Source organism: Anopheles ziemanni, chromosome 3, assembly GCF_943734765.1.
Source record: "Anopheles ziemanni chromosome 3, idAnoZiCoDA_A2_x.2, whole genome shotgun sequence".
In the NCBI taxonomy this organism is placed as follows: Eukaryota; Metazoa; Arthropoda; class Insecta; order Diptera; family Culicidae; genus Anopheles; species Anopheles ziemanni.
Genome location: NC_080706.1, coordinates 68,775,554 through 68,842,100, shown reverse-complemented (window position 1 = coordinate 68,842,100; position 66,547 = coordinate 68,775,554). Strand labels below are relative to the sequence as shown.

At 43.4% G+C, this 66,547-nt stretch overlaps 3 protein-coding genes across 3 annotated transcripts; 1 reads left to right on the top strand and 2 right to left on the bottom strand.

Annotated features, from left to right (window-relative positions):
• Window positions 1-7,007: 7,007 nt before the first annotated feature.
• LOC131289032 (EH domain-binding protein 1) lies at window positions 7,008-16,794 on the bottom strand. Its single transcript, XM_058318228.1, has 11 exons — window positions 15,336-16,794; window positions 11,657-13,093; window positions 11,369-11,571; window positions 9,740-10,398; window positions 9,291-9,389; window positions 8,672-9,073; window positions 8,271-8,394; window positions 8,083-8,179; window positions 7,813-8,001; window positions 7,657-7,742; window positions 7,008-7,340 (listed from the first exon to the last, which is right to left on the bottom strand). The coding sequence occupies exons 1-10, from the start codon at window positions 15,437-15,439 to the stop codon at window positions 7,661-7,663; spliced, it is 3,396 nt and encodes a 1,131-aa protein (XP_058174211.1). The 5' UTR covers window positions 15,440-16,794; the 3' UTR covers window positions 7,008-7,340; window positions 7,657-7,660.
• Window positions 16,795-17,231: 437 nt separating this feature from the next.
• On the top strand, window positions 17,232-22,695 carry LOC131285699 (integral membrane protein GPR180-like). Its single transcript, XM_058314555.1, has 6 exons — window positions 17,232-18,243; window positions 18,348-18,774; window positions 18,845-18,988; window positions 19,054-19,309; window positions 19,384-19,488; window positions 21,283-22,695. The coding sequence occupies exons 1-6, from the start codon at window positions 17,717-17,719 to the stop codon at window positions 21,549-21,551; spliced, it is 1,728 nt and encodes a 575-aa protein (XP_058170538.1). The 5' UTR covers window positions 17,232-17,716; the 3' UTR covers window positions 21,552-22,695.
• A 5,343-nt stretch (window positions 22,696-28,038) lies between these two features.
• LOC131285357 (hemicentin-2-like) lies at window positions 28,039-39,068 on the bottom strand. The gene is made up of 10 exons (XM_058314211.1): window positions 39,032-39,068; window positions 36,565-36,801; window positions 32,527-32,725; window positions 32,290-32,428; window positions 31,525-31,690; window positions 31,145-31,213; window positions 30,235-30,482; window positions 29,975-30,136; window positions 28,477-28,544; window positions 28,039-28,285 (listed from the first exon to the last, which is right to left on the bottom strand). The coding sequence occupies exons 1-10, from the start codon at window positions 39,066-39,068 to the stop codon at window positions 28,039-28,041; spliced, it is 1,572 nt and encodes a 523-aa protein (XP_058170194.1).
• Between the last annotated feature and the right edge of the window lie 27,479 nt (window positions 39,069-66,547).

Here is a 66,547-nt window from a genome sequence, read left to right as displayed (position 1 = left end):
ATAAAAAGAAATGTCCCCCATTTTCCCTTCCGAACACAAGGATCAAAAAACCCAACAAATAGACTGTGAAGCGTCTCGGGAAAGTCGCGCCATCCGGCAGTCTTACCGGTTCGGTCGAGCACGCACGTGCCTTCGTGTGCCAAGAAGTACGGAGTTTAACTTGCCCATCGCTAGGCGCCAGGATTCGTGAGTCAAGTGCCTGTGTCTGTGTGTGGCTTGGCATTAGAGGGCAATAAATTGTAATTGTCTTCATTTCCCCCTGCGGCACGCATTCATCGCAAGGATACCTTGGGCGGGAGGATCGCTATCTCTTTCTCTGTCCGGGTCGTGGCGCGGGAAGTCCTTGGCAAATGCCCGTACCCCCTTGAGCCGGGGCCGGACGCGCACCGGAACGGGAAGCAATAAAAGCCTTAACACTTGCGACTCTGTCGACGGGTTGGGATTGTTTTATCTCCATTGCACTAACGGGGTTCTTTTGCCTTTGGAAAATGCGCCCTTTTTGTCATGGGTCGAGGTGGATAATGTGGTTCGTTTCCCCTTTTTTTTCTTTCCCTGCATGCCCCAACAGTGACGAGTTCGACGAGGACGAGCAGCTCAAGTGTTCGAAATGCTGCTGCGCCTGTTGCGCACCCTGCTGGACACGGACCTGCCTGCCGTTTAGGCGATGCTTCCGGAGCTGCAGCGGGTGCTGCGGTGGACGACGGGGCCGACTCGGCAAGCGTAAGGCCGACGGTGAGCTGGCCAAGGAGCCGGCAGCATCGAAGGCGACGCGCCCGGAGGAACAGAGCGGCAACGGCAGCTGCTGGTCGCGGTTGCTGGGCTGCTGTCGGAGGTGTCGCAACTCGAAGACCTCGCCCGAGACGGCCCTCGTGCCGAAGCAGGGGGCGACGGGTGGTACGCCGGAGGAGTCGACGAAGAAGTCCTGCTGGCAGTCGCTGAACTGCTGCGCCAGCTGTCGGCGGAACAAATCGAGGGAATTAGTGGTAAGTATGTTGTGACGCTGGAAAGTTCATTTGCGTAAAAAGTAAACCATGTGTTTCGTATCAACTCAATTACATCCTGTGGCTTGAACTTTTTTTTTAATTTTTAGTATAAATCACATTAACAAATGTTTTATTTTCCTATTTTTAACACTTTGAAAAACTGTTTTTTATACATATTTTTAAGATTTTTTTTTTAATGTGTTGATAATGTGTTGATAATTTTCAAATGATGTGTTGATAATTTTCAAATCAACGGTTTTCGAAAACAAAGCAAAGACTAAGCATCCCAAAGGATTGATTCGTAGATTATTACAACTTTAATGTTCTATTTGTTATTTATTTTTGCCTTTACAACATTTTTGAACTTATTCCAATTGAATTTCAAAAATGATAGCAGTCAACGTGTTAGTAAACGCGATAACTTTATGTTAAAAACAATGTCTTTGTGAAGATTAACAATTGTGTACATAATTGTTGTGATTTTATAATTAATTGGATAGACAAATACAGGTTAAATACTTCTTGTTTTGTATGTTTTGTTTTATTTTATCCAAACAGATTGACATTACAAATACTCTTGTTTGATTATAGTATAACTTTTCCTCATGGTTTTGATAGAAAAGATTTTGTTATATTAAAGCGATATTAAGTTGTACTAACAGTAAACCTTGTTTTTACGAACAAATTATTGATTCGTTTGCTTCGTTCTATTTGTTTCTCGCCCCAACCTCGTAAAAACCAGCCCCGATCGTCGATCGACAGCGATCCACCGGCCGAAGATCAGTCCCGATGCCGATCGTGCTGGAGTAAGCTGCTGTGCTGCTGCCGCCCAAAGCCCGTTCCGCCCGGCAAGACCAACATCAAGCGCACCAGGATGGTGGAGAAGGAACCGGTCGAGATGGAGACGATCAAGTGTTGCTTTTGCTTCAAGCGCCAGCGGCCGAAGGTGAAGGCGAAACCGAAGAAAAAGGTGCCGGTACGATCGAGGTAAGGGGGTTTTTGGGAAAATTACGATAAGCAAACATTTCTGAAACTCTCTTTCTCTCTCTATCACAGCTTCAACTGCTTCAGCTGCTGCATGATGTGCTGCCGGAAAAAGGGCGATAATCAGAGCCGGAGGACGAGCAATCTGAGCAAGAAGCAAAGTATCGCCCCAACGATTCCACCGGAGGTAAGCAAGCTGCTCAGCAAGGGATCAAAGGTCTCGCAACTGATTTCTTATCGTCCGGGTTTGTTTACTTCGTGCCGTTTAAGGATTTGCGGCCGAAAATCGATATGTCGCTGGTCGAGCACTCCTCTTTGATGCGTGGTGCCATTCCGGTGTTGCCGCTGTGTTTGGCCTACTTCTGCTTGGTACGTATTCCGAATTGAGAGGGTTTGATGATAAATTTCTGCAATATGGAATCAAAATTATTTGCGTGGAGTGATTGTGAATTTTTCTACTTGCTTTCGTTCACTTCTTCTGACTTTCTTAATGAATTTACCTTGCGATTTCACGATCATACCAGCTCCTCAATGTGCTCCTGCCCGGCACCGGGACGGTCCTGTCCGGTGGGCTGTGTTTGTGCATCGGCAAGCCTCGTTTTTCCCAGCACGACTCGATCAAAGGTCGCATAGGATCGTTTATTATCAACTGCATCGTGGGCGTCTCGCAGTGCTTCACGATCATCTTCTGTGTCGTCGGCTGGGGTTGGGCGATTTGGTGGGGGACGATCATGTTGCGGTTGGCAAGTAAGCATAATACCACGTACACACAGAGAATGCCATTGCTTTAGCAATACAAACAATTGTTTTTATTTTCCACTCATCAGAACAACACCAGAAGATCCTGGAAATGGAAGCTAATCAGGACGATGGGGAAGATCAGACCACACTCTCTCAGCGGACCGGTGCTTCCAACCCGCCCGTGGCATTGGTTTCCAAAACGCACCGGGACGTGGAAACGGGACGATAAGTCAACTCAACTCTAATTGTGGTTCTCCTCTTCGTGATATCCGTGCTTCGAGGGAAGATTGAATCGAAGGACCTTCTAAGGATCGGGTTTCGTGTTCGACAGACTCGTGTTTGGAACACAAGTCGAAGATGGCCGCTGGCTGAATACTGCCCTACTTTTGTACATTAGATCCACTAGCAAGCGGAAGCAAAGAATTCCCGGGGGGCGGACGAACGCTGTAAAAAGAACGTTTAAGTGGGTAGTAAAAGTGAAGTGTAAAAAGAAAAGAAAAACCAAACCAAATCTAAGTAAATACCAAAACAAAATCACCTCCACCTCTATTGCTCGTTTCTCTGTTTGGTGCGTTAATTGGGAAGAATAAAGTAAAGTCTTTTAACTTTTACACAAAACATCCAAACGATCGATTTATCTCATGTTAAACCGTGAATGTTCTTTCCTTCACAAAGATGCAACAGTTCTTTTTCAGTAGTTCAATTTCACATTCCGCAAACGTCGGCCATTTCGATTTTATTATTGTTATACACTCCACAAGCAACGGATTTAGTTCGCCACAGTGTTGTTTCCCTCGTAACTCCGCCTCTGTTGGGTAGGAAACCTACTTACATAGCACAAGTACGTACGCAATGTTATGGATGTATACAGCTTACGAGAGAAAAATATATATTTATGATTTTTTTTTCTTTACTATATAAGTATATACTCAGTTTAGAAGTATTCAATGGTTGTATATATATGGTATATAAATACAGCTCTGTGATGGTAATTTTTCTCATTTCTGTATCAATTCTATTCGGCCACCATCGGCTATCGGCTATAGGACGTTCCCTTTACCGTTTTCGCTAAAGAGTTTTTGCGTGAAAAATATCGCCATCTGACGTGCCGGTGATAAGCATTTCAATAACCTCACCATCGCCATCTTCGATCGTTACAGTCGTCGACTAAGAAGATAGAAACGGTTTACCGGGGGGTTTTGCTGGTGCGCTAATATTCAATACTACGTCAAAATACATCTTAGCATGCTCCGCAGTGTCATGTAGCAATAGGTGTCGTCGCCCTCTCTTTGTGTCCTCTTTCCATTTCCATTTCCTTCATTCATTATCCCCTGTGTAGTCTTAGTGCAGCGTTTTTATTTTCATTTCATTTTTAACCCGAATTGTTTATCGTTTAAAAAAATCTTTTTTTATCATATAAGTAGTACATTCGTTTACTTTCCTAAATAATCTGTTGTTTTTCCTTTTGTTCATCTACACCCAACACGCTTGCCCAACTTAGGCGATTTGATAGTTGTTGCCAGCTCAGTGTGGTTAATGTTTTATTCGAATTTCAATCAATTTTACTATGTGCACATTTATATTCTCTCCGGATTTTCTCACCGTTTAATACGCGCATGAAGGCTAAAGTTTGACTTTTCTACCTTCACTTTTTTTTAACGTTTGGGGATCTGTTGATAGTGTGTCTATGTACGTGGCTTGTTTGCCACTAATAATTTTAACGAGTTTTATCTCCGAATGCGTGTTTGCAATGGGGCATGGTATTGCGATAAGCATACGTATGTCAGCAATAAGTTAATTTACGTGATCCTTTGCGATTCGTTATTTAAATACATAAGCTAGATGATGAGAACGCGAAGGGGCAAACTTTTTGCAATGGTAGATGAATGAATGTTTCATACTAGAATTTAATTGTTTGAGTTTCAATCATTGCGATTTATATTTAGTTTTCAATACCGGTTTGATAAGTGAAGATAAATTACCTTTTTTTCTCAACAGTTTATATTTTTGTGTCGTAGTTTATTGGACTATCTAGTCACTGGGTTTACCGTCGCGCTACTGAGTCATAAGATGGATACATGTTTACGTCCTTCCAGGTGATATAACTCACTTAGAACGCGTGCGCGTAGCAAATTGCGTGCTTGTAGGATCGATCCTACAATTTAGCTCACTGATCACTTTGCCTTTCAAACGATCGCAGCGTTCGCTCGTGAAAGCAACAGAAGCAGCAGTCAGTCATCTTCGTGCCAGCCGAAGCAAATTCATGTTTTGGGAAATATATAGTGGGGGAGGGGAATATGAAAATCTCATACGAATTGAGCTGTGTGGGTGAAAACTAAACGAGCTGATTCTCATCGCTGCATTTCTTTGGCTCTCTAAGTTATACCTTCTTCAAAGCTCAAATTTTTCCTCATCGACGTTGTTTTTCATTCGTGTTGGATTAGCGTCTTGTAGTTCTTTTCACCACAATTCTCGTTTCCACAAAGTTTTATGCGTCGCAGAAAATCGAAATGTGACAATTTTTAATATTAAAACTTTTATTCGTCAAGCAACTTCAACGCGTACGATCTGAAAACCCCTAACTTTCAGTTGTCAAACTTGACTTGTTTCATTGGTAAGATGAAATTTAACTGTTTTGCTCTTTCAAGTACGTCTAAACCAACATATTCTAACCTTAGCCATACACCGCATCCTAGGCGGAAATCGATTTTCCCAAGGGCTACCCAACACCGAGTCGCGAAGTGACGCGCAGATAGGATCGAATTTGATAAACTAAAAGAAAATTCTTCTTCACCGCTACAACCATCCGTTTCAAACAACCTAGACATTACACTTGCCCAATCCCAGCCCGATGAGTATCCCCGGAAAGCTGTGGGAAAAACCCGTACCCTGGGCGGGTCCATTTCCGTTGTGACTAGAATATCTTCCGCGTGTATAATGTTATTATTGGGGCATAAAGCAATCCTCTCACCGAAGGGTACTCGAAGGTAGCAGTTTACTAGCGGTAGTAAAAGAAGTAAACTTGTTCTCTGTCGAGATAAGTAGATGGGTTTAAAGAAGCATGAATAGATAGTGCTGATTATTATCAAAAAGCAAAAGCCTACACATTATTTCTCGTACTCTTTTGCGCAAGTTTACAAAATACGACAAAACATTGTTTGATAGCATTGCGAGTTTATATCCCCTGTGCGCTATGGTACATTAACACAATGAGGAAGAACTGAAAGCGTCACCTATACGAAATTAATAGTAGGATATTTTGCTGAATGAGTTCCATTTTTCGACACATTTCGAATCGCGAGTTATCGAAAGTGATTCACCGCAGCAAAAGGCGTCCATTTCGGGGCGAATCTTTGTTGGCAGCTTCAACAACAAGCTCCAGCTTATTTTTGTCTCTACATTATCACTACGTATATCTACTATCTGTTAGAATAAGATTTTAGGAGTATAAATAAGAATTCTTATAAAATCCTCACTCGGTTGCCTCGCTCTAATATCACTTCGAATGGTTGTTGGTTGTTTTTACTCAGCTCAGGCATCATCATTTTGTTATTTCTTACTTTTTGTTTACTACGCAAGCACTTATTTCATCTCCTTCCATCACGGTCCTTTTCTCTGACTATTTATCTTTTTTTTTCTCTCTTCAATCTGATGCCTTTCTATCCACTTTCACTGTTTCTAACGATCAACGAGAAATGAAAGTGAAGTTTATAAAAATAAACCTAATGCAATTGGGTTCGTTTTAAAAGAAATGTACATGCTATGGATTGATGATGTAAAAGGACGATAAGTTAAAAGCATTTACGAAAGGTTCCCTATGGTAATAAATAGGTGTTCCGGGCTAAGCGGGCGTGTTTCATACCGATACCGTTTTATACACGATCGTCCATTCGAGAGACCAGTTAGGAATCTTAGAAAATCTTATTGCAGAAGTTACGTTTAGGGTGTTTTTTAGGGCAATAAAGAACCACGTGACGTTTGCTAAATAGTCAAACCACCAACAACCGTTTGCGACACAAACGAATCGCTTACACAATCAATATAATGAATTCAACCATCCATGAATCAGCCTCCATTCGTCGAGTTTTGTATCATCCTGCCGTGGATTCCCTTCCAAGTTCTCTTGGGATATACTCTAGCTAATTCTCTGGTGTTCGCCTCTATTGCATTATAAGCATCAGCGCTACTTGTAACCTGAAGGTCGCTGGTCAGGCCGATCAGCTTGGTGAATACACAACACAACAGTCTATGCTTCCTTTCCAGGAAGAGCGGTACACTCAACTATTAAACCCACACACACACACACACACACCAATACACAACACGCTACGCACACGTAGTCTGCGGACGGAATTGATCACGAAAAAACGGAATTCAAAACCTAGAACGGAAATGGCTCTGGTGCAGCGCAGGCGTGTGTCGTCGTGGCGAATAAACGATGATGATTGTACTTGTACGAGTTGCTGGTTGTTCACAAGGGTATCCTGGAGGGGATGGATTCGTTTCCTTCCGTGACGTGAAATATGTTTAACGACTTTGCGAGTCAAGTATGTGCTTCTACGTTCGCTCATAGCGCTTCGATTGAGAGAATGTGCTCCGGTCGTTTCCTGGGTGGAACGTTATTGAGGCAATCTAAAATTGTAACAGAAGCGGGTTGATAAGTATTTCGAATAGAAAAGAAATTAATATAAAAGTTGCTTTAAACATCACCAATATTTCCACCACGCGTGGCGTACAAAATGAAAATGATATTCAATTGAATGTAATTGTTTTGAACTTGACATGGAAAATTGCCAGATCAAACACAAGAATAGTTAATTAAAGATAGTTACTGCACTAAAAAATCTTATTTGCTTCCTTGAATTCCTCTTAATTCTTTGTTATCGAACATATGTCTTCATTTGATAAAAATTGGCGATATCTAGAGCAGCATTAACATAATAACTACCTCTCTACTGAATGACACATTTTTCATCCTTCTGATTAATGTCCACGGTTTCCAGCTTTCGCTCGATCTCATCGTCATCTTCAATACTGCAAAGTTAAAAATGTAGAAAAGAAAATTAAATTCCAATCTCTGTAATCTTGCGGACTAAAAACTTACGCCTGTTCTTGGCTGTGCAGATTCTGTACAAGCTCGTTCCGCTTGTCCACGATCGCCACCAGTTCCGCCAGCAGCAAAGCTTCCTTCTCACGCTGCTCCTCGGTTTTCTGCCAGTCCTCGACGGAGAGGGCAGCCCGCAGCTCCATGTTTAACATTTCATACTTTTTCTCAAGATCGTTCTCTTGTTCACTAGAGAAGGAGGAACATAGTAGGATATTCAATCATTATGGTTATTTCCGAAATACGAAATAAAACTAAAATTACACTCACAGTAGATTAAGCTGCATTTGTCGTCGTAACAGTGCATTTTTCTTGTTAACTAAGGTAAACCATTGGGACATTAGTTGATCTTCCGTTTCGGAAACGTCTGTTGACGAAAAACAAAATAAAAAGGTACGATTGGGTTAAAGAAACCATGGATTGGAATGGTATTTAAAGGCTGTAAAGTGCAATCTTACTCGTCATTGTTCCACCCATCACAGCGCGAAGCTTCTTTTCCAGCGCGTTGGCCTTTAGATCGATCGCCTCCTGCTCACGTTCCAATTTGTTAAGCTCACTTTGAATGTAATTTACACGTTCAACCTGGAATAGAAGAGGGAAAAGTTTTAATTTGGTAACTTGTTTAGTGCTTTCCATATACATTTACTCCCTAGTCTTTGACAGATTGTGCTACAATCAAATGTAGCAACTAATTATCAGCCTTTATCATAAAATCTGTTTCAATTCAAGTTCTCCGCAAAATAGAAAATGCTTAATCGGCAAGTAGTCCTATGATCATAGTAGCCCACACAAAAAACTTCACTCGTTTGCATTAAAACTGCGCAATTCAAATCGTTCAAACCTCACGCAAAATACCTACCTGGCCACCGTCGTCGTCACTCTTTGGTCCGATAAACTCGATTAACTTGCTCGGCGATGGTGTGCCACGCTTCAGTAGATGGTGGCTGTTACTATTTGCATCGTCCGTGTGCTTCCCGGTCCCCCCGGTACCAACACCGAGTTGCTGCAACGACGGCGAAGACAGATCCTTCCGATGGTGAGAGGGATGCATACCACCGCCGATAGGAAAGATAAACTCCGACCCATTGTTGATGGGCGAGATGGCACGATCTGGCGATAGCGGTGGTCCTCCTGTTCCGGCGCGTCCCCCGGACGGGAACAGTTTCGTCGGCGACGAGGGTGAATCGAGCCCGGAAAGTTTCAACTTTGCGCCGGCAATCAGCTTTCTCGCTTCCTCACGCAATCGTGCCTGTCGTTCGGCCTTTGGTTACGCAGAGGTTGGCAGAGGTGAAAAACGGTTACGAAAGTGGTTGAACAAAAAACAAAACCATTTCAGTTAGCAAGTTCAATAGCAAACTTAACAAAACAAATTATTTTAAAAAAAACTAAATTAAGTAAAAAAGGACTAAGAGCTGAAGAAAGAATAAAACAAACACCAAAGACTTGAAGAATAAACAAATAAAATGTAAAACACTTACTGCATCCTTGTCCCCTTTGCTATCTACGTGCGACGATCTAAGCCGTTCTATCATGAGCCTTGCCCGTACACTCATTTCTTTGTGCCGTAAAATCAATTTCTAAAATCAAAAATGAAAGCCAAAAGAAAAAAACAAAACCAAAATACAAACCGGCAAAGAAAAGAAGGTATACATATATACATAATCAAAATGTTCAGCGTCCATCGGAGCAATCCGTGAGTGTGTTGTTGGGTTTGAGGCATAGAGAAAATTATTAAAACAAAAATGTACACACTACAAAGGAAATGAAATTGAACTCATTCAACGTACGAAACTACAATCGTAATATAAAGTGCATCAACAAACTCCATGCCAACAAACGTTTGAAAAGGGAAGCAAAGGAACTCTCGCCTTAAGCTTGTCGATTTGAACGCGCACACACTCACACGGAACCGGACAATATTACTTACGTTCGCTTTGCTCGTATCAAGCGGATTGAATGGAAGCGTCTGAATCTCTTCATCATCGCCACCATCGCCACTGTACGAGGGATCGTTCGTTTCGCTCCGGTTTCGAGCATCCGTAGACCCAGTTCCGTTATCCTCCTCTTCGCAGGCATTGTTCACGTTGCCTCCATTGTGGTATCCCTCGATGGCACTGTCCACCGTAGTTGGCACATTTCCATTCTCTGCCGTTCCATCACCGTCATTGCCACTGCCATTCCTTGCCGAGTTATTATTAACACTGTTATGGTTACCACTTATACCATTGGATATTCTACCACCACCGTCACTACTATTGCTGTTATCACTGAGTCCGGTTGATGCTTTGTTGTCGGTGTTGCCAAAGTCCGCTGGGGACCCGGCGGTGTTACCGGCGATATGACCGGGACCGAGAGGACCGTCCAGCAGATTGAAGGGAAAGTTCGGAAGCTTATCTTTGGTAGGGGACAGCACGCGACCCAACAGGTGCTTGGAGTTAGCAAGCAGGGCCGCTTTGGTGTCCAGCTTCGGCCCTAACGGATCATCGTTGTTCGGCGTAATGATGTCGGATAAATTGAGCAGGTTTTTGCACAGTTTGTCCGATTTGTAGTTACCGATCACATAACTCGAGTCGTCCGTTGTTTCGCCTGTAAACGGGGGTAAACATTAGTTATGGTAATGGACATGTTACACACTTTTAATTAAAACAATGAATATCAAACTAAAAACATCATCATTTTTCAATATCACTTTTGTCAACTGAAAGCAATCAACAGCATTTAGCGAAGTGTTAGTATAATTTTGTAAAATCAAAAACACCAGGAAATTATTTTTAAAATCCTGTTTTAATTTACTATGGGTAAAGAAAAAGGTCGGCTTTTATCAAATATCAAAGGTTAGGGTAACGAAAAAGAAAAAAATAAACAAAATAGGATAAAAACGCTCAAATACAAAAAAAAACGTTGTTTTTGAAACTAAACCATTCCACTTCAAACCCAGCGTCCCATCACATTATCGGGCCAAAGACGAAACGTAACACAAAAAAAAGTCGTATAAAATTGATTTTCACTCCAAATGTAATACCAGTCACTATCTTGAACAACTCTATTTTTGTTTTGTCGTGGCAAAAATTGCCTAAATTTGGCAATGTGATGTGTAAAGTGATAATCAACGTTTTACATTGGCTATTGAGGGATTTGCATAAGATTCACTCTGAATCACTAACGCCTAATAAACAAACGCACCGCAGAAGGCGACGATCACACAAGAAAAGCGATTGCAGCGGTTAATGATTAGTTTGCCATGAGATTTTTGTACTTTTGTATGGGCTTGGGTGTTGTTTAAGTCATTAAAAAAGAACTCTTCTAGAATCGCTTGCCTAACCACTCGTCAAACTCATTCCATTACCTCCTCGGCCAGCGCTCGGTGGCGAGTGGTAGGAGCAAACGGCCTGTTCCGCCACAAGGCAGCACGCCCGACACACGATACCACCATCTGATCCGAACGGTTAAAGAAGAAAACATTTGACAAAAATACGACGCAACGACGCAACGACGCTCCCTCCCTCTCGCGGGGTGTCCTTCCCCTCATTTCGACAGCTTTGATTCGTATACGTACCGATCGATTGGACCTCCAACTGATGACCGGTGAAGTGTGCTCGCAGCTGATAAAGGTATGTCATTACGGCCAGCTTGTCCGGTACGGCAAGAAGATTCATATCCCGTGGCTCAATAACACGCGGGATGCCGAGCTTTTCCGCGGCATCGAACGCTGTTCGACAGTTTTCGATCACGTTCCCGGGGGACAGTTTGCTCATGTCACTGAGAGGGGTTAAAAAGATGAAATAACAATTGTATTATGATAATATTGGATTAGAAACTTTACGCTTCTTTACGGATTACTTACATAAGATTAGGATAAAAATGATGTATAACAGCACAGAACGCCATCCCGTTCCGCCAGCTGGTGGTCAAGTTCGTCACCTTGACGCCGTTGTAGTTTCGTGTCACCTCCTTGCACCACTCGAGCAGATCCTGCCCGGGTGTACTATCCTTAAGAGTGCCGATGGGTCTCGTAATCGGTTGTAGCGTAGCCTTCGTGGTGGATTTCGGTACGTCCACCGTGTCCGGTTGTCTTGCGGGTGCGTCCACCGCCACCGATGGTACAGTGGGTTTTTCCGGCGTGTCTACCTTCGGTTGTTCACCGTGTTTCTGATCGTGATCATAACTCTTGACCAGGTTCAGCGGTTTCAGGTCAGATCGACTACTGTTGAATGCTTGTTTACTACTGTCCGGGGTTATGATCGGCGGGATTTTTTGGGGTTCCGGTGTGACTTCGGTGTGCTTTTTCTCCTCGACGACCGGTGGTGGCTGTGGTTCCGGTGTCGGCATCCGGTCCGGTGGTACCGATATGATCGGTGTTGAACGCCCGGATGCGTCGTCATTAAAATCACCATTCTCCTCTTCGTCCGCGATTGCCCCGAGAGCGTCCAGTTGCTTGTCCAGCGGGTCGTCTTCCTCTTCTCCGTGACCCTCGAGCGACCGCACCGTGACCGGTATACCACTACCACCACCGTCCATCTGACTAGCGTGTGCAATCTCCTGATTCTCCTGCTGTTGTGATGCTTCCTTGGCGTTGTTTTCGTTTTCATCTAGCTCTTTCCTTTCGTAGCCCTGATCGTGCAGCATGTCTAGGAACATCTCGCGCGACCCTCCGACGATCGGCGTTTGGTCGTCTGAAAGCAACGACGGTACGCCACTCATCGGCGTCAGCAGCTCCGAACTGTTCAGACTCGTCGTCAGCTGCTCGAGCTGGTTCGTCAGGTCGGACATGTTCTCGGTGAAGTCGATCGAATTTTCCAGATCGGGAATGTCTTCCAGGTCGTCGAGGGGCGCAATATCGGACACGTTGTTCACCGACATCAGCGAGATAATGCTTTGCATGTCCTCATCCGTCGCTTTGCCCTCCCGCAAGAACACGCAGCTGAGCGTGAGTTCGAGGTTCGCCGCAAGGATTTTCTTCGAAACTGGCCGCAACCGAAGGGTAAACGTTTGCTGCGTCGACTCGATACTGGCGTACTTGCGCATGTTGATCGTGGCGGAAGCGAGTGCCCGCTTCTTTCCCATCTGCGATACGTCCTCGAGCACGAACGTCCAGTCCTTGTCCTCCAGCTCGTGCGTCCGGATGTCCTTGAACAGTGTTACCGCGATCGTGTGGTTGTCGGGCATTGGCCACGACATGGTACTGCTCAGCGGGTTGATAAGGTCCGGTTGCCACTCGAGGGCACTCGAGAGGACGCGACGAGACCGACGCGTCCAAACGACGTGCAGTTTGTGCGGGCGCCTACAAAGCAGAAGGAGGGTGAAAAAAACAACAACCGTGGCCCAATTAATTAAAAGTAATGAAATCAATTCGCGAAAGCAATTTATTTATTGGAACGCGTGCCACAGTCGGGCCTCTCTCGTGCATTCGTATTTTCCAAGCGGCAGCAGAGGATGCGAACCATTCGTCAACGGAACGACCGGAACGTCGATGGGACTTAATTGATTTGTTTTCTGCGTCCAGAGGTTTGCGCAATGTGCGAAATTGGCATCCGACAAATTGTTTGTTTTGCTTGCATGTGAAAATGACAAACAGATCTAAAAGTAGTTGAATATGTTTTTGTGTAAAATCACTAAGTAAAATAAAAAAAATTTAAAAAAACATTTTACCAAGAATTTTACAAAATTAATCAACTTTGCAAAAACCATGAGCCACTACATAAAATCTCGTATAAGTTATCAATTCAAATAAGTGGACAATGAATCATTCAGTCAGTCAAATATAAGAAACATGCATCCGGCTGCAGCCGCAGCCATGTCTCGATCATCTTAAATTTATCGATGGTTCGGTTACCAAAAACAAAATCGAATGCAGGTCGTCCAGAGCTATTAATAACCAGGGGCTGATGCATGCTGGAGACCATAGCGAAGATGGGGATAAAATGGAGTAAATGGGGAGAAACAATCTGCCTCATCTCAAAACAAATCATAGTCGGCGTGTTCTTAATCAATGTTAAAATGTTTTTTTTTTCTCGTTTTTCATACTTTTAACGGGTTTGACTGAACTGACTGAAATTCAATACATTTGATTGTGCTTTTATGCAATACATTGTAGGCTTCAGGGTGTTATCCATAATGCTTTAAAAAGTTATTCAACAGCTTTATATCCCGCAATGGGTAAAACAAAAAAGGCTTTTAGCTTTTATCCCTCTCTTTACAAGCGTTTCTGACGTTTTCTTCCAATTTCACGCTAAGAAATTACTGCTGCAACAATTTCGTTCCACTGACCATACGAACAGCGAATGCTGGTGATAATGAATTAACCACAAGTGCATGCCGATCACTACAAGATGGTCGACCCCGCCACCGATATACTCGGAGTGTGTGTATGAGTATTCTGGGCCATGAGGGTCGGACGAAGAAGCCCCTTGAGGAGATTTCGTGCAGCTACCCACCATGTTACGTCCGGCAAAGAGCTGGACACAGAGCTCACAAGCGTAAAGCTATTTGTATCATCATTTTCCTTGGCAGATGAACAAATTCCAACGATGCACCATAGTTGGGCGGGGGTTTCGTACATTAAACTTCCCGCTCTTTTGATAAGAAACGACGAATAGGAAAAAAGTGGAGTAGCGTAACTCGGTGCATTTTTTATTCACAGATCGTTGGCGAACGGCATAAAATTCCGCTATGGTTGGATTGAAATCTTTTCGACCGTCTTCGGAATGGTGAGAGAAGATTTGGTTCGGCAACAACAACATCCTGCCCTCACTCTCCCACCCGCTGAAGGTCAATTGATAGAGGTATGCGTTTCCGATGCATATGCGCATTTCAAAAAGATCATGTTTGGCAAAATTTTTGAAGACGTTGCGTGCCTCGCGTACCACATGTTTTGTCGGCACGGATTTCCACAGATGTGAATAAATTGACCATCAGGTTAACCATCAGGTTAACCTGGCGATAGATTATGGAGCCGTTAAAATTCAACAACTAATCGCAAGGAAGGAATAAAAATTCGAAGAAAAGGCAATTCGTATCACATTCCATGAATAAAAAAAAATCTGAGAGACCACCCCACGCGGACAGTATGACGGCAGCCCCGGGATCGATTCGAGTAAAAAAAAAATGTAACACGCTATCTAACATCGAGCGTAAAGACCCAAAAGACGGTAGAAGTGGGTGAGGGAGATGCGGAAGCGGTTTCTCAAGCAAAAGATAAACAAAACAAGCCGCGACTGCATCGAGATGTGGGCGATGACGCGATGGCACGTTGACGATAGTTCCCTTGTTGATGTGTGTGTATTACGGATGATGATTTCCGAATACGATTACGTAGTCGTCTTCTTCGTAGTTCAAGGAGGTTACAGTACCTTCGAAGTAAATCGAGATACAGATCTACAGCTTTGCCCCGTGATCTCACCGGTAGATCTTTGGGTAGCTTATTGTCCGATTGGGAAAACGATCACATCATTTCCGTAGAAAGAGGATGATGATTGAGAAAGGAGCCAGCTAAAAAGGAAAGAAATGCATTAAAGGGAACCTACCATCTCGCAGTTGTCTCCAGGAACAGCTCATGGTAGGACACGGTGAAGGAAAACTTGGCCGCACGCTTGTTAACGCGCTGCAACCGCTTCCAAACGCTTCCCATTTTGTTCGCTCGAGAACAACGAAGATGTTGCCTGCTCGGATGTTGTTATTCTTGAAGGTTTTTCGTTTTCGGCTCGCCTCTTCTCGGTGTGCCCTTTCCGGTCTTCGATTTGTTTTTATTCTGCTGTTCGCTTGGATAAATGAAAAGGCAGGGTGCCTTAGGAGTGTCCCTTTCCGTTCATTCTCAGCAAAAGTTTTCCGTGCGGTGCTTTTGTCCCGGATCACATTACACACCCGGCGGGCAACTGTTGAGCGAAGCCCATCACCAGCTAAACATTCTGTTTAGCGACAAACAATCGTCTCAAATCTTCCGCCGTTAGCTCATTAGCGGTAGCGCTCGCGATCTCACTGATTATGTTTCATACTTGCTTGCTTTTCTTTATTTCCAAACAACACTACCGTTGCACTTTTATCACGTTGTGCCACTTTGGGAATGTTCACTGCCACAATTGCCTTGCGCGCACACGGATCGATCTAGTGACCTCGTGCACTTAATCGTCAGCGCAACTGTTCCGAACTGCACCAGCTACTTTCGTCGGTGTTGATTTTCCTACTCTTGTATTTGCATAAACAACGATCGAACGAAGAAAAAGTGCACTGCTGACGCTTGGGAATACCAACAGGAATTCCGATTATTGCGTTGTTTTCGCTTTGCTTACTACTAGTCTGGGTCGCTGGTAGTTTGCCCGCTTGGACCTTGGCCTGGTCGTTTCGCCGATTTCTCGTTTGCTTCCTTTGACGTAGCTCCGATGATCGGCGACAATGGTTCACGTCACAAGGTTGTTTTTACTATCCTCCCCGAGCAGGACGAACAGTAGCTGTAGCCGCTTGTTTTTGTTTGTTTTTTTTTCTGACTTTTTCCTCCACCAAACCTGCACCAATGTTCCAAAGCAAGTCTAGGCCAATCCTGGGACGGGGGTTTGGGTTGGTCGCGTCTGATTCATGCTCTGATGCTCGTTGGTTCTACCACCCGACGGTGTACCAGCACTTCTTTTTTACATTTTTTTCGCAAACACATTTCATACAACCCGTTCACAGCAGACGGACGCTCCTACCTGCCGTACCGTTACTACCCTTTTGCCCATGGCCGATCCAAGGTTTCGGTTTCATCATTTTTTTCCACTTCGACAGTATTCCTGCAGCAGAGATTCCTGCTAGTACATTCGATGGTTGTTGGGTGGTGCTACCGAGGATAAACAACAGAGCAGCAGCACACCCGCACCCAGTATCACACTCGCATATTATGAACGCCACTGTTTAGAGAGCCTTCCGCAGTACAGCGAATGTAATAAATTCGATGGCTCGCGAAAAGAAAATCCGTTCGACTAGCACGGTCTTACAACACACTCTTTTTGCACAACTTTACCATAATAACTGTTTGACAGATTGGTTTCACGGAGCGAGTGATGGAATGAGCCTGAAGCGGACGGGAGGGAGGAAGCGAAATGGCAATAGTTGGTTGTCAGTTGGATTGTCAAACAGGTTCGCGGGTCTATCACGATCGAATTTTGTTCCGATTACGATGGAAAACAGTAAAAAAACTGAGAGTGGAATTGAAACTAGTACCTTTAACGATTCATATACACAATTTATTAAAAACACTGTACTAGACATCTCAACATTTTGCAATGGGCAACTAAACATCGATGACCCCTTGGCTAGTGGTACCCAAAGATGCTTCCATCCCATCGGCTAGCTCGGCGCGGCAACAAAACGTCAAAATAACATTCCATCTCCGTCAACAAAGTTTTGCTGGAACATAGCTGCGTGAAAAACGCACAGAGTGGAGGGCTTTTAAAGATTAATGTTGCCTTTCCGTAAGTGGTCATCTCGTGTGGACCGTGGGCATTGAGTGCTTTGTTTAAACAATGTCGTGTTATCTTGTGTAGACAAACACGGCGCGATAAGATTCTTCACTTGCTACTCTGTGATTCTGCCGATCCCACTTCTCATGTTGCTCGGCGTCGAAAATGAAATTGCCCAGTTGGATACTGCAATGGCCATCGATAGTGCAAAATAATAGCAGTGCAAATGTGCTGGAAGCCAATCAGCCGTGAGACCATACCGACTCCGAACGGGTGTACGGTAAAGTGAAAGTGAAATTGGATCGCCCCGGGGCAGAAAGTGGTGTGCGTCCAAGCGTCGTTACCGCCGACGTTTTCGTCGGGGTACTGTGGTGTTCCGCTGATTGCAGTTGCAAAATCAAAGCAACACAGAAATCACTAGACGTGGCTAGTCGTTGCTACTGGGCGGCAGGTGCTATTTGCGCATCGTCAGCATGTTGCCCAACACCCGATCCCGAGTCGGCACCGTGGTCAGTTCTTGGCTGGTGCTGTGGTGTGCATGTTTTTCCGGTGGCTTCGAGCGGTCGGTCGAAGCAGCCCACCTTACGGGCACGTTCGAGGTAGACGAGTTCTTTCGGTTTTTGCAAAAGTTTGGCTTCCAAAAGACGGAAAAGCACTCCCAAAAGGATACAGAATGGGACACGTTTGGATACATCTACGGGAATATTACCGCGCAGGTGAATTTCACCGCCCCGGTCACGCTGGCGGTGCTGGATAAGCGTAGTTTTCTGGAGTACTACGCAAACCGCAACGATTACGATCGAGATTCGGCCTGCCAGCGGATGTTCGACAAGCTGGACAAGATCGTGTACAGTCGGGCGTGCAATCCGCACGCGGAAGCTGACTACCTGAGGCGTATACCGTGCGAGAAGGGAAAATTGTGCCCTGATGAGGACACCCGAGAAAATGTCGTTCCGGGTAGTCAGTTTACGTTCGTCATTAGTGATCCTAATGTGCCAAGGTACGGAACGTCCTTCAAATTGTCGGCCGATATCTTTCACCTACTTAGCTAATTGTCCCACTGTTCTCATGCGAGATTTCTTTCCGATTACTTATCGCCCACAGGTTCTGGTACGTGTCAATGGTGGCCTGTTATCAGAATGTAACCACCTGCCAGTGGCACTACTACGACTATCGCAAGTACCACACCGAACCGCCGAAGATAGAGTTCGATATTACGCTGGTGAATGGAAACCCCAACAGGCAGACGCTTTCCTTCTTCAATCCGCTCCTGTTTCACTTTTCCTTCGATCGACAAAACACGCTGGAAATGTATCTGATCTTCTTCGTCGTGTACCTACTAATGGTTCCCCTGCAGATCTACGCCGTACGGATGCAGAAACACCCCGTCACGCGGCTCTTTACCGTCAGCCTGGTGCTGGAATTTGTGAGCGTGTGTCTCTTACTGACGCATACCATCCGGTACGCCGTGAACGGCGTCGGTAACGAGAAACTGGCCGTTATGGGGGATATATTTGATATTTTTAGCAGAGTGAGTTACGACGTTATCATTCGCCATCATTACAACAACTGACTGTTCTCTTTTTGATTTTATTTTGCAGACCTCATTCATGCTAATATTGCTACTCCTGGCTAAGGGGTGGGCTGTGACTCGGTTACAAATCAGCGTCAGCAGTTGGATCTTGCTGATGGTCATCTGGATACCGTACTGTGCCATACACGTGCTACTTTACATATGGAACAGGGTAAAGCAAAATGCATCCGGTTGGTAGTAGTGCCTTAAATAACTCTTCTCCCATTCTTCCACCAGACGGAAGTTGATATTATTTCCGATATTGACGAGTACCAAACGTGGCCCGGATGGTTGGTGCTAGCCTGCCGAACCACGATGATGCTGTGGTTTCTCTGGGAACTGCGTACGACCATGAAGTACGAGCACTCATCGCAGAAGCTGGACTTTCTGCTCCATTTCGGCGCCTCGAGCCTGGTGTGGTTCATCTACCTACCGATCGTGGCCATCATCGCTGTGAATGTTAGTCCGCTGTGGCGGTATAAGCTTTTACTAGGTACGATGCAGCTATTCGGATGAAGAATTCTTGTAGCAAAACGGGTAATTTATTAATAACAAATGTTATTTTAGGTATAACGAATTCCGCTGACTGCTTGGCGTACTGTGTGATGATGGGCTTACTGTGGCCTAACCGTGCAGGGCAATATTTGCTGTTGACGGGATCAAACTTTGGTGGTAAGTCGATCATTTTTAGTTGTTTTATTTGATATAATTTAGTGAAGATAGTGTTATATAGTAGAGTTGTGTAAATCTGTATGAATCTCTGCTGTTTGAGGGAATCATGAATCATTCGTCGAGAGATTCATGAACCCCAAACACATACCAAGTGATGAAAAATGAGCAGCCAAAATGGGGAGAAGAACCCACCTTTGTTTTTTTTGGTCCACGCTAATGAAAGAATTGTGAAGATTTGTGACAGATACATGAAAGATTCATGAAGATTCATTAAGGAAGATTCATTAACCAGTCGAGCTGAGACAAGTTGATACTCCCAGGCATAGATTTTCTTTTCAACCAATAGACATGAGCAAGGTTAGGCAGATATGTTTTGACCTGACCAAAACGGCAGGAATAGGGAATGTAAATGCAAAAACTTTGCAGGATTGCCTTCATGTAGCAGGGGAGACGCTCCTGGATTTGATTAACCAATCGATGGAGAGGGGTGTTTTTTCGGAGACATGGAAGGAGTCATTGGTTGTACCTATTTCAAAGCTGACTGGAGCTACCAAAGCGGAAGAGTTCCGCATCAACATGCTTCACACTGTCGAGAAGGTCCTGGAGGTTGTTATCGAAGACCAATTGGTACAATACCTGGACCAGACTGGACTGCTGGCCCGGGAGCAGTCGGGATATCGGGAAGGACATTCCTGTGAAACTGCACTGAACCTGGTGCTTGCGAAGTGGAAGGGGTTGATGGACAGTGGACAGCCGGTGCTTACAGTTTTCTTGGATCTAAAGCGGGCATTTGAAACAATATCGAGACCCTTGTTGATCACAACACTTAAACGATTCGGTATTGAGGGAAGGAAACTCAGTTGATTCAGCGATTATCTGACAGGTAGAGGACAATTTTCAAAAAATCTGTTTCAGATCCCATTGAAAACACCCTTGGGGTGCCACAAGGAAGTGTTCTTGGACCAATTTTGTTTATCATGTGCATAAATGACATAAGCAGGTCTTACGTTCCTGCGAGATAAATCTTTTTGCTGATGACACAGTAATATTTATATCGTGAAAGGACGTGAAACAGGTAGAGTCCCTTTTAAATACAGACTTGGTGGCTCTGGATGGCTGGTTGAAATACAAGAAACTCGCATTAAACATTAGTAAAACACACTAGATGGTGTGACAATTGACCGAGTCTCTCATGTGAAATATTTGGGAGTCATTCTTGACGGCGGACTTACATTCAGTGCACAATTTGATGGGGTCATCGCTAACGTGGCAAAGAAGTGTAGTGTGATAAGTAGACTGGGGAACAACCTAAATTTTTTTGGGAAAGTTCACATCTACAAAGCAATTATCTCACCACATTTTGATTTTTGTCCATCAATATTGTTCCTCGGCAATCGGACACAGCTCAAAAGGTTGCAAAAAGTGTAATGAGGTTAGTGTTGTGTTGTAGTCCGTACACGCCGTCTACTGTTATGCTGGATGTCCTTCAATGGATATAGGTAGAGCAGCGGATAGTATATCAGACTATGATACTAATATTCAAACTCCTGAGGGGCTTGTTACCGGGGTAGAAAGAGTAGTTAGGGGTGCTGACGTTCACCGGTACAACACTCGTAGGACTCATGACAAATTTATTTTCGATTAGGTATTTTTTCAATATTTTGCATATGACTTCTTTTTAAACCCATAAATAAGTAGTTCTATAATTATCCAAAGAAATTCCTCTCCGTCATTCTTATCACTCGGTCATACTATTGCTCCTGGTATTTGATCGTAACCCGATACTTCCGATAGGTATGGATGAGCTGGATGAGTTCAATGAGGCACCGCACATAGTGCATCGGGACTCCGACACGCTCCACAGTAGCAACGGAGATCTGGCGGTGGACGACTATCTGGACAATGATGACGATGAGATAGAAACGCTCGTGCTCAGTACTGACGATCTGCTGCATGCGGGCAACTCGCTGCCCATTTCGGGTGGCGGTAGCAAACCCCTCACGTTGCACAACGGAAGTGCAATGAACGGTGGCCTCGGTAAAAGTGGTAGATCCTTCGACTAGATTACTTCGACTAGGCGCAAAGGGCATGCTTTCTCTCAGGTTCGATCGGATCCGAAAGGGGCAGAACTAAACCGTGTCATTAAGAACCCCAACAAACACACACGCATCGTAGTGTAAACGACGAATCTTTAGAACGAATTTAATTCATCCAATGCCAACCGGTGTTGGGAGTAGGGGGGTTTGTCACCGCGTATCGATCGTAAGGAACTTTTTGAAACAATTTTTGAGGAAAAGATAACCTAACCAACAGAGGAAGAAACATTCAAGCCGTTAAAAAAACTCGGCATGAAATAGATATAAAAATATCTGGTCACTAATTAATAACGACCGAATTAGTAGGAAACAACGTCGTGTATTCCAGCACACCAGTGTGAACCACTAAAGCCACTCGCTCAACGCTACGTTCGCGTTTGAGAAACTCTTCCATTTGCTTGAACAAATTATGAATATAACGAACTATTTCTTATGCGTCAACCCGACGGATGGTGCACGGATAGTTTTAACGCATGGGCTCAGCGAGACATAAGAGAGCCCTTATCGTAAAACAAATATGCAACAATAGCAGTAAATTGTAGAGAAATTTGATCGGATGAAACGTTTGATTTTGTAGAAACGCCGATTGGAAGGATAGAGGGAAATGAATGAAGTGAAAAACAAAACAAGTATTGTGTGATATGGAATTCATAGCAATTATGCAAACCGAATGAGATATAAACTATTAACTACTTTTACTAGCGCATTAAGCATAGTCACTATTTTACCCGTACACTATTTTAAATTTGTCTCCGGGTCTGATACTGATAGGATACGAACAGCTGTGTGGTGTTTATTTTAAGTATTGCGTGTAGTATTCTCTCGATCGCTGTGGTAAACGTATTGATATTTCCAGGAGCGTTACATTTTGAATGTCCCTTTTCTTCATACATACTTACTTACGCGACGTCCATTTTCCACATTTTATTTCTGTGTTCAAGCAAGCATACTTTCGGCTTCAAATTCATTAGCCCCCAGCGATGGGTTTTACTCGTTAGCGTAACATGATATCAATTCGCTAGCCCACCGTCCTTGAAAGTCAATACTGTCAATACTTACCCACGAATTATGCGTGGTACATACGATAAATACTAATAAAACTTTAAACTATCCTCGCTTTAAATATTGTTTGTGTGATCTTTAAACCTACGTCAGTTTGGAAAGCATGAGTGTGCTTGAAATCTCTGAATAATTTCCAATAAAGTGAATCTTTTTCTTTGCTGACAGTATTCTGCAGTGTCTGTAAGAGGTACGAAACCGAAAAGAACCAAACATTAGCGAAACACACTAGCTTAAATTAAATTGTGCAAAGCGATTGAAATGAAAAAAAAAAACATGTTTAGCGCAGCGAGGACAGAGTTAAAAACAGATGGCCGTTTTAATGAAAAAAAAAGTTCATTCATCAACCTGCTACCTAGTTGGGGAAATAGATACAACAATATTTTTAGCTAAGCAAAACCTCACCAAACGGTCAGTACCGATCGTGTAGAACGAGTCACAAACATAAATTCAAACACATTAAAAAGGGAAGACACAATTTAAACAAAGCCTACAACTTAAAGTACCTTTTTTTAACCATACACACATAGCTTTGCTGAGATGTTTTCAAAAAGCCGATGGCTACGAAGTACTAAATACTAGTAAATGCAGCACGTCGACAACGTGCACTAGAATCTGCAAAACTGCTTAGTGCGCAGCATTAGAAACAGAGCATTGAATAGTCTTACGCACTCATCAACCAATGAACATTTGCTTATAATGCTCAAAATTGTTGCAAACATTGATATACAATTCTAACTTCATAAAGCAAGCGATAGGAACGAAAACAAGTAGTGAAACTCGGCGTCACCGATCGATCGGTTGACGAATAGCGCGGTGATCGGCGGTAGAAAACAGAGAGCCCCAAAGAAAAACAACACCTCTAATCGATAAAGACAAAACTCTGACGCTAATCAAACGCTGTGTGAATGTTGTTTCCCGTGCGACGTATGTTAACGTTCGAAATGGGAAAGTCCAGTCAACGATCAATTATGACAGTTTTAATCCAACGAGTCCCCAAACTTTCTTGCGTACACAAACACGAACAACTATTCAGTGCAAGCGTTTGGTCAGATGGCTCCAACCCGGCACGACGGTGCGTAGCTGAGAGAGTTGTGATAGAATAATAAGAATATTTTTCTATTTTTAAAACAAAACTGATGCAAATGTCGGCAGCAAGAGAATCTGATCGGATTGGAACCCAAAATACTTACTGCTATCCGGAGAACGTATGAAGGAACGTTCCACAAAACGTATCCGATTGTTCTGTGAGGCGTAACGGCAGAAAGCAAACAAACTTTACTTGTACAAATACTAAAGATAGTTGTTGGGAGATAAGAACATTAAATTCAAATTCATAAACAAAGGCATTTGGGTCACTCTTTTTGTATGTTACATCCGATATAAATGTATTTTCGCTGTTTTTCGTAGCTTTTGTTTTGTGCTTATGCTTATGTTATATGTTAGAAATAAACCTAGTTACATTATGGTAGCCATATAATTCTATAACAAATGCCTAAATACAGAAGTTTCGCTTTCCTGCGTCCAGCAAGATGCTCAATCGATGCACCATGATTAAGGGTGTGTGTTATTTGCACTTTTTAACGCTATAAACCGTGTTTCAAGCGTATACTTTTGAAGCAAACCTTAAAATACGTAGTGATTTCTTTAGTTTCATATTTCGCAATGTTGCCTGTAACGATCGTTGGATCAATCCCCTATCGCTTCTTTTACTTTCACCTTCATGCAGCAGTCCTTGCAAGTCGTCATCGGGACTTTCGTTGTAGGAAAGCGGACTTCTCGACGGTGCCTGTTGGCCTGCCAGTATTCTCTCAATTGCGACACTTTGGTGTTGTAGACGACTAAGAGCAGCCACTCGATTCATGTTGATCAGTTTATGATGTCGGTTGAAAATCACTTTAAATGGATACCTCTTGAAGTTTTATCTTGCCGCAAAGTGTGGCAGAAATAATGTATACGATGGGTTCCCACTAGAGGCGGATGGTGGAATGATGACCACTGCACAGTTGACCCAAGTTTTTATACAGGAGGTGCGGAAACAAATCTCTACTCGACGGTTTCTGTGAGAAGTGTCATAGCCGAAGCAAAATTTTGCGTGTAGGTAGATGAAGTAGTGTACCTTCAAGCGAAGAATGCTGCGGGAAAAACCTTTTAGAAATACAGGTATTCGACACCGCAAATCGGTTTGACCGTGATATGTTAGTTTTTGTGTTCTGTGATTATTTAGACGGGTCATTTTCTTACCTGTAAAAGTAATCCTTGGTGGGTTTTTACTGGCATGGCGTGAGATCTCACGAGAAATTGGTCTTTGGAAGAACTTAGTGTTTTAAGGGTTGTTGGGATATTCCATGGGTTTTCCTTTGCTGCTTTCAATTTTTATCGTTAGATCTGATTTCCAAAACATTGTTTCAATAATGATTACTATTCATAGTACCACCATGTTTCGGAAAGGATTGATCAATACCTAAAGCGCATTAGTTTTGTTGATGATGATCTGAAACATATCTTTTATTTTTCACCTTACTTCACCTCTTTGTTCTACGGTCCGACGGATATTTCACGATCGTCTCTAACGGTACGTGACTGATCCAATCATTTCCACCCTTCTTTTTTCCACCTTTAGCGATCGACATCGCTTTGCTAATTTCAAAATTTTTAACCTTTCCTAGTCGATCCATATGCGCGTTCAATAAGTTGTTCCTGTGGCGGAGTTAGTGGTTGTATTAAGATTAATATAATTTTTTCCAAAATCGCTTCCTCATCCGCTTTCATATCTAATGTTCCTTCTCTCACAATGGATACTATATTGGTTTGCTTTTGGATCTGCAAAGACGATGTAAAATGACCGATTTCTAATATGTTCTTACGCCACGTTTCGTTTCATTTATTGCGGTGATGGAATTGGATAACAATAAAAAGTGACAAACTTGGTTGCACCGGAACGTAACGCTACCTTTCTTAGCACAATTTGGTTCTATTTGGAATTCAAAGGATTTTCCCAGGTGTACGGTGTGAGTGTGGGTACTTTTTTCCATTAAGGCGATTTGCGCTACATGTATTGTTAAATATTTATGTTGCTTTTAACTATGGCATTCGGTACTGCTAGCTTCGTTCGTCAATTATTCTTCTCCTATAAGTGCTTCTGTTCGTACTAGTAATGGTTGTTTTAATTAAGTCCTGTTCTATAGCTTCTCTTCTCCTCAACGAGCGTGCTTGTGAAAATGTTGATTTCTTAATCCGTCGGTTTAAATTTCTTTCCATTTACCTTGGAATAAAGCTAGCTTGTAGTTTGACAAATAATTTATTAACGAAACGGAAATCAACCGAAGGTAACCCGAGCCGCCGTAATGGATAAACTTCTTGTTATAATGGCATTTTTTCTGTATCCTGTCTGCTGCTCGAAGTCAAGGTATGTTTTATCTCTCTACTTTTTCCCCTTTTTACGATCAATGGCTGATGTGGTTTGAATTTAATATTTCTATTTCATTTGATTTGCATCGAAGCGGGGTAAGAATTGGTTGTAGATGAATATGGGTCGGGATTTGCTTATGAACTTCTGTAACATGTGTTTCTTTAACCTTCTCGTTTGGGTTGTTTTCTCTGCTGTTTTAAATTGTATTGATTTAGCTTAGACGTTTACCATTGGCTATATGTTTTCCAGTTTTCCTTCCTACTTTCGCCCGATGTCAAACGAAGAGTTTCTTTTACGTTATTCTTCTCTATGATACAGTTGCTCCCTCCGTACGCTTCGCTTATCTATTTAGTTTATCTCGCCTCCTCTTTACCTTCAAAAATACTATACGATAGCTTAAAGCACTACGTTAAAGGTTAACTAAGTTTAACTTAAGTGTTTAGCGTCTGATGAAAAAGAAATCGTGCGGAATCGAAATGAAACGGGGAAATGTTGAGGGGGTCAAAGGGGAAAGCCTTCTATACTTGTACCATCTGGATGGTGATTGCAAGAAAAAGGAACTGAAAAGTATGAGCTATGGAAAATCAACGAAAAACATAATTAAAACGCCCTTACATACAGTTAAAATATCGACTAAAGACACTGGGAAGGAAGGGGTGATAACGTGTTCGATAGCCTAGCTTAACATGGATGGAAACGTAGTGTGTGTGACCTATAAACATAAGATATCTTTTGAAAGGAGGATGTTTGGAGTGAAATATCTGTCTTCCAAATTTCAATAGTATTTTAGGCGAGAGAAACGTGACTGTAGTAGGATCCAGATTAAATTATCCTTTTTAAATGTTATCAGAAGGGGTTTTTTATTCTCTACCTGTTGTTTTTAAACGATTTTGTTGGAATTTAGTCGTCCAATTATTAACGCAGCTGCCGTCGACTTTCAATATAAACTTTCATTCTGAACGTTATCGTTGCTGTGCCACGTAGGAAAATATTTTAAAAGGCAATTTTTGGTACTTTATATATTTTTTCTAGGACATTCGGATTCGTTGTTCTCTTGTGTCCATATCAAAAGCTGCATATTTTCGCGTGCATTTCAAATGGAAGGAAAGGCATTCAAAGGATTTGTTAAGTTTTCTCTTTTTAGTTTATCGTACGTTCCTACTAGGACGACTTGCATGAAACAGAGTGTGAACTGCCAAACAATCCTTGTAGAGTTGGCAACTGCACCGTAGCAAACTTTTACACTAGTTTCCTTCTAGGAGCCAACCTTGCACAATCGAAGGACGTATGGTCAACAGGTGAAACAATAAGAAGGAAAAATGATTCGGACAGAACGGAAAAAACAACATACGAATGTAACAATCAGGTTAACATACACGGAAAAATACACTTTCTAGACTGATGTGAAGATTCTTCTTTTGGTAGAATTGTTTACTTCCTCTTTGCACGTTTTCATCTCTTTGCCTAACAAATACACCTAATTTCCTCGCCTACATATCCATATACTCTCCTCTCTTTCTTCCCATCATCTTCTTAATCCAGGTGGTGGCTTTTTTACAAAACGATCCAAGATTTATTTCTTCCCTTTGGAGAAGCGAATGTGTTCGTTTAATGCCACTCGCATTCGTTTCCCTTGGTTCCCTCCAAGTTTGGTGATTTACAGACGGTTCAAGACCACAAAATCACATGCCCGTTGACGCATTACGGTATCTGCTAACTGATCCTGGATGTTTTTTTGGGTTGGGACTCATCCCTGCCGGATGATTAGTCCTTCGCGCTAGCGTCAACGATTTGTTCCGTCCGTCGCAACCCCACAGGCATGGAGTTAGTACAATGTTTTTGGCTGGATAATAAATACACTAGCAAATCCTAACTGCAGCAGAGGATTCGTGTGTGTGTGTGTGTGTTGCTAGGATGTGTGTTGCGTTTACCGGTGCCGGCGGGCATCCGCGTGCACGTTGCGGTTGCTGTGTGCAACCACCTTTAGTACGCCATCGATTGTGCGCAGAAGGGCAGCAGAAGCAGCGCCAGCAGAACGGCAGGCACGACCGGAAGCGTCCGATGGCTGGCGCCCGTTCCGCCACCGATGGACGCCACCTGAATGTTGTCCATCGCGTTCGGGATCTGGAACTGGTGCGGGGTGTTCTCGGCGGCCGACCAGCCCTCGGTGTTGCGTGCCCGCGCCGTCACGAACCACGTGCCCTCCGGGAGTCGGATCGATTTGCGTACCCTGCGCAAACAGGAAGGCAGGAAAGACGAACCGGAAACGGTGGGAAATCGGTTAAAAGGTATGCCAAAGTGCAACATGCGGAAATGGGTAGGCTAGGGCTGTTGAAAGCTTTTCCAAAAAGGACTTAATGCTCGTTATCAATGGATGGAAGAAGAACGCTTTACGAAGGACAAGAAGAGGGTTTTACTTACATCCAGGTATTTCCATCTTGGTTCTGGTCGTAGCTGGTAATTTCCGCATCCACTACCACATAGTTGCCCTGCGGGAAGAGTGAGGGAGACAGGGGAAATAAAGGCATAGGTCAAATGGTTGGCACGTCTGTCAAAATTAATTCCCATACGTTAACGGATTTCGATGGTAGAAAGGGGAAAGGGTTGTTGCTAAAAGGTGAAGGTATTACGGGGAATGCCGGGGAACCGGGTTTTATCTGTACGCTGGGGAATTTTCCAACTGTCCCTCCGTTAGATGGTAACCGCCGCTCAGGTAGAACGTTAGTGCAGTCCTTTTATTATTGTTTAAAATTAGTAAAAACAATGGGTTTATCGGCAACCTTTTGGAAATTTACTGATACTTTAGCCTTGAAAGAGGATAAAGCATCGATTCGAAGTATCTGTTATAGAATTGTGGTTTATGTATCTTTCAGCAATATGTGAGAGCGTATTTTTTTCCTTCCTTCGGGTAATCAGCGTTCCATGAAAAATCAACAACTCATGAATCACACAATTTTCAAAAAACTCATTGATCCGGAAACCTTCACCTACAATTCATAAATCATCGAAGATTAATGAATCTTCAACGAAACCCGATATGCCAGCGGTGCATGAGTTCTCCAAAATCTGAGCAGATTTAAGCACTGCTTATTTTGCAATTTGAGAGTTGTCGGATTTCTTAGCCCACACAAAGCATGTAGAGAATCCGTTCAATGATATTGGAGTAATTTTCACATTTTTTGAACATCATGTCCGTAAAGCTTCCTAAGAATCGATCGATATACCTCAGATATTGCCCTTGATATTTGGTGCCGTTTTCTTTAAGTATCATCCCTTATCGGATATCATGTTATATCAAGTACCGACTGTTGGTATCGTTTGTCGAAGCGACATTATCTTTCCTCCCTTGCTTTAGACAATACCTTACGGCAGCACGCCGGAAAAAACAACTTTAAAGGCATTACACCATAGGCCGTACTCGACTTGGGCCTGTTGAGCGTTAGGCGGAATAATGGAGTACCACGATGGTACATCTGTGCGTCATAATCGTACCATTTTGGAGGGCCATGGAGAGCTTCCCCAAGAGGAGGATTCTCATGATAGAAATGGAGGATAATGGGAAGGCATAACGGCTGGAAAGGTGATTCTTATCTTGCCGCTGTAGAATGATCTTTGTTTTGGAGTAATGGCCAGGCGGTTACAAACCCATTTAGGTTTGTTTCCTGATGTGATTTCAGCTTCTATCAGGAAGTTCAACAGTATACTCAATACCTTGAGTATCAATGTAAATTTGTTGCTCTTTAGAACTTTGTTTTGTTGATTTGCACCTTTTTTCGACAAACTTTTGTTTTTGAATTCCTTCAGAAGGTGTTTTCAAACCGATTACCAAAGTCTCTAGTTCCTTGGGTTGAGATTGTTGCTACCAAAAACCTTATCCGCAAACGTTTGGAATACTATTTGTTGGTGATTTGTAGCTTACCGTTTCTGCCTTGTAAAACAACTGCACTTCGGCAATCGGTTGCTTGCTGTGAATCTTCCACCACGTGTGCAGCAGCCCATCGGAGAAGTTGGAATGCATCAGATGGGCGCCACTGGGTTGAAGTCCCACGAACGTCTTCGAGGATGCGTCGCCCAGTTCATTCTTATGAACAAATAAATAAAATAAAATAACGCCAACATGTACCAATGGTTAGAGAACCATTCTCCCAACTGCACCTCTCTCGGCTGTTGGCTACTTACATCGATCCTGCAGTAGTACGCCACCAGATCCTTCTGTTGGATGTTCTTGATCAGCAGTCGCGTGCGATCGTGATGGTTGTGATGATCGTTCGTGATGGTCGTCTGGCTGGACGGTTGAATCACGCCATCATTCTTAAGCCACTGGATCTTGGTCGGGCTCGGGTAGCTGTCGTATAGGCACACCAGCTCCACGTTCTCTCCGATGGCGGTGTTGACGTAGCCAGAGTGCTTGTGAATGTTGGGTTTTCCTGTAAAATTGGGTGCGATAGACTGGATGAGTACTTGTACATCAGCATCCCACGCAGCGAGCAAGTAAGTGAAAACTGGTTGGTTGGATGCAAAACGGATTAAAAGTAAGTTGTTATCCGGGGTTGCATTTAAAATGGGTCGGGTTCGTTTACGCATCAACTTCTAGTTGGTGGTGAACTGTAGCGAGCTAGATACGATGGATGTTTGGGGTGGTTTCAGCAAGCAGGACATTAGACTGGAAGGAGAACTTGTAAGTGCCGTTGGGAAACTGGTAGCTTTTTAAAAGGATTAACCGCAGCTATTATCTACTTCATAGCTACTTTACTTGTTTATGTGATACACTTTATACTTTTTTTCTGATAAGTAAGAACCCAATCTTAAATATTTGTTCTAGTCAACAAAACTTTTTAACAGTCAAATAATTGACTATATCCAACTAAGTCTATTTCAAAAATCAATGTTCAAAGAAATAGACAACAAAAACAAATTTATATTTTAGTAGTCTATTAAGCAAAGTACTTTCATCTATTTGCCTAGTGCTCTCGAGAGCGTGCTATCAACTTTTCAGTGCTAGGTGGTGCGTGTCACTACTGATGGTGCAGTTAATGAAAGTCCAGGCAGGTACAACGCGTTACTACTCTAATGATGTACTAATGATGACCTTTCTCCGGCGGCGTGGTGGTTACGTTGAACGACTCGTTCTCGTCGTCGTACAGCTCCTCGGAGCCATCTGTTGCGGTGCAAGCGATAGGTTAGCGGCCACGCGTGGGGGATGTTCCCATCGTAACGTTAGCGGTGGAGCGTTTGTGAGATGTGAGGTGTGAGTCATAGGATGAAATGTACACGTTAAAAATAAAGTGATCCATCATGAGCGATAAAACCTCGGCAGAGAAAGAGTCAGCAGCCGTATGAAACTTTGATAAAAAGTGGGGAAACTCCAGTAGGGAATTCTCGTACAAAGAAAGTTCTCACGCAGTTCAATCCATCGTACGTGGATGTTTCGAATGTTTAGTCCTTACAATCAAACACGGGTTTATTTACCTTTCACAATAACGGCGACAGTTCGGCTAACAGGTTCTCCAATGCCGTTCTGCGCCAGACACTCGTAGTCGCCGGCGTGCTTTGCTTTCACCGTATGAATGTCAATGAACTCATTGCGCAGGACGATACCAATTTGCTGGCTGTACTCCTTATCAAGATGGCGGCCCTGTGGAGAAGAAGGAACATATTTATTTGTTTGCTTAATCTCATAGGCCTGTGAATATTTCTTTTCAGAACATTCCACCTTCTTAAGTCCATTCCTATTCTTTTTTTTTTCTAGTAAAAAACATTTGAATAATTTTTCTTACTCCTTTTTTGCATACTTGTTTTATAAATGGCAATGGGTTGAAATATACATATATTTTCTCGCATTCTTTATTCTTAGCTAAACCTTTGCATTCCTGATTTCGAATTGTCAGATCGGTTTTTGGAATCATTGTTCATTAGTATTTGAGCATGATTTGCAATATTCCCACAATAGATTATAATGCAATGATAATAATTCATTGGGTATCATGCATAATATATTCCTTGTTTATGTTATTTTGTTTGAGACTTCATAAAGTTCATAAGATATGGTATAGGAAACATGTGTCAACTTGTTCTACCATAAATTGCTGTTAACTTATGAGCTGATGGTGTAACTTATGAGTTGATTTAATTGAATTTGTTCTGTGTACCTGACGTGCCATTTCTTGTCTTTTTAAATTTTCAATTTGCCATTTGATTCACTAAGTTCTTAAATGGTTTTGTGTAAGAACTTACCTTGTAGTACCAGGTAATCTGAGAGGTTGGATGACCCTTGGCAGAGCACAACAGGATAAACCTCTTCTGGTTCGCCTCCACTTCCACCGTCTCGTTAAGGATTCGGTTACCGTGCATTAGGTGGACATCTCGTGGAGGACTGAAAAATAAACCGAGATAGAAGGGAACGCGAAGATAGAGCAAACCAAAGTGTACCACTGGTTTGATTGATTGATTGATTGTCCGAGTGATACTTACGTTTTCACCTGCAGTTCAATTTTGACCGTCACATTATTCGGTAGCAGCTGGCAGGAGTAGACGCCCTCGTCCGATACCTGCACGTTTTCGATCTGTAGCGAAAAATCTTCGTTCCTCTTGATCCGCGGGTCGGTGGACAGTTTGTTTTGGGCCTGGTAGATGACCTGTTTCTTGAAGTACCACAGGATGATGTTGGTTGCTGTGGAAACACGAAGCGAAATCGGCGTTTGGATTAATGGAAAAGTAGATCCATACTCTTTTAGGCTTAAAAATGTTTGTGTTTAGCTAGTGAACCTAAACAGGTCAATGACTAGTTGACTTAAAACATCCTAGTTTCTGTCTTCAGTGAAGCAAACAAGTGTCGTCAATAACTTGTTCAAAGGGATAACATTCTTAGGGTGCCGTTACACATTTTTTAAATAAAAAAAATACTTCCATCAAGCCAGACTACCTAAAGTTACCGTGCCCTTGCATTCCTTAAGATTTCTCACCGTCCGTTGCTAGCATTCCTTGGCGCGTTGGTTGGTTCTGTACCGCCGCACCGTAGAGAAGTTCAGAGAAGTATAAACGAATGACCTCATCGGCATGGCACGGACTGGGAAACGGTTGGCACTAATGCATTGCGCCTTCGTTTCGTATGAAGGAACTAAATAAAATGCACCTGCACATGCAAATGCAATGGATTCAGCGGGTGGAAAAAATAGCTCCACCTGCAACGGACCCCTCCCTGTCGCAGTTTCTGTTTCTTACCCTGTTACCCTGTCGCTGTTTCTGTCTTTTTTACCCGTCGGTTTTCATGGCACCTTATCGATCGCTGTGCTAATGAATTGAGCAATGTAACGGCTAAAGTTTCAGTGCTCTACACGAATTCAGTGCTCCAACGTTTGAGCCGGTTTGAGGAGAATTTATCGCAGCCCAGGATTCAGTGGAGCAATTGAATTATTTATCCTTCAGCGAGCACCTTGAGGCAAGATGTGAAGGAGGTACGTTCCTTTTGCTCTCCCAGGTGACTGGGTCCTTGTTTAAACCGTGACTGCGGCATGTCAAATCGGCGACTTGCTTGACGCAAGTGCAGCTTAGAAACTCCCCAGTTGGGAGTTCACCACCGTCGCTGTTGGAAGCGGAAGCGTAAATGGTAACCGCTTTTCAGTGATCGCGAACCAATGATATGCGGGGCGAGGGAGAGTCTTTAACGGAGCCCGGCGTGATAAAGCTTTAAATCTGTGATGGCAAGCTCGATCGGCGGTAAAACTGTATGGCAGATAAGGATAATACGTTCTGTGGCTCGGTGAGTGGAACTTGAGAACAAAAATTACCATATTTACGCGAGCTACAACGAGGTCAGCCTTGAATTGTAATGAATTATTTTATCATACCGTTCACATAAACTTTACTTAAGTACGATTGAATAAAGCTGTCTCATGGTGGCAGCAAGTTCACTTCACAACCGTTCAGGTTTGTAAAGCAATCTACATCTTATATCATTAATCCTATTCTATTCTTTTTTAGTGCAAACTCGTTAGAACTATTTTATAGCAATTCTTAATACACACTTTAAAGTCATTTGATGTAAAAATAATCTAAAAATTTTATGAAGTCGTATTGAAACACTTTTTTTAAACTTAAATTTATCAAAAATAAAACGAAAGATTGATGGTTATATTCGTTAACAAAAACGTAAAAAGTATCTTTTCAGACCTGTGTTTCGTCGGTGTTCCGCTTTAATGCGAAAACATTGGCACTTGTTTTCATGCAACATTCCAGATGGTTCGCAATATTCCGTTGGCACATGCAGAAAAACACAATTCCATCAACCACAAATTTGATTGATGGGCTTAATATTAGCATAACGTTGTTTTGCTTGCGGTAGGTCAGTGCAATCATTGTGTTTGTTTGCCCTACGTTGCAATCCTTCCTCGCTTTGCGGTGTTATCTTTTGCTGGTGGGAAAGAAAAGCTTCGAAACCCAGGCTTCACCTAAGACTGTGAAGCTCCCGGTCCCTTTTGGGATTCCGTTTTCTAGCTTGGTATGGGTTCGCCCTTTTTCCCAAGCAAGTCCGTTCCTGGACGGCTTCATTAAACCATCAATCAATCAATCGCAAATCCAATCGAATGGTCCGGCAAAGCCCGGATGGGAACAGCAACAAAGTCCTTCTGGTCCGTGGGCTTCCGAAGAATGGAGCGGGTTGTTTGTTTTATTGCAGTCCGTTGAGATGAAATATGTTTCCCTTCTAATGTTTCGCATTGAGGAGGTGGATTCTAGTGGAAATGGAAGAACCATCAGTGTGGCTCGATCTAAACAAAGAAAGCGAAGTGCCACACTCTCGAAGGCTTTCTTTCGCAAGCTGTAGCTGTCCGATTGCACTCCGACTCGCAAACCATTTCCATATGCATGGCAGTGGATTGGAAAGCTTCCCGTACGGATTGCGGCGGACATCGATGAGCAATCCTGCACCCGATGACTCGTGCTCCTTTTTGTCGGCACGCCGGTCACGTCTCGGTGACGGCATCGTCCAGCCGGTCGGGTGACAAACCGTGACCAAACCCGGGTGCAACTGAACCGAGTGCGATGAGCGGGTGGAGGCAATGGGGCATTGTAAGCACATCCGAGCGATGGCGTAAAATGTCGTGGATCACAAATGCCATTTCCCGAAGGAGATTCCCCGTTTCGGGGGTGACTGATGGTTTGTGTAAGCTGTCTGCGAAGTGATTGCTTGTGAATAAGTGAAATTCTACCGTAACCAACACGTAGCACGGCGACATTGTGGAGTGATGAGGAATTACTGGAGAAAGATAGAAGAGCGCTATTTCTGCAGATTTTTCCAAGAGAAATTACGTGCTTCTTGGTGACACGACCAATTCATGTAAATTGATTCGTTTTCACTTTAAGATAGTTTTACTAAGAAATTCTAACCATATTATCTACGCTTGTTGACATCGAAGAACAACGGTTTTCTAGTTTTTTGTTTCAATTGTGCTACCTTTTAAATTTACAAAATGACCGGAGCATTTTATAATTACGTATGATAATTATTTATTTCTTTAACTACTTTATTTTTAATTGAATTTAAAGCATTCAGGGACATTATAATACTTTTAAGGTTACTCCAAAGCAACATTTATATACTGTGGTAAATTTTTTGCTAAATCGATTATTCAAATATGCATTATGTTGGAGTAAGATATTCTTTTTCTACTTGCAAAATATTAACACTAGAACTATCGGACCAGTCATTTTGACTGGTCAGGTACTTTTTCAATCACATTTATTTCTTAAGGCTGAACAATTCTACCAAATGTTAATGCATAACTTTCACACATCCAATTGAATGTTAATTTTTGTGTATTCAAAAATAAAATTTTCTTTTTAATATTGAAAATAATTCGCGTTAAAGGTTCAAGCGTATAAACCGCGGTAGTTCTAGTGTTAAGAAATATGCAATAACGTTTGGTAATAGTTCGTCATCATATGAAATTCAATTTTTGTTGTATTTTTTTTTTTTTTTTTTATGTGGCACGACATCCCCTAATGGGACAAGGCCTCTCTCCGAAGAGAGTTTGTGTGACCGAAAGACGGTATATTATAGATCGGTGGTCAGCCGTTCGTAATACCGGAGGGTGCCAGACTCGAGATTCGATCCCACACCTGTGGTGTGGTGTTTCCTCGCGCTACTGCTGCGCCATGGGCACCCCCATGTCATTTTTGTTGTATATGTTTTTAAATAACACCTCGTTTGTGTTGGTATTCTACATATAGAACCCACTATGAATTAGATTTTATCACTATACTAATGTAACATATTGGTATCCATTCCCATTTTAAATGTTTTTTTCGTAAACACATATGTTGTATTATAGTAATTTTTAAACCTATCTACTTGTACAATGATTAAAATAATCTCAATTTCATAATGATTTAAATTTTCTTAGCATTTAGGAGGTTGTGCTTCCAGTACAAACTTAAATTTGCAATAATTCGGTAAATTTGTTGTCCTAACTTCAATTTAATTTTGGGTTTCAAAGTAAAACTGTCACTTACGCTGCGGATTGGAGACGTCGCACTTCAGTGTCACCGTCTCGCCGGGATCGACCTGCTCGATGTAGTCCTTGGTGAGCAGGTTCGTTGCCGAATTGTCGCTAACCACCGGCCGCTCCTGCGACGGTGGATCCTCCTCGTCCTCATATTCGTCGTACTCGACTGGCGAATCTTCGGGCGCTGTTCCTTCCTGTTTCGCGCGCTGTTCCTTCGAAACGCTTATGCTCGACTGTGGAAGAGCTGTGAAGTAGACGAAAACGGAAGAAGATGCTGGATTAATTTATCGTAGCTTTGGTGCAACTGTTTGTTTGCTATAACACTGCAATCGCTGAAAGGTGACCTCGTTGTGCCAAAGTAACTGATGTGACCGGAAGTGTCTTTGGACGCACGCAACGCTGCCCGGGGGTTAATTTCGTCGGAATGCTAGCAACGCGATAAAGTGTTAACAGCGCATTATTCCTACGTTTATCTCTCGACTGGGCCCTTCGCCTCGTCTTTACCGAAGCGGGAGGGATGACGCATCGGACCCTACTAAACCTCGGCCGTCGTTTCGGGATACATTTTAGGTACAATGTTTTCTCCTGCACGCTCGCAACCCAGCAATGGAGTTCGCCCCATACTTTAACCTTCGGGTCGCTGTTTTCGGCCGTACTCAATGGCGCTGGTGGCAGTAATAAAACCATTTATTACTCGTACACACCGCACGGGCGAGGGCCGAGGATCGAGTAGGATGGTGGAGTGGAAGGAAGACAAAAAAAATGGGAGTCATCATCGGGCGTGCCATCAAAGTGCCATAATTGTGGAACGATGGAAATACAATTGAGTGTTATTAGTTTTTATTGCATTCCGTTCTGTTGTTCGACCGCGACTGATTATGCGTGAGTTGCGTTAAAGGTTTGGAGATTTGTAATTCTGTCGGTTGTGGAGTTGTAGCAGCTTTGCAGCTAGAATGTTGTAGGTTAGTTTGTTTGCCATGGTATCGTTGCGCCGTGACCAACCGCGTTAATTAACTTCCATCGTCGGTTCGACAGAGGGAGTACTTTGTCTGTTTCTAATCAGCATTCTAATGGGGAATGCATACTGAGAACTAACACCTCGTAAAAGGGGTTTTACTTAAGAAAAATATATTATTACCAGCGTAAATTGATTTGAAAATACCGAACTGTGTTATTTTGAAATATGTACAAACACCTGTTTAAGGAATGTATTGACATCATCTCTTCAGTATGAAGTATAGTTATCTTTTTTGCAAATTGTAGATGATTTATAATAATAAATTAAAATTTCATTTTACATTTAAGTTTGCCTTTACTATACTGTCTTTACTAAATATTTTGTTAGAAGTTTTCATTTATTTTATTTTTTACTAAGACAAGCGTCTGTGCCTTATTACAGGATACTGTTTTTGTTCGTATTAGAACTTATTTTCTTATGTTAAATAACATATTTCAATAAAATAGCAATGCTACATTGCAAAAAAAGCTACATATCTTTCCTTACATCAACTAGACTAATCCAAAAAAGCAGTAATTTTTAACAGTCAAGTCAAAATTTAGCAAATCGTTTGTGTAATAAACTAATTGTTTTTTTCCTTCAAAGTTTTAAATACATCCTTTCGTTATCAATTAGGAAGAAAATTATTTCCATTAAATATTAAATGTTAAATTACATATTTCAATAAAATAGTTATGCTACATTGCCAAAAAAAGCTACATATCTTTCCTTACATCAATTAGACTAATCCAAAAGAGTAGTAATTTTTAACAGTCAAGTCAAAATTTAAGAAATTTTGCACAAAAAGTCAAAATTTAGCAAAACACACGTATGTGTAATAAAATAATTGTGTGTAATAAAATAGCATCCTTTCGTTATCAATTTGGAAGATAATTACTTTCAACACTTGCTTGTGTGGAATTTCTTGCAAAAATCAAACGCAAAAAGAATGGACAGAAAAACATGCCATTTATGAAAGTGGTTAGATAATGCGTGCGATCGTTGGATAATTTTTTCTCCGATGCATTTCCATTATTTTTCCTGATGCTCAATGGAACGACTAACAGGGTGTTGTTATAAACGACTGAATTCACGCATCTCGTTGCAACACTTGCTGATGGTTGCTCGTTACGGTTCCGGCTTTCCGGCTAGACGCGAATGAATCGGATTGAATTCATTCATGGAACGGATGGTATGAAAATAGTTGCGCCGGGGGGAAAAAAATGGTACACCGAAGGGAATGTCATTTTCATACATGAGCGGAACGAAACGCATCTTGTTCACTTGCTCATGTTTAGGCCGTTAAAACAAACCTGAATAGCATAACATTCCTATCTGCTCGTCAACGGTCGCAGCGACATTCCTTGTGTTAATGTGTCCCGGGTGTTTGAGATGTTGACTACAGATTGCCATCGATGAAGAGTTGAGCACTTAATCACGTTCCTTTTTCGTCTCTAACGGACCGCGGGCCACCTACCCTCTCGGCGCGTCATTAGGAATCGGTTGATTAACATAGTCTTAACCGGTGTCTGGTTGGTGTGTTCGCCTGCGATGGATCAACACTTGGCGCTTAATCGTGCATGAATGTGCAAGATCTCGCCTCTACCCCATCCATGTTGTCGCCCGGGCCCCAATTGTTGTTCCCCTTTTGTGAGATGTACAATCGTTTAATGCGTTTTCTTCCACTTTCAGCGAAAGCAAGCCCGATTTGAATGTACTCTAACTGTACAGCAGTGTCTCGATCTAAGGCAAACGCTTCCGAAAGGGCTTAACCTGTTTGCCCGCTTGTTGTTCAAGTCTTTTGTCGTGCCTTTATGCAACACACCCGGCAACATAACGGGGGACGTGCCCGAATACTTGCAGACCCCACCGCGCCGAGCAGAAAACGAAAGTGACAAAAGTGGCACGAAAATGTCGTAAAACAACATCCTCCGGTCGTACCCCGGCAGCTAAACATCATTTGTCGTATGCCCAAAATTGATCGAAATGTAGACGGAAAAGAAATCCCTACCAACATCATTGAATTGTCCACCGCCCGAATGGGACTCCAATTAGGAAAGTTGGCCGTATGCTGAACAAACGAATTGTTGAACTCGAGCGTCATCATCGTTTTGGGCATGACAACCGAGCGCCAGCTATTCCTATCATCCGCTGTTACACAGTGAGGGCCCGGAGGATTTTTAGGCCAAAGGTTCCATTTTTGGAGAACCGCTTTTAAAACGTTACGGATTACCTTTTCTCCATTTTGTTTTTTTTTTGTTGCGGAATTATTTCGCAAAACGAAATTAAAGCATGATCCTTCTGTTGATCTAAATTTATAATGCTCCCTTGTTTCCTTTTCTGTTCGAAATAGTCTCTGATTGCATAATTTGATTTTGCTAGACAATGATTTAAAAGGAATAAATTCGAATGGAGAGATGATGTAATACGCCAGATTAAAGTTTCTTAAATACGAATGTGCAACATTTGAAAAGTCATTTTACGATTTTTATATGTCTAGTAAAAATAAAGTAATCAATTCGATATAAATATAAGAATAAAACAGTATCGATTACAAGAAATCTTATTCGTTGCAAATAAGCTCTAATTCTTTTGTCATTAAGTACTAGGTTAGTACTAGTTCTTCGTTGTATTAAAACAGTATATAACCAAATTTCGATAGCATGTTTGCGACCCAATTCCTATCGGAAGTATGAGTCATTGAGACGCCTTGATTTTGCATCATTTTTATTGCTGTTCATGCCAGAAAAAGACTATTGGTATCCCTTTTGGAAAAAACAACACGTACATTCCTCAATGTTCCAATTGTGGCACCAGGCTCGAAAGGGATTTGGTGAACGATTGGAAATACATCGAATGCATCATCGCACTAGCCGTTTGTCCAGGCCGGTCACGTACTGTAATTGTTATTAACACCATCGCAAATATGGTTCGCCGAGGCAAAAGGAAGAAGGCACAAGCTGGCACGGCAGAGCCATAGGAAGAAAGTGTGCTACCAATTAAAATCATGTACTAGCGCTTGTAATGTGCTCCCCCCGTGGTAAACGCCATGTGGCGGCCGACAACTGTGACGATGACGAATCGTAGCTATTTCGATCGTAACGAGATCCGGAACTGCCCCGTAGTTGGTGATAGGGCAAAGGGGGTCTCGTTTGTGCGTCGTCAAAAATCTGCCGTTAGTCCCAAAAATCGAAAAGACAAACGGGATTCGACGCACATGGGGGTAACATAACAATGGTGGAAACTTGGCAGGAAAAAGCAAACGAAGGGGAGGGAGGTCCAGTAAAGGGTGGCACGGAAACTGCCGGAAAGTTGAAGGAAGAGTTCGAAAAGCGGGATGTGCTCAACAACCGGCCCTTGACGCCATTATGCGTAAAGTTTTTCGGTGTTTGACAAATATGAGCAAATTTATCATCCCGATTTCGATTCCGTTCGCGCGCACGCTTTTCCTTCTTTCCCACTTCCCGCCGAACGTTGGTGGTTGCTGCTGAGGGGGAGAAAAACAATGGGTATCAAAGGGCCCATTACTCGAACCCTTGCTTCATGCCAGGATGTTTTCCACCAGCAGAGTTTCCTTGGTAATATTTACCGGATCGAAGCTCGATGATAAGACAACTTTTAGATTCTCCGCACAGTGGTTATGAAAGTGGATTTGCTAGCTTTGTTCAAGTGGATTTACAATAGGAAGTAGAAGTTTATGATAATTTCAAGAAGAAACCCAAAAAATCATGAAAATAACTTTGCAGTTACCTGTTTTTTTTTTTAAGTTTAATGAAATTTGTTTTAAAATAAAGTGCTTTTGAAATAAAATTCGGAACAGAAAACATGAAATAAAGTTCCTCATATTAAGGATTATAGGTTCAGCGATAAAGGTGTATACAACTTCTAAAAAAAAGGTTTCTTATGTAGAAAGCATCATATTAGATATGAGTGTTATGAAGGTTACTTTTACCGTGTTTCAAAAAAATCATAAAAATATATCAAATTTTTATTGAAACTTCGGAAAAGTACGTTGATAAATCTAGTACTGTTTAAAAATGCTTTTACACAAAAAGATTGAAAAAAAACAAAAAGAGTTAAACGCAATTCTAATTTCCTTCATCGCATTGTCCATTGTGTTTAAAACCCCTATTGCGATGACTAATCCCAGAAGGATTTGGTTCACAACTCTGCACAATCCCGGAACGGCCAGTTGCCGCCAGTGTCAGGATGAGGCGATGTCCGAACTTGCGTCATGTACCGGCGGTCGTGCGTCGTTGCGCCGGAGGCAAAGTGAAATGAGCCACAAAAACTACACCAGGATGTGTTCGTCCTTGTACGACACAGAAGACCGTCTCCGTCGTCGGCGAGCAGGCGTCCTCCTGGCGGGACTTGCTCCTTGTTCCCTTTTTTTACTCCATTGAACTTGTACCTTTCTTCCCCGGGTTGGGTGGAGAAACCATGGACTTTTGTTTTACCTTCGATGGAAGTCTCCATGTTTCCCTTAAATTGTGATTTTTTAGCCCAAACTAGGTCAGTGCCTGTTCGACAACCTTAAAGCAGTTCGCAATAGAAAAGAAACCAGCCGTTCGGCAAGCAGCAAAGCAGCAGCACTTGACCTTTCGGTCCGAAGACGCCTTCGCGACCAAAATAACGAGCAATGAATGATGACAGCGCGTTTGTTTTCGCTTCCCGAACGAAATGTCAACGCTGGAGGTCCCGGCTAGCAAACGGTGCACTTTAAGAGCTGATGCACCAACGAGGCCGACGTGATGCTTCCGATGGCTTCCTTGGGTGCCGTTAGGTTGAGCCGCCGGTAGTCGAGCGAGCGGAAAACCCGGTCGACCTGTTTATGCAGCGACGGGTTTTATGGCGAAGAATAATGGCAATGAAAAAATAATCACACCCGGAACGTGTTCTTCTTCATGCCGCCATTTAAGTGTTTTCATTCGGAAACTGTGTCGACCACCGAAGTGGCCACCACCATGAAGAATGAAGATAATAATTAAAGAATTTTTTTTAAAAGGATACTCTCACTCTAACTTATTAAATGTTGGTTAAACGACAAAAAATTATGAAAAATGTTTTTGGTCTTAAAGACGAAGAAAAGGCAAACGCTGCGCCTCACAAATTCTGTCACACACTGTACGTTCCCAAGCGATTCATCATGATGCCACTGTTTATGCCACGAATGCAAATTTGTTAACTACGTTAAACAACAACGTCTTCACTCACTTTTGCTTCTCTTGTTTTTACTTTTGCTGCTCCCTTTACATATCTCTTTCCCTCTTTCAGCTGTTATTAATTTCCATTTCAATTGCAAACCACGAGCCCTCGCGAAATGCACTTTTTATTATGCACATCGTTTCGATGCGCTACGGTTGTGGTACTTGTGTTAGTCACTGCCCATCGCTGGCCTTCGCGTTACTGTCGTCGATCAATGAATGATATGTTCGGGCACCGCGCGAACCAGTTGGCAGTGGATGTTTTGCTTGCCAAGGACCGCTGCCCGCCTCTTCCCGCTTCGACCGCTGCGTCGAAACCGTCGGCTTCCGTGATCGGACTCAAAGATTGCATTTATTTCATCATCATCAGCATCATCTCCGTGCTTATTTTCCCGTCCGATCGCCAACGGGCGCTGACATTACCGGCTCACCGCTCCTGTGGCTTTTTCTCTGCCCGATCGACGTGTCCATGAAAAAAGGGGTAAATTATTGCGATCGTTGAGGAAAACGAAGGAAAGGGAATGGTTGGAAATTCACTGATGTGTGCGTGTTTACCATTTTCACACGAAATCGCTTCTGCTGATCGTAGGGAGGTACTTCCTGCCCTTAAGCAACGCTTAAAAGAGCATAATTTAAAGCTTAACAAATAAATAAATAATATTGAAGACGTGGGAGGGCTTTCAGTTTGTTTAAATCCTTCTTGAAATGAAGAACTTTTTGAAACGTTTCCTCATCGTATCGTAATGATCTTCAAATAGATATATCAATAACGTTCATTGGTGATACCTTGCTCTTCATTCGATTCATTTAACTGATTCTTTCAATTTACTGATCCAATTTTTATCTGTTTCATTTCTTGTTGTTCTATGACGATCAATTTTGGGCTTTCGAACTCGGACATGTTACATAGTCTGATCGATTCAATACACATATCATTCAAGATATCTTGAGAAACTTTAATGTTATTTTACGAAAAAGCCTACAGAAAAAAATCGTTTTCATTCAAATACAACAAATCCATCTCTGGATAAAATGTTCTCTGACAAATTACTTTGTTTTTCTCCGTCATTCCTAAATACTTTGAAAACATTTTGGTCTTGTGTCGTTCTTGTGTGACATTCCATTTCTCGTACGCAGTCATTTCGGTCGTTGCCCCATTTCGGGGCGATGGTTTGGACCGCTTAGCATTGTTCTACATTTCAAATCCCACCCTCATCCATTCCAAAAAAAAACAACCAAATTTGGTTGTTAAATTGTAACCAAAGTGTAAACAAACACTGTTTCTCCCCCAATTCGGCGTTCAAATGCGGTCCAGAGTGCTGTCGTAAATCATTGGCCCCGAATTGGGGGTTTTGCTGGAATTTATTATGCATGGAGATCGTTTTAAGTGAAGGGTTCCTCAAAACATTATGTGCTCATTATTCGAAATCTTGCGCCGTCTTGAACTTTCGGAACGACGTAGTTCATTTGGCTAATGGCGTACGGTTTGTAACATGGTTGAGCCAAGTTATTCACAAACTAAGCAAATCTCCCGCCGCCAAGGCTCACGAGCTGATTGTTTCCCTCGATCCTGGATGATTGCAAATTAATTAGCACCGGTAGCGTTCTGAACCGCTCGAACTGTGCATTGTGCCGTCGAGTTCAATTTTGCCCATGTCAATTTAATTCGCAGAGGAATTGGTTCGTTTGGCAGAATGGGTTTGTCAAGGCGCTCGCTCGAAGCGACTCGCCCGAAGCACCGCACGAACAACGGGATCGTGTCCGTATCGATTCCATAAATTCCATCAGCATTTACGGTACCGTTCCCTTGCCCTGCCAATCGTTTTGCCCACTTTCCACGGCCAATCGAACGAACAAAATCGCGTCTGTCAACGGCTTGCCGGCGCTGCCTTGCCGTCCGAGTTTGCTAACGGCTCTTTTCCTGCGCCACGAGGATAATGAATTATTAATCGGAATCCCGCACGGTAACTCTCGGAGCACGCGTCTCGAGCGACATGCCAGTCTTATGCGTCCTGATTCCGGGGGAACTGGCGCTAGAGCAACTGTCAGATTTTGCCTTGTAAAACTAGTTGCGTTCCGTTGTAACCATGCATGACGCACGGTGGGCACAATGATGGATCAATTTCTATTTTCTTGGGATTCTTGTGCTAGTTTTTGTGAATTAGTCGAAGAATGGAGATTTTCCGTAATTAAAAAGTGGTTTACTAAAGGTAGTGTTTCTTCTTCGATCTTTTTTACAGTTCCAACTACATGTTTCCCCTCACAGTTCAAAAATACCTTTAGAAAACGACAAAAGTTTAGCTCAAACCCACAATAATTATCCTAGTTGGTTATAAAACAAAACTTCCAAAGGAAGAAGGACCGTGAAGTCTATAGGTTCGACTTTTATCTACAAAACATTAAATATTCATTCGCCATTAACTACTAGTACTACTACTGAAAGTAGTGAACAATATTTTTTTATTTTTAAATGACTAATTACATTGAAGAATTTAATTTTCTTCTATGTGAAAAAGTGTTTCTTTTATTATTATTTTTTAAAATGATGGTTGTAACATTTTTCTAAATATTGCGTTGGATGTGTTTGTTCTTTGAAGGATACCAGTTGACATTGAAGGAGTCGATCTTATCTATAATTTTATCGCAATGCCATTCCTTTGCTATACATTTATTGTAAAAATAATCAAAGTTGTAAAATTTGGAAATATTTCTATGTCTTAGAATAGAAAATGAGGTTGTTTTTAATTGTTCACAACTATAGTTCCCTTCCAACACGTTTATTTCATTGAAAAGAAGAAAAAGAAGAGATAAATTGCCGTTAACCCTTTACTGATATATCTATCCCTGGTTGGGCATAAATCTTTTCCAAATATCGCCATAAGGAACCCCATAGTTTTAGACCCAATTTATCTAACTCGCTACTTCGACATTATGATCCTAGCGCTAGTGGAGCAGATAAACGGCCCTCCGGTAGGAAAGTAACGAATGTCATTCCGAAACAATAGAAGCTCTCCGCTCTTCCCCCCTCGGCAAGCCCCGAGGGAACAATGTCCAGCAGCCATCAAGGAGAACCGAGATCGCGCTCCTATGGTTTCCGATGGATCGAGCGGATCGAAAAGGGGGAGGTTCGTTCGAAATTAGGTTAGGATTGTGCGCGTCGTGAATTGTTCCCCATTGACATGCCAGCATCAGTCAGACCGAGCTCGGCACGTCTTTACTCACCAGGCACACACTTGTTTGCGCGTCACGAACCACGATCTTGCTGATTCGACTCGCCAGAGAAAGGGTCTCCTTTCATTCATGGTCGCCATCTGCTGGCCTTCGTTACGCCGCCGCCTGGAAGGGCCGGAAAATGGGCCTTTGTCCCGGGGTGTACAGGCCAACAGTTCGCGCACGTACACGCGCCGTAACGGGGCAAACCGGGTAAGGCGCGAGTGAGTGTTCTGGACCTGGACTGATGACATCATGCGCCCGGGTAACGTCCCTACACCGGCCGCCATTTCTCGGACGTCGCGCGAATCGACGAACAACAACATAATCGCTTTATGACAGCGCAGGCAGCGGCGGGTGTTGTACATTTGGCGTACTTTTTGCGCTCAGCTAACCGTGAACAGCCGCAACCCCAGGCCGGGAGCTGGCCGCCTGCTCGCCTGGCCCACATTTTCACGGATCGCTGCCACCGTCAGCAAACAGCGCCCGGGCGAACGATCGGGACGCGCGGGTCTAGGGGGATTACGGGTAGCATATTTTCACGTTCGCGCCATCGATATGCTGAGGAACGTGGCCGTTTCTAGTGGAGTATCGATCGATGCTGGCGATTAGGCGAGGATTATGGTGCTGCTGTTGCGCTATAGCACTCGATGCCTTGGTTGTTGCTCAGTTGGCAACCGTCGGGTTTGGGAGATGATCGCGTCATGATTTCAGCTTTCATTAAGCGGCTTATTTGAAATTGATTTCCAATTGCTTGATCGCCTTTCCAATTTGATTAACAATATAGTTGTTGCTAAAAGCGTTCAAACTGAATGAGCGTGATGTGTGATTTGCGCAATATGTTAATTAGAGGTCGGAATAGTTAATTTTTATGATATTCTATATTTTCTATTCCAAATTTTGTCAAAATACTGATGTGATGAACAAATTATTTTTTACACAAAGTATCTAGTTCTTTGTTGGAATAATCTATAATAATAATAAGCAACACAAAACAAAAACCTTTTGTTGTTTAATGTTGTAGCATCCCCATTGCACCGAGTTATGCCATGAATGGTGTGTATTATAAATATTTAATTTTTATGATTTTAATTTTTGTATACAAGTTTAAGTTTTTCTATTTTATACATTTATACAACACGTATAACATTGTTACATCTGATGAAAAGTAGAATAACACATTTTTTCATAAACGAAACGTAAATACGAATAGAATAAAATTCTTCTGCATAGTTTTTTATTTTAAGCCTTTAACTTTACTTATCCTTAACTTATCTTAAGGATAAGTTAAACATCCTTTTTTACTTGACCTTTTTTATGTGTTTTTAATCGGTTTTTTTAAGAAAATTGATGCTTTATCCACTCTCAAATTACTGTTACACCATGCCATGAGCTTAGATAGCAATAGCATTGAAAGCGAGTGAAGGGAGCGCGAAAGTGAGATGCAGACAATTTCTACGCGTTAGGTTCCCCTACAGCGTCGGAATTTCCCCTTAAACGCTTTGCTGTCGCTAAGGATACTATGGATGCAGGATGGAAGGGAAACATTTTGTTTTTGGTAATCGATGGTTACATTGATTATCGATGGTTACTTTGCTGGAAAATAAAACAAAGCAAAGCGGAAATCTGCTGCACAGTTTCATTCAATGTTTGTAATAGGAAGGAAATGAAACGTTTTCGTGATTTTGGGGACAATTTCGAATCGGACATTGCATTTACTCTTCGGAAAGGTTGTGCTTCACGTGATGAAAATGCCCTACGCAGAATAAAATCAACAATAAAACTACATCCATAAGGTTTGGCCCTGTAGCCGGGACCTGTAAATTGGCCGTATTACCGGGCCATGTAAACGGGCCATGTTACCGGGCCCTGTAAACGGGTCCTGTCAACGGGCTCTGTAACCGGGATCTGCAAATTGGACGTGTTACCGGGCCATGTAACCGGGCCATTTAAACGGGCCGTGTTACCGGGCCCTTTAAAAGGGCCATATAAACGGGCCGTGTTACCGGGCCCTGTAACCGGGCCGTGTTACCGGGCCCTTTAAACGGGCGCTGTAATCGAGTCCTGTAATTGGGTCCTGTAACCGGGACCTGTCAACGGGCTATGTTACCGGGCCCTGTAAACGGGCACTGTAACCTGGCCCTGTAAACGGGCCCTGTAACTGGGCCGTGTAACCGGGCCGTTTTACCTAGTCCACTCTAAAATTACTGTTACACCATGCCATGAGCTTAGATAGCAATAGCATTGAAAGTGAGTGAAGGGAGCGCGAAAGTGAGATGCAGACAATTTCGACAATTTCTACCTTGAGCTTAGATAGCAATAGCGAAGATGCCGAGCGAAGCGAGCGCCAAAGTAAGATGCACAATTTCTACGCGTCGAAATTTCCCCTAAGCGTCGAAATTTCCCCTTAACCGCTATTCTGTTGCTAAGGGAAACCAAATACCGTATGCGTGATAATGTTTGCACCACCGTGTATACCATACCGTATGCGTAATAATGTTTGCACCATCGTAGTAAAATAGTTCCCGTTGTCTCTGGGCATACAAAACGAAATGAAACGTTTTCGTGATTTTGGGGACAATTTCGAATCGAACATTGCATTTACTCTTGGGAATGGTGGTTCTTCAACGTGATGAAAATAACCAACGCAGAATAAAAATAACCAACGCAAAATAAAACTACATCCATAAGGTTGGGCCCAGTAAACGGGCCTTTTACCGGGCCCTGCAAACGGGCCACGTAAGCGGGTCCTGTTAACGGGTCGTGACACCGGGCCATGTAAACGGGTCCTGTAAATGGGCAATTTAACCGGGCTCTGTAAACGGGCCGTGTTACCACCGTTTACCGAGCCCTGTAAACGGGCCGTGTTACCGGGCCATGTAAACGGGTCCTGTAAATTGTTCGTGTTACCGGGCCCTGTAACCGGAACCAGTCAACGGGCCGTGTTACCGGGCCCTGTAAACAGGCCGTGCTACCGGGCTCTGTAAACGAGCTGTGTTACTGGGCCCTGTAAAAGGGCCGTCTTACCGCCGTTTACCGGGCCCTGTAAATTGGCCGTGTTACAGGGCTCTGTAAACGGGCCGTGTTACCGGGCCCTGTAAACGGGCCGTGTTACCGGGCACTGTGACCGGGTCCAGTCAACGGGTCCTGTAAACGGGCCCTGTAAACGTGCACTGTAACCTGGCCCTGTAAACGGGCCGTGTTACCGGGCCCTGTAAACGGGCCGTGTTACCAGGACCTGCCAACGGGCCCTGGAACCGGGACCTGTAACTGGGCCGTGTAACCGGGCCGTTTTACCTAGTTATGTAAAAAATATATACATGTGTAGAGTTTTTCCTTGACAGGATGGCAGCTACTAAGAATTTACTTACATCTCTTGAAGAGATGTTTAAAGATTATGTAATGCCAGTCCATTGTTGCTTTAAAGCTTGAAACACTTGTTTTTAATTGGTTGAGTTCACCAACTCATTATTTTTTATTCTTTTTCTGTTTTGATATGTTTTTTGAATTTTTCTTCTTTTTTTAAATAAAATTAGCGCTTGTTTAGAAAGCTTTTTCTGTAGAATGTAATTCAGCACATCAGTTCAAAATCTTTCCACAGGCACATCCGTTTTCGTACTTATATGTGTGTAAAATTGAAAGAAATGTCTTCTAAATATTAAATTCACTTATTCTTTTGAGCAATTCGATTTTCTTTGATTGCTATATGAAATATTTATATCTACCACTCTAACTATGTTTTAGAAGCTTCATATCCAACCGTTCCGATTGAGTTGTTCCCGACTAACGCTCGGTTCGGTAGAATATTTATGGTTTCTGTCCAAGGAGAAGGGCATAAACACAAATCATAACGTGGCATTGTTTTACACTTACTGTTTGACGTGGGAAAAAAACCCGGGTAAAGGTAATATTGCAAAGTGACATGCATCGACTGCTCATGGAAACTTCACACGGTACTATTGTGTGAACCAGGGAGTTTATGTGTTTTTTTCGTTTGCTAGGATCATAAATTTTCTCTTAGAACACCAAGGATCGACATTGCCGGGTTGGCATGCAAAACTGGGTGCGATTGGGAGCAATTTCGCCCGTTTTATGAGTGACCTTGCAGTTGTTCTATTCGGAGCACTAAATTACACACCGAACAACAGCGTCTAACGCGTGGTGTTGGAAAAAAAGAAAGCACCCGGTTTGGGAAGTATTTTTTTGTCCCAAACGGGTGTGTGACTTCCGAGAAGCGAGGAATATTATAGCAACCTGTTCCTCGCCCTTTATTTGGTGAAATAAATCTTTTTCCTTTCCCAAATGCGCTTTCCCTCCTTTCGGTAGGGGGTTTGGCGACGTCTACGCAGGAGCTTTTCACTATCACACCGACCCGAGAACGGGCAGTAACTGTCAATAATAATAAAAAAAAAACTACCACCAATATGCACCTATGCTGTGAACAGTTTGTGCTTCGTAACGAAAAACCAAAAGAAAAGCAGTATATCGCTGTGCCACACCGTGTCGTAGACGTATTTAGGTTAATTTGATTCTGGTGGTTCTGATAAACGATTTTACGATCGTCGCGTTTGAAACCCTACCGCTTGCTGATGAAACAACGCCAGCGAGCATTAACCGAATTTTGTTGTAAAGGTTTTATTTTATTATTGTCACAGTTGGGCTCCAGTGGCCTAAAGGTTTTCTTTCTTTTCAACCCGACATGAGCGGAAGTTTTGCCTAGTGTAAACCCTAAACACCCACCGGTAGCCCAGCCGGTAGGAAATAATCCGGAAGTTTATGGTTGCTTGCTTCCCCCGCTTCTCTTCTAGTTTAGTTGATGGCTTGTTTTTACGGTAGACACGAATCGAAATGATTTTTTTTTCATCTATCTGCACTTGAGAGCGGGAAACTCGTTCAAATCGATCCGGATTGCCAAAAGGCAAATAGCACCCTTTGCGGGAAAATCAATTAACAAATGGGGTTTTGGGTGATCTTTTCCGTTCAATCCAATCCCGCACTCAATGGCCCGAAGCGAACAGGCTGAAATTGGGACAAAAAAGCGACACAGGAGTACCTTATGACTCGTAAAACAATATTCTCGAGAATGGGATTATTTCAAGGATCAAAGAGTTTCGTTGTAAATGGGAAAATGGGTACCCAGTTTGATACACCAATTAAAAAAGGGTTTGTGGTCAGAAAGAGTTTGATAGGGTAAAAAAAAGAAACCCCGTTGAACTCAATTCCTTTTAGCGAATAGAGAGCCAAATCCGGTCGTCAATCGGAAGGATAATGGAAGGATAAAACACACACACACACACACACTAGCCCTTCGGGCGCAAGCAATTATCCATCAATTACAACCGATCCATAAGTGTCACTTAGGGAAACACGAGTGTTGTTTTTCTCCGTTTGTCCTCTTGCTCTTCCGGTCCTACGTGAAAACTCGGTACGATCGACCCGTGATCCTGACGTCCAGGACAATGAAAAATGGTATCAAACATCCACCACCACCACCGGCAAGCGCGTGACTCCTGGACGGAACGGGGAACATTATTTCCTTCCAGTTACAGGGAAACATGTCGCCAGTGCGTCGGGAAAGTAGGGCACGTCGGATATTCCCCAGCCTCGCTCCCTCGGGCGGGCCACGAGTGCTCCCCGCTTTATGGGACATCGCTTTTATGGCATTGCGTCACCGAGTCACGGAGACGCCCCGGTTGGAAGAGTGTTTGTTCCGCCCCGGTTAGCTTGGCCCGACTCCAACGGTTTGGTACTGAGTCGGTGCTTCGTGCCCACATAAGAAAGTGTGTAAGGGAACGTGGAGGAAGCCGGTGGTGTGTGCGGCAAGTGACAGTGTTTGCGGGATTAATCATAACGATAACGAGATGGGTTCCCGTTTTTATATCAGCTGATTCTTTTATATTCCAGAATAAAAGAAGGTATTTTTTTATTTGATCTGTTCATCAACGATATCTACTCGTAGAATGTTTTATTTTTTTTAAATTGAATAATACTTCGTAAACTTTTCATAAAAATACTTCAAATGGGTTATGAAAACTATTTTTAGACGAAACAAATAAAAAGTTATCAAACAAATGCCGCGAAGTGGTAAAGTGAATGGGAACAATGGGGAAAATATGATGGATAATAACAGAAAAAACAACATCCACAAAGTCTCGTTGACGTGTCGTATAAATTCAAAGAAGTTGTTTAAGTCATCAGTGTCGTGCAATTTGTTGCGACTCTTTTCTCCTCTTCGTTCATTTTATTTATTCTAACACTTCATCTTTAACACTACTATCGTTGTTACTGACCAAACCAAGTTTAATCGTCGTTTTGTTTGTTTGATGCTTGAATGGAATTTAATATTTTTTTGTTTTATAGTTCTCGATCATTCTTTAAGAAAATAACTGCTGACAAAAATGTTTCAGTTCAAAATAAAAACAATTTCTATGGAAAAGTTTACGTAAGTTCCAATAAAGTGTAACCTAGTCATATCTTAGCTGTACTCCAATTGTTCAATAATAATTATGTTGTAATAAATCATTTTTAAATATTTTGCTAACTTCTACCAATATTTAACTGCTTTATTTTGGTTTTGGAACGATTTAAAAAAAGTGATAGAATTATTTTGCATCTTTGTGTCGGCATTTCGATGATAATGTAAATTCTCAGGCATCACGTTTCACCTTAACCAAACTAGAAGAAAAAAAAGGGTAAACATGTTTGCTTTAATGGCATTCTGTTTATGCCGGGTTTATGATTCGAAGGGTTATTTCTCGTAACCGAAGCTCAGAATAACAAAAAAAACATAAGCTTTAGCAACATCAAATTCGCATTTTCACACAATTTCACACGTTCCGCTAATCCATCCGGCGCGGTAGAGTCACGTTTAATAACGCTAGCTTATGAGCCGGGTATCGTATTTTTGTTGTGTTTTTAATTGTTCTAGTTTATTTTGCCTCCCCGGCAGCCGTTAGAGAAACGTTCGCATATCGCAAGGGAATCGTTTCCACCCCAAAACGGACCTTCCGTTGCATAAGAGCAGTAAGAAACGGGAACAACTCCGCTGCCGGTTAATTGTCGCCATTCAGCGAGCGCGACGGGTCGGTTGGGGGTTATGTTGGCAGTTTTGTTGTCCTCTTTGCCAGTTCCTTTAACCCTGTCCCTTCAGCCTTGGGCCCCCCGTCAAGGTGCATAACATTTACACAATTTTCCACTCGGCGATGATTACCACGGAATGGTTTTGAGCTTTTGCTTGCTTTTCTACCACCGGCAAAAACGTGCGATCCGACAAGAGTTTCTCGCGTTCTGAGGTGATCGGTTTGAGTTTGTTTTGTTTTGTTTTTTTTTCTCCAACAGTTTTCTCTAGTTTCATTGAGCCTTTCGCAGAGTAGGCCTTCCCGCGGTTTTTTTTTTTACTTTCGCTGCTTATTTTGTCTCGCGCTCGTTTCGATCCGGTTTTGTGTTTTATGTTGCTGAACTTGTGTATGTGTGTGTGTTTGTGCTTGGTTTTATTTTCATAGCGAAGCCTATATCCGAGCCACTCCTTTCGGAGAAACACTCCACGCCTTGGTTTATCTTTCGCGGAACGCAAACCGTGCACGGTTCGGAATCAGCAAAATTTATTTCCTTCCTGTGCCTGGCCTTTGCGAGGACTCCTCGGAGGTGTAACGAAACCGTAGCTTGTAAGAAAAAAACAAACCTGCTCCAGAGCGGAGTGCGATACTATCAACCAATCGATCGCAATAACCCGAACCCCACGATGGCGACGGCTTACTCCGGTACCGATCCAGGCGGTAGCTTTTGGACGTGGAAAAGTGTGGGGAAAAATTATCAACTTCAACATCTCTCCACCGTGGACCACATCGGTTTCGACGTCGTCCCTCTCGACCCGATGCAGAACGACACCTTTGGCCTTGCGCCTTGGGTGCGGATGGGTTTTGACCGTGGCAGCTTTTCCTCAGCTCCACTACGACGATGAGTCATCGCCGCGCCGGACGTCATTTTCCACTCCCAATATAATATTTTATTTCTTCTGTCACCGGTTCCCCCCACCCCTTTTCTCCTTGGGCGACGTGAGTCTTTTGTGCAGGTTCCTTTGGCTTTCGAAGCCACACAAAGAAAACGGGTCCGCAATTTTTGAAGGAAAGAAATAAGAAACGTGTGTACTCTTGCAAAAAGGGGGAAACCTCACTGGAAATAAACCCCTTTAGGATTTCTTATCATAGTTTATGGTAATGCTCGGGGCGTTTTTTTTTTCTCATACTCGCTGCCGTTCCGCTTTCCTTCGGTCCACCGTTCTCGGTCACCCCCGCGGGGGCTCGTGAAAAGAAAATAGGAAAATCACGAAAGTGCAGTTTTGAATAATTTATCGAAGTGTGCTTTGTTGATGAAATTTTCTAAGCTTCGTGTTGCCGAAGTGTGTCAAACGAGGTGGTCTTTAGAACAGTTTCTTTGCTTCTTTTTTTTAAATTTCTTGCAAGGAAATTATGAAAATCCAAAATTATTTATTCGTTTGTCTGAGTTTGTGATAGAAATTGTTTAAGTATTTTTTTTTAAACAGAAACAGTGCTATAATTTCATCTATATTTTTCTTTTCCTGCAATTTTTTTAACATCTGGCACATCATTTAATGTTAAGAAGTTTCGTAAGTTGTAGGATCTAAATTCTTTCATATGAAATACAAAACAAAAGACAATCAAACATTGATAATCTTCTGTTCATCGACTTCTAATCGACCGCCGATTTCGGCTTCTCCATTCCACGAATGCTCTTGCCGGTAAACGGTTCAATATTTATTCGAAAATTCCCCGAAACCACCCACTTCCGGGCCGGGCCACTTCCTGCCCGCATTCCAACCAGATTGCACCCTGCAGCATATCGCGCCACCCTGAAGGTCGGCCGTTTTGTTTGACAAACATAAATCTGGCGACACCGTGGTGGAAAATCGTCCCAGCTTTTCCAGAAGGGGCTCTCTCTCTAAACAAAAAAAAGAAGTAAAACAGAACAAAACAAAAACACATTCCCCCCGAGAGTGAGAGAAAGCTGGCCTTTGTGCCGGGTAGCCCAAAACCTGAGGCGATTGTCGGTGAAGGCAAAGTGAGTAGGAGAAAAAATGGGGAATTTTTCATCCCATTCCACAATGCGACTTCTTTTCCAACCTGCATCATTTTCCGTCTTTTCACATATGGGCAGCGCAACCGGATGAAACATTCGAATCCCCGTTGACAGCCTAGGCACCGATGGGGTTGGGGGGAGTGAACAAAATAGAACTCGGTCAATTTCCGCGTATTTTTCCTTTCTAGTTTGCTTTCCGTTCGCGTTTTGGAAACTGTCGCACACATATGGTCGAGCCCTTCGCGGCGCGGTTCAATATTTCGCTTTATGCGCAGCAAATAAGACACATTCTCGGCCGGTGGGGGAATTGTGGAGAAAGGGGGATGGCAGACGGGTCGGTTTCCAACCAGACGGAGTTTCGTTTGGTAATTTATTACGAAGCGTCCATTTCGTGGGAGCACGGAAGATGGATGCAATGGATGAGTCAGCGTTGGTAGATGGAAGAAGTTTTTATTTCCGGTTGCGGAAAACTATTTCATAGTTTTGGTTTTCCTTTTCGCAAACATGTCTTTCATATCCTGCTTTTACTGATCTTTCAAGGTTTGTTTTCCAAACTTAATTTAAATTTCATTTTGTCCATTTCAATTGTCAAACCTCTAAAGGTATCTTATTTCTTTGCCTTCAGAAACCACACACTCGGTTAAAGGTTTCTGTAACTAAACAGTTGAAGGGATTCACTGCCGAGAGTCAAAAAAGCAATTCCGTTTGGCGCCACCGTAACAAAAAAGGCACAACCGTTAGGCGCCGTAAGCTCCGTTTTAAATTACCGAACCACAAAAGTCAGGTACAGTTTAGGGAACCGCAAAAGCTATTGATTTCCCTTGAAGGTGAGATGTGTTTTAGACTGTTTGCTAGTTTTTGCACAATTTCCATTTCCCTTCGAGCATAAAAAGAACAGCTAGCTTGAAACAAGAGTTCCTTTGCTGAAGGGGGCACTATTTTCAAATATCTTAGCTTCCCGCATGAAGAGCACTACTATTGTGTGAAGGGGTTTTTTTCCTCTCTTTGTTTTCCTTTGCGCTATCGTTTCAATTGAATCCTTCAAAAATTTCTTTTCTACTTCAGATGATGGAAAAACAGAATAGTTCCCCCTTGTGCGGCGTTATAGTTTTCCATTCCACCACAAGTCATCGTCGGACGTCGGGTATATCTTTCCTGTTGTGCTGAGGATTTTCCACAACAATGGTAACACGGTGCTCACACACTGCCCCATTTTGGGGTGCAGGTTCATCAGTGCTCTGCCCTTTTTAACTGAGCGTTTGCCGGAGGCACATACGTATAGACAAACACATACACCCAGAAGCAGAATCAACCCTCGACCGGAAAGTCCCTCGGTGGTCTTTCTTATTTTGGGGAGCGTGAAAAACTACCCACCACGCTATGCGGTACATAAAAACACACACACACACGTACAGGCAAACGGGCGTACATGTCCATGCATAATCGGCCATACATAACGTGCCGCGTTGTACGCGTTTCCTTCCATGATTGAGTGAAAATCCCTCGAAAAACGCGGAAGCGGGACAAAAAGAAATGGAAACGAATGTCTCCCCAGGCGGAACCGAAGTCAACTACGGACGGTGGAAATGCGGGAAACATATTTATAGTTATGACCGCGCGGTGCTGATATGCGGACGGCATGATATCTTTATACATCCATATATTCATTGAAAAACATTGCTTTTAGGTTTATCGATTTTCCCGCTTCCCGCACGCTTATCAGTTGGTTTCTTTTTCCTTCCTGCAATCCGCATCCCGTTTTTCCCGTTCCCATTTCGGCGCGGCGCACCCCCCCGTGTCCCTATCCTGACGGCTAGTCTGCTTCGTTGGCGCCACCGAGCGACGCATCGAATCGACGTGTAGCCTTGACCAGTGTACTTGTTTGCCGAACCGAACCCGAACCTCCGAGAGAGCCCGTATGGGGAAGCGCTTTTCCTTGGCCATGAAGTTACTGCTTTGTGCTGGGGGAAATGAATTTTACCGGCACCTCGAATGCAGGTCGAAAGGCGGCACCAGTGACGCAGGTCATTGCCAAGGGAGCGGGACATTGCTTTGCCAATGTTTTCCCCCGTCGGCACTGGGATCACTTTTGTGGCCAACTTTTTCCTGTTGCCGGTTCCATATGTTGTCGGTAAAGACCGTAGGTGTGTTGCGGAATGGTTCCGTTTTTTTACTGTTGCCCTTGTCCGTTTGGCATTGTGTGCCAAAGTTTTAATTCGGACGAAAATTTATGGCTCACCTACTGTTCTGCAAGGTACATACGATCAATAAAGCTTAAGGGTTGGTAAACTAAGGAACATGGCAACTTACTTTTATCTTGCCACCCTACGAGGATTCAGATGGTAGACTAACTGGATACTATATTTTATATTGTAGAGAGGGAATTAAAATTCCAAAGGATAAAAACCACCAAACAAAATCTATATTATAATACACATCGGCAAAGTACGCTTAAATAGCCTTAATTCCTGCCGTTGAATAGAAGCGATATCGGGTACTGCCTTGAATTATTTCCAGGTACAGTAAATTTATTTATCAAAATTTATATATCTTACATCGTTTGAATTTATCACGGTTACAGTTGATGGAACTCAAATTAATGATTAGCACAACCTGATTTCTTTATCTGCGGTCATTAGGTTCTCCTTTAAACTGCTTTCTAAAACATGTTTGGTGACGCCTGGGGTATACTATTTATGGCTGTTGGAGTTATGGTTAGCTACAGGTTTTACTCTCTTTGATGTACAGCATACAAATTTAACGAAAGAAATATTTGTTACAGCTTATTACTTTATTAGTCTGGCAAATTATTGATACTGACATTTTGGACTTTCTTATATTCAAATAGAAGAAACCACAAATTTTGAACTACTAGGTTCTCTCTAGTTTTTCAATTCTTTTCGACAGATCTTGCTCTAAGTAAGATTGGACCCAGTTCAGGAAAACATATCGCCCCTGGTTTTGTGCAACTGAAAAGAATTATGATGCTTTTTTCAATTCCTTCGAGGATCTTGTGACCTACTTTCCGCAACGACAGCAGTCACTCGTCATGGGAAATGAAAAAATCATTGGAGATCATCTCAAAATGGGCACCCATTGCTTCGGACCGACGGACGGGAGATATACAACTCATTGAGATTATCCGAAACCCAAGAGTGCTCTAAAAAGTGTTAACTCCAATAGGGCTCCTACCCCTTTCGCGTCGTGTTCCAATAGTCACAACAGAACAGAAGCGGTTACGTGATTTTCCCGAAAACCGATTACCAAATGCACATCCACCGGGTCCTCCGAAAAGGGGAGCATGTGACCGACGACTGACGTTAGGTCGAACTGGTACATTTCGGAAGGCCAGACACGAATCCGAATCGTAACTAAAACTCATCGCCAATAATTCAACAGCGAGCGGGGAACGGAAATTTATAAATGTAACCCCCCATCAGTGTGGGGGGGGGGGGGCGTAGGGGGGCGGTTGCATTCAATCGATGTGGTGCCAGAGTATTCCGCGCCCGGAAATCTATATCAGCTGGTAGAGATGACTCGATGGCAGCACAGGTTCGGTCCAAGGCACACCCGACGCGGATACGTTTTCACAAAGTTGGAGGAGTTGCATGCTAAAAATATGCCCTGCCGGTCGAGGCGGGTCCACTCCACACTTCCCGGTTCCCCCGTCGTTTAACAACCACCCCGGCTGCGCTGGTGCTAGCTTCCGATGACGTAAGACGTTAGATTTTGGAACGCGCAGGGATGGAAATACGGCAGCACGGCTTAAAAACCTTAAGCTGTCGTTCTGCCGTTCACCTCGACATGCCTGTCGAGATTATCGGCAGCTCAGCCGGGTTTGGGGAACAAATAACATCGGGAGCGTAAAACCCGGCGCAGAAGAGGCACCCCGTGCCACCGTGACCGCAAGGGTCCAGTCTTCCATCCGCAACCTTTTTCGGCGAGCCGAGCGATCTCTCCTGTATCCCGGCAGGTCCCGGCACGGTCATGGCCTTCTTGCCCTCGCCGGTCCAAGCACTCACTCGGCGGCCGGAAAACCTACGCACACTCAGCACCTATTTAATATTTGGACCGAGCGAAACGCCAACGGAATGGAGTCTTCCGCTCCCAAGTAATCGATCATAATGGAGCAAAGGGAAGCGGGGAACGGCAGGACGGCCAAGTGGTTATAATCTAAATCGTGGTTCTTCAGAATGCCAGGAAAAATCTACCCTAGTCCAGGGTGGTACTTGGGGCGCCAGGGGTTTTTGGAAATGAAAAATTATTATTAGACTTTCAAGTATTTCTTCCTAATTCATGGAATTTTTAACCTAGCGTTTCTCCTTCGTAAGTTTTTTTTTCCTTCGTATTTCCAGTCCATCTACCTTCAGATATCGCATGAAGGTAGTTGTAGTTCCGTTCCGTTCCAATTTTTTTACCAATTTTGTTCCACCATTCACCACTACGGGATTACTTCCTGAATTGCATCGGGTGCACTATTTTGATCATCGCACTGAAAAATTCATTCAATCGATGCTTCCAACGTCCGTTGAAAGGGACTACTTCACAACTTCAAAAGGGCTTCAACTACACGAACCTCTAGCTGCAACTGCACCGTTTGGAGAATCTATTTCTTTTTCTGTTTTTCTTGCGCCGTCGCTCGGGAAGTATAAACAGACGGTGAACATTTTCAAGATCAATGGGATATGAATACGGGAAATATGGTGCTCGACCATCGAAAGGTAAGGAGGCATAGATGGTATAGTACGCGAGATCGAGTTACGATGTTTGTAATCAAAACATTCAAATCTCGTCGATCCAATCGTCCGGTAGAGCGAAAGCTGGATGAAAATATTATTCTTTCACGGTTTGTGTCTTGCCTCATTTTCACCTCCCCATCGACCGCTGGTGTGAATCGAACGCGAGGCCCCCTTTATGCTGCTGGCCGATCAATCATCATCGGAAGCATCCGAACATGGGTTGGTTCCTCCATGGAGTGGAAGGAATTCGTGACTTTACATTTCTCTTCGCTAAGCGTTAGGATGGACGGAAGATGCCGGGATTTATTCCACACTATTTGATGCGTAAGGCAATCGAATCTTGGAGATGTTCAAGAAGCTCGATAAACTATCGGTACGCGATCGGATGGGGCTGGACTTTGGCAACTATTTGGAATTCATTATAGTTCTAGTCTATCCACGCGCGCTCGCCCAACTACCGTTCCCCACTACATTGTTGGCCAGATATCGCTGCTCCCCGGGAGGAGGATCGCCATTAATAACCTCAAGTAATGGCATCTGGTAGCGTGTGCGGCTTGCCTACTTCCTACTTCCCGGGCGTCTCGACAATTAATGCCCGAATTAACGGGCACGTTGGTTGAAGTTGTACGTATCACCATAACTAACTGCTGGTGGTGGTGCTGGTGGATGCGCACCAGAGGCAGATGCTATCTTTGCCCGGTTAGCTTGCATCAGGGGATTTCCTAAAGGGTTAGCTTCCCGTAAACCCGACTCCATTATATAATAGCACAAGAACCACGTGAGAAAGGAAGAAAAGGGCCGTACCTTCAAGCGGGCAATCTTGAGTTGGTAATGTATTTAAATCGTGTGCTTCATGAAACCGTCCGACAGTGGGTTCAATAGGTCTTGGCGTTACTTCGTCGGGCTCTCCCAACTCTTCCCATACTTTAGACGTAGACAGAGGTACCTTGGAAGTTATTCCCCCCTTGGACCACGATGGGTTCGAGTCCAGCCATCGATCATTGAAACAAAACGCTCTATTACCTCGCCGACCCGACCCGACCTTCCCGGGTCTTGGTCTTGAAAGCCTTATACGAGCCGAGTGCCGGGATTCCGAGGTCAAATGGACTCCGGAGCGTGGACCAGCTGGTCGCGGCTGGCTCCCGATTGTGGATGAAAGGCTAGATGAAAAGTTTACTTCAACATTCAGCTTTCGGGGGGGAAGGCTCGAAGAAATGAAGTAGTAATTGGGAAGAAAGAGGCAGATAAATTTGTAAGCTCTTTTTTTGTTGAGGTCTCTTGGGAAACCTGAGGGAACGCCAGTGGAGATCGGTCGACTTGGGCAGAAGAAGAGAAACCATAACAAAAGAGAAAAGATAAACCGGTTGCATCGTCCGGCGTTCCAGAGAACCAACGCCGCCCCAGCCGAAAGATCGTGCCGAGATCGTGCGAAGCTATTTGCTGCCCATTTATTGCCCTAATGGGTCCCGATTATGAGCGGCGTCAGTGACGGCGGCTCCATCTACGGACTACCATCGGAACGCGCCCCGTTACATCTACCTTTTCGACCACCGCCGTCGAAGCGCTCGTTCACAGCTTTCGAGTGACTGGAACGATATTCGGGCGCTCTGGTTCAAGATGATGACGACCAACATGATGACGATGATGATGATGGTTCTAATGAAGATTATGATCGGAGGTGTCAAGAACTTTTCTCCTTTGGTCTAATTGATTAACAGGATTATTAATGGGAGGTGGAACAAGGCGGGCTTCTGGGTCATGCGTAGCGTGTAAGGCAGGAAGACTCCAAAGAGTACTCCAAAACAGGTTTTACATTTTCATAGAATGGCTTACGTTTGTAATGTCATTGTAAACCTTCATGCTTACACTTGTCTAGGTTTTCTGGGTAAGGTTTATTGTTCCATGAGTTACTTGTGGTAAAGAAATTAAGTATGTTCAAGGAACTATTGTCCACAGTCGAGTCATCCATCCTCCACAAGACAAATCGTTTTCTTTTCTTTTGTTTATCTCGTGGTGTAAAACAATTTCTAACAAATCATCATCCTCATCATCATCATCACTGCCAAAACAATCAACATCTTTCTTATCACCTTCCGGTGAATGGCAATGGTTGTGGCGAGCTGAAAAGGTGACTGAGACTAAGTGATAGCAGCTTCACCTCTAGCGCCGTTCCACGCAAAGCTAGGCGAGTAAATATTGCCAACAGAGTCTAGCGTTGTTCTGGGGGGAGAGATAGTGTTAGAGATAGTTACACTGCAAAACGGAGAGTACATACGTTCACGAGGAAGTTAGCACGAACAGCTGGTGATAAGCACATTACCTACGAACCGATCGATCATCTGCCAAGAAAACGTGTTCGTTGTTTGGAGAGGTAAAGGAATCGATTGAATCGCTTACTGGTCAATAATGTCGCAATGTAAGGGAACACATTTGTCGTATATTACGCATAAGTGTTTCTTGTTTATTCTAGAGTTATGCCCTGATCCATCGGACGGAGAGTGTTGACATGAAAGCGGTAGCGGTCATGTGTATTAGCAAAGGAATGTTTGTCGCAAAAATCTTTGCATTCCACGTACTTCCCAGAATATAAAACCCCAGACATTCTTTCCGCGACATTTTGGCTTGAAAAATGTGGAAACCTAAGCCGTTCCTATTTCGCGCACCAGATGGAAGATATCCGTTGCGTGGAACAGGAATTGAATGGAATGGGGAGTCTATGTTTTTTCTCTTCCACGCTTTCTATTTTTGCCGCGTGAGAAGTTATTTTTGCATAAACGTGATCGGAATGTTGGTCGATCGTCGCGATCGTATGGAATGTGACACCATGAAGACAATCGTGTACCATCATCGTTTCGTCCGCACCGGTATCCGGAACGAAGGGTTTTGACAGTTTTGACGCCTGCCTTAGTGGGAGAGCGGTCCTCGTGGGGTGACGCGACAGTGACCCTTTTTTTAACACTTGTCCATGTACCTCTAGAAGGTGTTTAGCCGGTTCTTAGCGATCGATCGAAAGCTCATCGAACGCCGATCAAGTGTGAAGTGCGTTCACCCACTGGAAGGGCCCTTGATGGGCCTCGAGGAGTTCACGCCAAGTACACTTTACATACAGCTAAAACACCAACCGAAACGTAACCTAAGGGATCGCTTGTTGCATACAAATGTGAACCCGACCGATCGTTCTCTCCCAAGTTTCGGTAGGAAATTCTAGGGAAAGAGAGATGGTGGTAAGCCTGCGGTTAGTGACCGGGATTTGTCAGAGGTGCTAGCACAAACCCAAACCCTCCCGGGGAGGCTATGGGACACGCCTGCAATGACAATCGTCGGATTCCGGGTTCGGACCTAAATATTGACTGAGGCAAAAATGCCTAACCACTTCTTCGCTGACGAACTGTTCTGACGATGGAAAGGGCAAAGCCGGCACGTCCGGAGGGGGAAAGGAAGATAAACAATTCCGTTTGGCGGTTACCGAAACTTCTGCTGCCTTGGTAGATCACTGCCCGAACAAATACACCCCGAACCAGGCGATCAGAGTGCCTGAAGCCGATGATCAATAATGTAAGTCATTTAACTGACCAAACACGTGCTCCTGCTGCTGGAGCTATGTAACCCGTTGGAAGAACCGTACCGCTTCACTTTGGAATGACGGGTTGTACCGTTGGGAAAGAGGCTTTGGATATCCATGGCATACGGAGGAGTAGAACGTATTCTTCTTGTTTCGGGAAAATAAAACGCAAGCGCATTAGGTCGACTTTAATTGGAATTGTCCAAAAAAGAATGGGCCGTTTCAGACGCCCATTGTTTTCCGTAAGGTTTGACACTCAATTTTTGGCAAACAATGAGGTTTTAAAGATCAGGAATGTTACAGAATTTTAATTAGAACTAAGCCGAAATGATTCATAATGTGCCACAGACCCCTTCTTATATCTGATCCTGAACCCCGAAAGTAGTCGCTAGCTCATTACCTGATTCATATCCAAACAGATCGATTTTATCTAAGAGGTAAAACAATCCCGTGGATATTTCTTTTGCTTCCTGTAGATCATGGTTTCCCCGAGCAATAAGAAAATATTAGATCTTTTTTGTTGATTACCGATGTGAACACAATCCTGTTCAGTCGACGACATACACGCGTCTACCATATGGCCGCTAGTGCTGGATGGAATGCTCAAGGGGGGCGCTAGTCAACGTCAATCCAACCCTTATCCGACATGACAACAATCGGCCGAACAAAACATGTCCACCATATTGCCGCCACCACACACTCGCACCCGTAGTCCCGCTGTAGAAGGCTAGAAATAGATAAACGACCACTTCGAACAAGATGTGCGCATACGATGGTTCATTGACGGTGGACGCAATATTTGCATAACCTTAGCCACGCTACCGGCTAAATGTCGCGCCAGTCAGCCAGTTTGTGAGTGTTCGTGTTCGCACCCTTTACCTTGAAACTCCATCGCCGGTTGGGTGTTTGTTTATAAATTTTGTTTTGAAAACTACGGTACGGCGAGTGTTTGGATAATTGGAGTTGTGGAGGATGTAGTGCGCCGGCAGGATGGACCTCCTCCGATTGCACTGCTTCTGCACGTTTAGTAAACATGGGTACCGCATGCATGTTTGTATAGATTTAAAATTTATGAGGTTTTTTGCCTCAAATTAATCATCGGAAGCTCGAATGCAGTGTGGAGACGACAAAAAAAGGTGTCAACTAAAAATGTCACCCCACATCGGCTTTAAATCCAGCGATTTGTATCACTTTTGCTGCTCAGACAAAAAAAGGAACAGTCCTGCTTGGGGATCTCGAAAAGAGACATTGCACAATGTCATCAACTGGCATCATCGCCGAGGTCGTCCGTGATGAGCTGCGAGTCGCGTTAACAAATCACTCTCAATATGTGTTTAAAAACAGCAATATATCTTACTCGGCGACCCCCCAGGAGTTGGGAGCAACACGACGGAGTGCATCATATCCAGTGCCAGATGCAACTGAATGCTGCAGCGACGATCAAAGATCGTCTGGTTTCCGGACGAACTTGATGTCATGAGAAAGAAACTGAGTGACAGTCTTGGGGCAAATAAGTTGACAAGTGGGGGGAACGCTAACAAAACCCAACAACCTGCATCAGTTGGAAGAAAGGAGTTCAACAGTCATTTCATCATGTTTCTGAACCGCGCGATAGTTCGAGACATTGATGCTCAGAAATTGGATGCGTCGGTGCATCGGTTTGGAATGCCAGACAAAAGTCAGCGGCAATGTTGTTACAACAAACCGGGGAAAATATGATAAATATATATCTTCCTCCGTCGGTTCCTTTACTCAAAGATGTTTCAGTTTGCGTTCGTCTCATGACGCAACCGAGGTCGATGCATTCGGATTGTGTGCTACCGACCTGCGGCCTCCATCCGTGACGATGTTGCAATAGATATGCATCCAACCGGTGGCAGATGCAAGATGTCGGAAGATTCGAGCCGACGTCATGCGAATCGAGTATTCCTGGTAGACGAAAAGCCTTGACAACCGGAGAAACACGACAGCGAGGTTCTCCAAAAATCAACAAATAATCAACGAACGCTACCACGGCAAGGGCACGGCCGGGCCAACGATGGCAATAAAACGCTGCCTGAAGGGCTCTTCATCTTCTCGTTATTATCATCCGCCTTCAGCGGCCGCCGTTTCTCAAGAGGGGAAAGGTGTCCAGTTGCTCCCATCAGAGGTCGTAGACTGAAGATTGAATTCCGGATTCCATTTCACAATTTCACGGTAGCAGACGCCGCGCTTCCTACGACATGTCATCTCCAGACATGGATCTACCATCCGGCGTAAGGCCACGATCTCCTGAGAACTCGGGGTTGGCGGGATGTCCCGGACGACAGCACCCCCCCCCAGACGACTCGACAATGTTTGCGTTTTAACGCGCATTTAACGGGAACGTAAACACACACTGACCGCCCCCGCAAAGCCCTTGTAATGTCAGGCGCCACAATACAATAATGCGTAGTCGAAAGTCCCGTACCTTGCTGTTGCTGGTTACGGAACCAACAACGACGACGACAGGCGGTGGCCCCCTCCCCCGTGTCTATGGGAAGTTTTGAAGTTTTCGAATGCATTCCTCCTGTTCCGATGGAGACGATAACGGTGCGACTGAACGTCGGTGGATTACATCTCATCAACCTAAACCTCCCCAGCGGTGCAGGCCTCGGGTGTACGCCATGAAAATGGTAAAATAAACTTCCGAAACGCGCTACGGAAGTTATCTTTTCATCCTCCTCCCCAATAGGTGGGAGTGTGTATGGCTTGAATCCTCGGCGTCGTTACTTCTCTTACATTGCCCCGAGATATGAACGATAGGTTTGACAGTTTGTTGCAGCTTCTGCCATCTACACACACATACACGCACACAGATGCCAACACAGTTCCGGGGCCACAACACGGCGGCACAATTACCGGCAGTGCTGCAACAGTTGTGTTTATCCGACCGTGGTCTACTTGAAAAGCATTTTATTCGTTCATCGTTTTTTCCGCAATATCTGCCCTGTTTCCCAGTTCAACAGCATATTGTCCTCGCCCGGGGGCAGCAACTGCACGGAACTCCGGTGAACATGTGATTCTTTGATGTAGTAGTTGACTTTTACTCTTTTGCCTCGAACGAAATCAACCCAAGAACTGGATAACATTCTTCAAAACAGCCTTCCTTCTTTCCAACGAGGATGGGTTGTATTTATTTTTTCACCTAGTAGTAGTCTTTT

What these genes read in the sequence shown, in the direction of transcription:
- LOC131289032 (XM_058318228.1), bottom strand. Translation starts at nt 15,439, where the DNA reads ATGGGAAGCGTTTGGAAGCGGTTGCAGCGCGTTAACAAGCGTGCGGCC. An exon ending in GTGACGACGACGGTGGCCAG is followed by an intron (nt 8,395 to 8,671) that starts GTAGGTATTTTG and finishes CTTCTATTCCAG; the next exon opens with GTTGAACGTGTAAATTACAT. An exon ending in CTGCACAGCCAAGAACAGGC is followed by an intron (nt 7,743 to 7,812) that starts GTAAGTTTTTAG and finishes TTAACTTTGCAG; the next exon opens with TATTGAAGATGACGATGAGA.
- LOC131285357 (XM_058314211.1), bottom strand. Translation starts at nt 39,068, where the DNA reads ATGTTAATCAACCGATTCCTAATGACGCGCCGAGAGG. An exon ending in CCTAATGACGCGCCGAGAGG is followed by an intron (nt 36,802 to 39,031) that starts GTAGGTGGCCCG and finishes TCTACTTCACAG; the next exon opens with CTCTTCCACAGTCGAGCATA. An exon ending in CGACGTCTCCAATCCGCAGC is followed by an intron (nt 32,726 to 36,564) that starts GTAAGTGACAGT and finishes GTGTTTCCACAG; the next exon opens with CAACCAACATCATCCTGTGG.
- LOC131285699 (XM_058314555.1), top strand. Translation starts at nt 17,717, where the DNA reads ATGTTGCCCAACACCCGATCCCGAGTCGGCACCGTGGTCAGTTCTTGG. An exon ending in AGTGATCCTAATGTGCCAAG is followed by an intron (nt 18,244 to 18,347) that starts GTACGGAACGTC and finishes TATCGCCCACAG; the next exon opens with GTTCTGGTACGTGTCAATGG. An exon ending in TACTTTACATATGGAACAGG is followed by an intron (nt 18,989 to 19,053) that starts GTAAAGCAAAAT and finishes TTCTTCCACCAG; the next exon opens with ACGGAAGTTGATATTATTTC.